The sequence below is a fragment of the Rattus rattus genome, chromosome 2 (assembly GCF_011064425.1).
Source record: "Rattus rattus isolate New Zealand chromosome 2, Rrattus_CSIRO_v1, whole genome shotgun sequence".
Classification (NCBI taxonomy): Eukaryota; Metazoa; Chordata; class Mammalia; order Rodentia; family Muridae; genus Rattus; species Rattus rattus.
In genome coordinates, this window is record NC_046155.1 from 230,078,700 (window position 1) to 230,150,788 (window position 72,089).

Consider the following 72,089-nt stretch of genomic DNA (forward strand, 5'->3'; position numbering starts at 1 on the left):
GAGGTCCTTGATCCATTTGGACTTGAACATTGTACAGGGTGATAAGAGTGGGTTGAATTACATTCCTCTACATGGTAACATGTTACATGGTACATGGTACATGGTACATGGTAACATCCAGTTGAACCAGGACCATTGTTTGAACATGCTGTCATTTTTTACATTGGAGAGTTTTGGCTCCTTTGCCCAGAAAAAGGACCATATTTGTGTGTGTTTCATTTCCTGGGTTTTTGTAGGTTGATGTCATTATGCATGTGAAGGCAGGTACAGGATAGAATGAGGCCTGTCATTGAACAAGAAGGAAGAATAGGCAGGTGAAAAGTTTTAAAAAAGAGAGAAGGACAGGAACCAAAAAAGAAGGAGGTGAGAGAACATAGCAGCAGATGATAAAATTTTTCTCTGCACATATATAAAGGTTGTTGTGACTATTTTTATGATATGTGTGTACACAGGATTTCATGCTGTCTAGATGGGAAATTATATTCTATTAGTAGGATCAGAGGTCATTGTGCAGTGTGTTCTTTTATATTGTGACTTTAGTCCACAATAAAAGAGACAAAGTAAGAGATAGGTGGTCTCTGTATGAAGCTGGAATGGTGTCAACCTGCCAAGGGACCTCTGAGTGAGGACAGGGTGGCTTGGAAGGGTGTCACGCTGGAACTGCTTGCAGATTTCCTGGGACAGAGAGAACTTGTGGGTACTGAGATAAATTAGTGCTAGTTCCATTGGCCCAATGTCCTGAAAGAGCCAGAAAGAGCTAGAGAGAACCACAGGGTAAGCACAGGAAGCATTCTACACTTTTTTATTTTTATCATGACAGGTTTTCAATTCTATTTCACTGATCTATATGCCTGTCTCTGGACATGTACCATGCAGGTTTTATTACAGTTGCACTGTAATACAACTTGAGGTTAGGGTTGGTGATTCCCCCATAAGTTCTTTTACTCGTGAGAATAGTTTTTGCTATCCTGGGTTTTTTGCTTCTCCAACTTAATCTGAAATCAGTCTTAATAATTCTATGAAGAAATGAGTTGGAATTTTGATGTGGATTTTACTAAATCTGTCTATTACTTTTGGCAATTGGCCATGTTTACTATATTATTCCAGCCAACCCAAGAGCATGGGTGATCTTTCCATCTTCTGAGGTTTTCTTTGATTTCTTTCTTCAGCGAATTGAAGTTTTGTCTTAAACATCTTTCACTTGCTTGTTTGGAGTCACACCAAGGTATCTTTTATTATTTGTGGGTATCATGAAAGGTGATGTTTTTCCTAATTTCTTTCTCAGCCTGTTTACCCTTTGAGTTGAAGAAGGCTACTGACTTGTTTGAGTTAAATTTATATATAGCCACTTTGTTGAAATTGTTTAACAACTTTAGGAGTTCTCTGGTGGAATTTTTGTGATCATTTAAGTATAGTATCATATCATCTACATTTAGTGATATTTTTACTTTTTCCAAATTGTATCGATTTGATCTCTTTTGGTTGTCTAATTTCTCTGGCTAAGATGTCAAGTACTATATTGAATAGGTACGGTGAGAGTGTGTAGCCTTGTCTATTCCCTGATTTTAGTGGGATTGCCTCAATTTTTCCTGTATTTAGTTTAATGTGGGCTACTGGTTTTCTGTATATTGCCTTTACTATGTGTACCTATGGACCTTGACTTTCTGATCTTTCCAAGACTTTTATCATGAAGAAGTGTTGAAGATTGTCAAGTGGTTTCTGAGCACCTTATGAGGTGATCATTTGGATTTTTCCTTGAATTTGTTTTTATAGCAGAGTAAATTGATAGATTTCTGTGTATTGAACCATCATTGCATCACTGGGATGATGCCTACGTGATCATGGAGAATGATTGTTTTTACATGTTCTTGGATTTGGTTTGTGAGAATTTTATTGAGTATTTTTGAATCAATATTCATGAGGGAAATTCACCTGAAGTTCTCTTTCTTTGTAGGGACTTTGTGTGGTGTATTTGTATGTATAATTGTGGCTTCCAAGAATGAATTTGTTGTTGTTCCTTCTGTTTCTATTCTGTAGAATAGTTTGAAGTGTATTGGGTATTAGGTCTTCTGTGAAGATCTCATAGAATTCAGCACCGAACCTGTCTTATCCTGAGGTTTGTTTGGTTGGGAGACTTTGAATGACTGCTTCTATTGCTTTAGTGGATATGGGGCTGTGTAGGTGGTTTATCTGATCCTGATATCTGTCTAGAAATTTGTGCGTTTTATCCAGATTTTCCTGTTTTGCTGGCTATAGGCTTTTGTAGAAGGATCTGATACTTTTTTTTTTTAATTTTCTCAGTTTGTATTGTTATATTTCTTTTTTTATTTCTGACTTTGTTAATTTGGATCCACTCTCTGTGCATTCTTGTTAGCTGGCTAAGAGTTTATATATCTCGTTGATGGCCTCAAAGATGCAGCTCCTGGTTTTGTTTATTCTTTGTATAGTTCATTTGTTTCTACTCAGAGGATTTCAATCCTGAATTGATTATTTCCTGCTGTCTATTCCTCTTGGTGAAATTTAATTCTTTTTGTTCTAGAGCTTTCAGGTGTGCTATGAAGCTGTTAGTATACGCTTTCTCCAATTTCTTTTGGGAGACACTCAGAGCTATGAATTTTCTTCTTAGCAGTGATTTCATTGTATCCCATAATTTTGGGTATGTTTTGCTTTCATTTTCATTATGTTCTAAAAAAAAAAGTCCTTAATTCCTTTCTTTATTTCTTCCTTGTACAATTTTTAATGGAGTAGAGCATTGTTCAGTTTTAATTTATAGGCTTTCTGTTTCTTTTGCTGCTATTGAAGACAAGCCTTAGTCCATGGTGATCTGATAAGATGCATGGAATTATTTCAATCTCTATTCACTGAGGCCTGTTTTTTGACCAATTATATGGTCAATTTTGGAGAAGGTACCATGAGGTGCTGAGAAGGATGTATATTCTCTGTTTTAGGATGAAATGTTCTACTGATATCTGTTAAATCCATTTGATTCATAAATTGTTAGTTTTACTTTGTCTCCATTTACTTTCTGTTTCCATGATCTGTGCATTGATGAGTGTGGTGTGTTGAAATCTCCCAGTTTCTCTTATGAATGTGGGTACCCTTCCATTTGGAACATATATGCTCAGAATTGAGAGTTCATCTTGGTACATTTGTCTTTTGATGTGTATAAAGTATCCTTCCTTATCTTTTTTGATAACTTTTTTGAAAATCGATTTTACTAGATATTAGTATGGTTACTCCAGCTTGTTTCTTGGGACTATTTGCTAGAAAAAAAATTTTCCTGGTGTTTTTCTCTTAGGTAGCATCTTTCTTCATCACTGAGGTGCATTTCCAGAATGCAGCAAAATGCAGTGTACTATTGAAGTATCTAATCTGTTAGTCTAAGGTTTTTTTTTTTGAGGGGTTCAGTCCATTGTTGTTAAGAGATATTAAGGAATAGTGATTGTTGTTTCTTGTTAATTTTTTTGTTAGAGGTAGTATGTCTGTGTGGCTTCTGTACTTTGCTTTTGTTGAAAGAACGTTATTTTCTTCCTTTTTTTTTTCTTTTTTTTTTTTTAATCTTTCTTAACTTCAGTATGTCTTATTTACATTTCAATTGTTATTCCCCTTCCCGGTTTCTGGGCCAACATTCCCCTATCCCTTCCTCTTCCCCTTCTATGTGGACTTCGCCTCCCCATCCTCCCCCCATTACCACTCTCCCCCAAACAATCACGTTCACTAGGTGGTCAGTCTTGGCAGGACCAAGGGCTTCCCCTTCCACTGGTGCTCTTACTAGGCTATACATTGCTACCTATGAGGTTGGAGCCCAGGGTCAGTCTTTGGTTAGTGGCTTAATCCCTGGAAGCTCTGGTTGGTTGGCATTGTTGTTCATATGGGGTCTTGAGCCCTTCAAGCTCTTCAGTCCTTTCTGATTCAAATCCTGGGGTCCATTCTCAGTTCAGTGGTTTACTGCTGCTATTCGCCTCTATATTTGCTGTATTCTGGCTGTGTCTCTCAGGAGAGATCTACATCCGGCTCTTGTCGGCCTGCACTTCTTTGCTTTATCCATCTTGTCTAATTGGATGGCTGTATATGTATGAGCCACATGTGGGGCAGGCTCTGAATGGGTGTTCCTTCTGCGTCTGTTTTAATCTTTGCTTCTCTATTCCCTGCCAAGGGTATTCTTGTTCCCCTTTTAAAGAAGGAGTGAAGCATTCACATTTTGATCATCCGTCTTGAGTTTCATTTGTTCTATGCATCTAGGGTAATTCAAGCATTTGGGCTAATAGCCCATGTGTGTTTTTCTGTGTTTGGGTTACCTCACGCTGGATGATATTTTCCAGTTCCAACCATTTGCCTTTGAATTTCATAAAGTCATTGTTTTTGATAGCTGAGTAATATTCCATTGTGTAGATGTACCACATTTTCTGTATCCATTCCTCTGAAGGGCATCTACCAGGTTCTTTCCAGCTTCTGGCTATTATAAATAAGGCTGCTATATGAACATAGTGGAGCATGTGTCTTTTGTTATATGTTGGGGCATCTTTTGGTATATGCCCAAGAGAGGTATAATGGGTCCTCAGGTAGTTCAATGTCAATTTTTGAGGAACCTCAGACTGATTTCCAGAATGGTTGTACAGGTTTGCAATCCCACCAACAATGGAGGAGTGTTCCTCTTTCTTCACAACCTCACCAGCATCTGCTGTCACCGGAGTTTTTGATCTTAGCCATTCTCACTGGTGTCAGGTGAAATCTCAGGGTTGTTTTGATTTACATTTCCCTTATGAATAAAGATGTTGAACATTTCTTTGGGTGCTTCTTAGCCATTCGGCATTCCTCAGCTGTGAATTCTTTGTTTAGCTCTGAACCCCATTTTTTAATAAAGTTATATGTCTCCCTGTAGTCTAACTTCTTGAGTTCTTTGTATATTTTGGATACAAGCCCTCTATCTGTTGTAGGATTGGTAAATATCTTTTCCCAATTTGATTTTTTTATTAGTAATTCTCTGATTTGAATAATGTATTTTTTGTGTTTTAGTGTTTGAGTAGGGGAGTGGGTCTAGTTTATATGAGAAGTCACAGATAGTTTGCAATGAACTGATGCTATTTTTAAATTCAGCTGATTAGTCACTCCTCATATAAAGGTAACATCTGGAGCTCCAGGTTGGTGGTGTTAGTAAATAAATCTTTACCCTGTGTGTATTGCATTGTCATTTTATCACCTTCTACAGCCTTGTGAAGAGAGAAACTGTTGACCCATGGTTTCATTTATTAGAATAAACAAGTATTTCAATGTTTGTGAGGCCAAATAACCATTGGAGGAAAGAAATCATGAAAAGTAAATAATAAGTTTTAAGGGTAAAATAAAAAAGTTATCACAAGAATAAATATAGCAGCAGGCAGGAAGAAATACACATAGAATGGCAAGTGATTTCCACAAGAGAATATAGTTGTCATAGAGGAATGCAAATTGGATTTTTTCAATTGACTGTTATTCATATATAGACTTATATTAATCAGTCAATGTTTACTAGGTACAATGGAAGGTAAGATACAAATAATTTTACTGCCCAAAGTTTGCCAAGGCATAAACTCACATAACTTGCATAAAGCAAATTTTGTTTTTCTTTTTCTCATTTTGTTTCACATTCCATTAATGTCATTAAGCCATACTTTTCCTTGCTTCTCTTTTAACATTTTAAGTTTTCTTTATACCTTTTCTCTTCTCCATAGCTATGTTCATATATATAAATATTTATATATTATATATAATATATTTGAATATATTAAAATATCTCTCTGGTGGTTTGAATAGGTATGGTCCCCGTAGGCTCATATTGTTAAATGCTTGGCCATTAATGAGCAGCATTAATGGGTCCAAATGGCTTTGTTATAATATTTGTGGCCTTGTTGGACATAATATGTCAGTGTGAGAAAGGGCTTTGAAGTATAATGTGCTCAAGCTGCAACAAATGTGGTATAAAGTCTCCTTCTGCCATCAGTGAATCAAGATGTAGATCTCTCAGCTCCTTCTCAAGCATCATGTCTGTCTGGGCACTGACACGCTATGTGTTTTGAGCATAATAGACTAAATATCTGCAAGTGTAAGCTGGCCCCAATTAAATGTTTTCCTTTATAAATGTTGACATGTTTATGGTGTTTTTGCCAGTAATAAAATCTTAACTATAATATTTTTATTGTTTGGCAAAAATTAATAGATAGCTAATCTAAAAAATAATAAAAGTCTGTCTTTGAAGTTATGTTTATTTTTTCTATTAATAAGTACAGATATTTTAACATTATTTTGGTTGCTAATGACAAAATTTAGAAGTCAGATATCCTTAAGTCACATTGACTGACCTGGAATGCCAATAACAATACTTCTTTCTGTCTCAATTTTCCAAGTTGTAAAGATAAAACTATGAAATTGTAGAAGTAAGTCGATTTTGTCAAATAATATTTGTGATGTATTTTTTTTTTTATTTTCAGGCTGAATTTTTACTGAAAATACTCCATTTTTAAACATCTTTTGATTTTACATTAAAATAGAACATTATCTTCCCTTTCAGTGTATTTTCAAGCATTTCCATCGGCCTGGAAGCACTTACATTGTGTAGATTCATTAATGGTGATTTAATTCTGGAGATAGAATGAGTGTTACCATGTGAATTTATCATGATAAATTGAAATTTCAGGGTTTCATGGGATTATTAAATCACATCAGTTAAAGCAAGCCTAAGAAGTTATCTTATGTAGTAGACCAAGGAAAGAATACAACACACTTGAATCCCATAAAGACATGGACTCATCCCAGTTTGATTGAAATTACGGCATTTGACCCTTGATTTGTGCCTTACTAATGGGCAAATGGTGAAATCGAAGTCTGTGGGGATTTAACTTCACTTTGTGTAAATTTGCAATATTTAAGTGCAATCTGCATGTCTATTTGATTGCCTGTCTAAACCTGGAATCTATCATTCATTTTTTTTTCTTTCATCTGAAATTAAATCTGCATCTGCATTTATCACTCTTCTTCCGTTCTGCTATTAAACCTGTGACCCACAGTAGACTGATGCACTGCAGTCGAGTCCCCTCTGTAACTAGTTTGTCACTACAAGGCTTAATTACATTTGTATGTGCCTTCTATGTCCAGTTTTCTGAGAAACCTCCAAACTGATTTCCAGAGTGGTTGTACCAGTTTGCAAAACCACCAACAATGGAGGATTGTTCCTCTTTATCCACATTCTTTCCAGAATCTGCTATCACCTAAGATTTTATCTTAGCCATTCTGATTGGTGTGAGGTAGAATCTCAGGTTTGTTTTGATTTGCAGTTCCCTGATGACTAAGGGTGTTGAACATTTCTTTAGCTGCCTTTTGGCCATTCAATAATCCTCAGCTGAGAATGTTTTGTTTAGCTCTGTACAAATAGGGTTATTTGGCTCTCTGGAGTCTAACATCTTGAGTTCTTTGTATATTTTGGATAATGAACTTCTATCAGATGTAGTTGTTAATGATATTTTCCCAATCTTGAGTTGCCATTTGTCTAATGACGGTTGCTTTAGCTTTGCAGTTTTATATGAGGTCCATTTATCAATTCTTATCTTAGACATGAACCATTGTTTTTTGAGCAGCTCTTGTAATATACTCTAGATTCTATATATGCACTGCTAGTGCATGTATATCAAAAATTTAAACCTATCTATACACATAAAATCAATATTTAAAACATACTTGTCAAATGAATTTCAAATATGTTTGTTATAATTATCTTCTATGTTTTGACCTTAATTTTGAAAATTGCACACATCATGAGCATATTTACATACCACATTCTCTTATCTCCCATCTTCTTAACTAGTTCTCTTGACTTCATACTTTTTGAGTATGCAGAATATATGATGATACTACAGTTGTAATGGTCATGCCACATATAAAGACAATGTTCACAATATTCCTTCTTATATTTCCAACTCTAATGATCTTTTCATCTTATTTTTTATGAGAATCATTTTGGTTCTTGGAGTGGGTAATATAGATATCATGTATGAGCACTGATCATCAACTATTATTTATTCTCAACATTTTAACCAGTAGAGTCAGAGTCTCTGAATTAGCCCTTATCCCGTGCTAAAAAAGGTGCTTCCTTTACTAAGGAAGAGAGAAACATTAGGCCAAAGGTATAAATGTCTTCTAAATTGGCAGTTTGACTACATATTCTTATAGCCTAATATCAGTAGTAAGTTCCACCCTACAAGTTATAACATCCCCAGTCACAGATTTTTTGTCAAGGATTATTTTTTAAAGAATTTGCCAAGATATCTTCCTCCACTGGGGCAGGATTAAATTCCAAACAGAATGAGTTTGATGACTTCTAGAGATGGTTAATGCTAATTTCAGTCAATTTAACTGACTCTAAAATCAACTGGAAAGGGAGTCTCAATTAGAGACTATCGTAAATTATCCTGTTCAAGTCTGACAGAAAATTTCATAGTTGACTTCATTAAAGTGGGAACATCCATCCTACATGTGAGTGGAAAATTTCCGTAGAGTAGATCCTCCATGAAAGAAAAGTTGAGATGAAGCTGAACACAAACATTCATTGCTGTCTACTTTTTGGCTACATATTCAGCATAACAATTTGTCTGGAATACCTGTGGTTGTCTCATCCCTGTAATGATAGAGTATAACCTGGAGTTACTTGCCAAATTAAGCTTTTTGTCATCTTTTCAGAGTATTTAATAACAGAAAACAGAAAATAAACTAAGACACCCATTAAAAAAAAGTCACTCCTGCACCAGTGAGAACATTTTATCTGGCAGTTGCATATTATAATATGTAAAACTCAAAGATGGATATATCATGAACATTGATGCATTTTCTGCCCCTACACAATGTAGACCACCTTACTACATGTGGTAATTTGAATGAAAATGCCCAAGAAACTCTCAGGGAAATAGCCCACACCTGCTATTTGGATATTAATTTAAGGACCTACGTTTCAGGGAACTTACACTGTCCATTTATGCAGGGAAACTTGGTTAAAAGTGTTCTAAAGTATACATATGATATTGTTGAAGCAGAATTCTCCCACATCCTAAACTTTAATGACCTTCCTGCCAATCCCTATCTTTCTTCACCTTCTCAATTGTTTCTTAAAACTGTACAACCCTGATATTTCCTAAAATCCACACTTGTATCATGCTTTTACTGCACCTGCCCCAGATCATCTCCTATGTATGTTCTGAATACCTTATAAATCATTCGATTCTATAGACACTAACTTCAACAAATAGCCAACCATTCAATAATTTGAAGCTATAATCTGCATATGAGATAGAAGACACTGCATTTATCTCTGAGGGGCTGGGTTACCTCAGTTATACACATAATATTTTCATGTTTGCTTATGTCCAACACATTTCAAAGCATCGTATTTCCTTTAGTGATGACTACAATTATATATATGAAGAGAGAGATATTCTTTTCCCTTTTTATGAGTTGATGGTTATCTAGAGTCTTTCTGTTTCCTACCTGTTATCAATAGAGTATCAATGAAGATAGGTGTATATGTATCTCTTATGTAGGATAAGTAGTATTTCAGATATGTATCTAGGTGTAGTATAATTGAGACAAAATATTTTGACATATTTATATAATATGGGAGATATTTCTACTTAGTTTACTTTTTAAAAGTTTCTTTTTACATATTTACTTCTATAAATATTTAAAAATCATAATTTTCCTTTTCAGAAGGAATTGTTTTGGCTTTTGAACTGTGATGTTGAATGTAACTAACTGGAGGAAAGTCAAAACTTTAAAATTTAAATTATCTTTACATTACTATATTAACTTTGTATACTATTTATATTATGATGTACAGATTTTGCACGATAAAACATTTGTTTGTTTTTGAAATTTCCTGAGAAGACATTTTGAATACTAGAGTAAAAAAGCTCATCTGGTAAAAGCTCTAGTCCCCAAAGCTGGATGACCTAGGTTTTATTTCTGAAACACATGTAAAAAGGCAGACGGAATCACTTGCTTCTGAAATCCTTGTAATTTTATTCTGATATTGAAGTTAAAGCCAGTGAAAGCAGTCTGAGCCCAGAAGCAAGCTATCCCAGTATACATGGCATAGTGCAGACCAAGAAGAGAGAAGCTAGACAAAATGCAAGAACCTGACCCCTAAAAGTTGACTTTTAATTGCAAAATATGCAGCATGGGATTTCCACTCCCAAACTCACAGCCATTTTGAATATATATTGAGGATTACTATAGTATGATTTTTATGATTTATTTCACTTGCTTTCTATCTTGAATGAATGATGCTTTAAAATAGCTTCCGAATTGCTTGTGGCTAGTGTGTAGAAAATAGTGTTTTCATATACTGAGGGTATATTCAACTACTTAGTTGAATTCTGTACCACTTCTAAATATAGTATGATATGCAGTTACATATCAAATAGAATATGTGCCTGCAAATGCTACTTTTGAAAAATTTACATGTAGGACATAAAAATATTGTAAGGCTTTCTTGCAAAAGGTCTATCACTTTGAGTGCAGTTTGGGAAATAGAATTATCTAGTTGTCTTACTCTTAAATGTGAAAAGCTACATTATTTTACCATTGAATATAATGCATGTTCTTAATATAGACTATTCCTCCACAGAAAGCTAACGATTATATGATAATTTGTATATGTGGATAATCCTAAAATATAATAAAAAATTGAAGTAAAATGTGAAAAATATTTTAAGAATGTCGTGTCTAAGTTATAATATTGCTGTGATATTTAGAAAAAAACTAAATACAAATTAGAAGGTGTTTTAAAATGTAATTTAAATATACATAGGACATGTAGAAAAATATTTATTTTCAAATTCTAATAATATCTGTTTAGACTGATTAAAAAGAGCAAAACTTGTCCTGCTTTTTGAAAATACATTTGTCTCAATTAACATAGATAGAGAAACCAAGATATTCCATGACAAATCCACATTGATAAAATATATTTTCACAAACACAGCTCTACAAAGGACAATACATGGAAAACTACAGCACAAGGAGGGAAACTACTCCCTTGAAAAAACAAGAAATAATCTTCTTGCAACAAACACAAAAGAAAAAAACCACACAAATATAATTACACCTCTAACAAGGAAAATAACAGGAAACAACATTCACTATTCTTTAATATCATTTAACATCAATGGATTCAATTCCATCCAAAAAAGACATAGAGGAACAGACTGGGTACAAAAAGAGGACCCACCATTTTGCTGCATACAAGAAACAAAGACAAACACTACCTCAGAGTAAAAGGCTGGAAAACAATTTTCCAAGCAAATGGTCCAAAGGGAAAAAAAAGTGGAATATTCATTCTAAAATTGAATAAAATCAAATTTCAACCAAAAGTTATGAAATCAGAAAATGAAGGACACTTCATATTCATCAATGGGCAAATCCACCAAGATGAGCTCTCAATTCTGAATAACTATGCTCCAGAAGCAAGGGCATCTATATACATAAAAGAAACCTGTCTAAAGCTAAAAGCAAACATTGCAACTCACAGAATAATAGTGAGAGACTTCAGCACCATACTCTCAGCAGTGGACAGGTCATGGAAACAGAAACTACACAGAGACACAGTGAAACTAACAGAAGTTATGAATGAAGTAGATTTAACAGACATCTATAGAACATTTCATCCTAAAACAAAAGATTCTATCTTCTTCTCAGCACATCATGGTACCTTCTCCAAAATGGAACAAATATTCAGTCATAAAACAGGCCTCATCAAATACAAGAAGATCGAAATAATCCAATTTATTCTATCAGATCATCACGGTCTAAGGCTTACCTTCAACAACAACAACAACAACAACAACAACAAAGACAAAAATCCCACATACACATGGGAGCTAAACAATGCTCTATTCAATCATACCTTGGTCGGGGAAGAACGAAAGAAAGAAATTAAAGACTTTTTAAAATTTAATGAAAATGATGGTAAAAAATACCCAAACTTATGATATACAATGGAAACCATATTAAAGGAAAACTGATAGCTCTGAGTGTATCCAAAAAGAAACTGGAGATAACATACACTAGCAGCCTGACAGAGCACATCAATGAAAAAAAAACAAAAAGAAGCAAATACACCCAAGAGGAGTAGACTGCAAGAAATAATTAAACTCAGGCCTGAAAGAAAGCAAGTAGAAACAAAAAGAACAGTACAAAGAATCAACAAAACCTGGAGCTGGTTCTTTGACAAAATCAACAGGATAAGCAAACCCTTAGCCAGACTAACCAGAGGGCAAGGAGTATCCAAATTAGCCAAATCAGAAATGAAAAGGGAGATATAAAAGAATCTGAGGAAATTAAAAAAAAAATCATCAGGTCCTACTAAAAAAATCCCAATATTCAACAAAACTGCAAAATCTGAATGAAATGGAAAATTTTCTAAGGAGATACCAGGTATCAAAATTATATCAAGATCACATAAACCATATAAACAGTCCCATAATTCCTAAAGAACTAGAAGCAGTTATGAAAAGTTTCCCAACCAAAAAGAGCATAGGATCAGATGGGTTTAGTGCAGAATTCTATCAGACCTTCATAGAAGACCTCATATTAATACTGTCCAAATTATTCCACATAATAAAACCAAACGGATCACTACCCAATTCCTTCTATGCAGCCACAATTACGTTTATACCCAAATTCACGAAGAACCAAAAAAGAAAGAGAACTTCAAACCTATTTCCCTTATGAATATCATTGCCAAAATACTAATTAAAATACTCACAAACTGAATCCAAAAATACATCAAAATAATCATTCACCATGGTCAGGTAGGTTTCATCTCAGGGCTGCCAGGATGGCTCAATATACAGAAATCCATCAACACAATCCACTATATAAAAAATTTCGAAGATGAAAACCACAAGATCGTTTCACTAGATGCTGAGAAAGTATTTAGGCCTTCATGTTAAAAGTCTTGGAAAGATCATTAATTCCTGGCCCAGCAATATACAACAAACCAGAAGACAACATCAAACTAAATGGAGAGAAATTTGAAACAATCCCACTAAAATCAAGAACTCGACAAAGCTGCCAACTCTCTCCCTAGCTATTCAATATAGTACTCAATGTGATGATCAGAGCAATCATACAACCAAGGGAGAAGAACAGGATACAAATTGGAAAGGAAAAAGTCAAAATATTGCTATTTGCAGATAATATGGTAGTTCAATTAAGTGACCCAAAAAGTTCCATCAGAGAACACCTAACCCTGATAAACAACTTCAGCAAAATGGCTGGATATAAAAATAACACAAATCAGTAGCCTTCCTCTACTCAAATGATAAACAGGCTGAGAAAGAAATTAAAGAAATGACACCTTTGACAATAGCTCCCAAATAATATAAAATATCTTGGTGTGACTTTAACCAAGCAAGGGAATGATCTGTTTGACAAGAACTTTAAGTCTCTGAAGAAAGAAATTGAAGATCTCAGAAGATGGAAAGAGCTCCCATGCTCATGGATTGGGAGGATTAATATAGTAAAATGGCCATTTCGCCAAAAGCAATCTACAGATTCAATGCAATCCCCATCAAAATTCCTACTCAATTCTTTATAGAGATAGAAAGAACAATTTGCAAATTCATTTAGAATAACAAAAAACTCAGGATAGTGAAAACTATGCTCAACAATAAAACAAGTTCTGGGGAAATCACCATCCCTGACCTCAAGCAGTATTACAGAGCAATAGTCATAAAAAGTGTATGTAACTGGTACAGAGACAGGCAGATAGATCAGTGAAACAGAATTGAAGACCAAGAAATGAACCCACACACCTATGGTCAATTGATCTTTGACAAAGGACCTAAAACCATGGAAGAAAGATAGCATTTTCAACACATGGTGCTGGTTCAGCTGGAGGTCAGCATGTATAAGAATGCATATTGATTCATTCTTAAAGCCCTGAAGAAAGCTCAACTCCAAGTGGATCAAGGAACTCCACAGACAACCAGATACACTCAAACAAAGAGGAAAAAAATGTGGGGAAGAGACTTGAACATGTGGGCACTGGGGAAAATTTCCTGAACAGAACACCAATGGCTAATGCTCTAACATCCACAAGAGACAAATGGGACTTTATAAAATTGCAAACCTTCTGTAAAGCAAAGGACACTGTCATTAGGACAAAATGGCAACCAACAGAATTAGGCAAGATCTTTATCAATGCTCTATATTATAGAAGGCTAATATCTGATATATAAAAAGGACACAAGAAGTTAGAGTCCGGAGAATCAAATAACCCTATTTTTAAAAATGTGAATGCAGATCGCTCATGAGAGACACAGCCAGAATACAGCAAATACAGAGGCGTGTGCCAGCAGGAAACCACTGAACTGAGAACAGGACCCTGTTGAACAATCAGAGAAAAGAACTGGAAGAGCTTGAAGGGCTGAGACCCCATATGTACAGCAATGCCAACCAACCAGAGTTTCCAGGGACTAGCCACTACCCAAAGACTATATATGGACTGACCCTGGACTCTGACCTGTAGGGGTTGCAATGAATATCCTAGTAAGAGCACCAGTGGAAGGGGGAAGCCCTGGGTCCTGCTAAGACTGAACCCTAGTGAACTAGACTGTTGGGGAGAGGGCAGCAATGGGGGGAGGGGGGGATGGGAACACCCATAAGGAAGGGGAGGGGGGAGGGGAATGTTTGCCCGGAAACCGGGAAAGGGAATAACATTCGAAATGTATATAAGAAATACTCAAGTTAATAAAAAAAAAAATGTGGTATAGAGCTCAAGAAAGATTTCTCAGTTGATGAGTATCTGGCTTAGAAGTATGTAAAGAAATGTTCAACATCCTTAGTCATCAGGAAAATGCAAACCAAATAAACCCTGAGATTCCACCTCATGTCAATCAGAATGGCTAAGATCAAAAATTCAGGTCACAACAGAGGTTGGCATGGATGTCGAGAAAGAGGAACACTCCTCCATTTTTGGTGGAATTGCAAGCTGTTACAACCACTGTGGAAATCAGTTTGGAGTTTACTTAGAAAGTTGAACATAGTACTAACAGAGGACCCAGCTATACCACCTCTGGGCATATTCCCAAAAGATACTCCAGCATATAACAAGGAAACACGCTTCACTATTTTTATAACAACTTTATTTATAATAGCAAGAAGCTAGAAAGAACCAAGATATCCTTCAACAGAGGAATGTTACATTTACACAATGGAGTACTACTCAGCTATTAATATCAATGACTTCATGAAATACATAGGCAGTTGGATGGAACTAGAAACTATCATCCTCAGTGAGACAACCCAGTCATAGAAGAATACACATGGTATGTACTCACTGATAAGTTGATATTAGTACAAAAACTTGGAATGCCCACTAAAAAATTCACAGATCATATGAAGCTCAAGAAGAAGGATGACTAAAATTTGGATCCTTCAATCCTTCTTAGAAAAGTAAATAAAAATAATCCTATGAGTGGTATGGAGACAAAATTTGGAGCAGAGACTGAAGGAATGGCCATTCAGAAACTGCTCCACCTGAGGATTCTGGCCATATACATACAGTCACCAAACCCAGACAATATTGTAGATGTCAAGATTGCTTGTTGATTGGAGCCTAATATAGCAGTCTCCTGAGAGGCTCTGCCAGAGCATGACAAATAGAGAGGCAAATGCACCCAACCAACCATTGAGCTGATAATGAGATCCCTATTGGAGGAGTTAGAGAAAGGATTGAAGGAGCTGAAGGGGTTTGCAACCGTATAAGAATAACAATACCCACCAACCAGAGTTCCCAGGAACTAAACCACCATCCAAAGAGTACACCTGGAAGGACCCATGGTTCCAGCTGCATATGTAGATGAGGATGGCCTTGTTGCGCAATGGGAAGAGAAGTCCTTGGTCCTGCCAAGGCTGGACTCCCCCACTCCCCAGTATAAGTGAATGTCAGGGAAGGGAGGCAGAAAGTGAGTGGGTGGATGAGTCCAGGAAACACCCTTATAGAAGAAGGGGGAGGGTTGATAGGGGGTTTATGGATCAGAAAGGGGATAACATTTAACATGTAAATAAAAATCCAATTACAAGTTTTAAAAAAGAAGAAGAATTTAGACTCCAGAGAAACAAAGAATCCTATTAAAAATTGGTGTGTAGAGCTAAACAAAGAATTATGAACTGAGGAATATCGAATGGCCAAGCTGCACCTAAAGATATGTTCAACATTCTTAGTTGTTAGGGAAATGCAAATCAAAACAACCCTGATATTCTATCTTATGAACAAGTCAGAATGGCTAAGATAAACTCATGTAAGAGCAGTTGCTGATGAGTATGCGGAGAAAGAGGAACTATCCTCCTTTGTTGATGGGAATGTAAGCAGGTAGAACCACTCTGAAGTCAGTCATGTCGTTCCTCATAAAATTGTTCATAGTCCAACCCTAAGGACCCAGCTATACCACTTGTGCACCTATGCCCAATAGACACTCCAATATTTAACAAGGACACACGCTTCACTATTTTCATAGCAGCCTTATTTATAACAGCAAGAACCTAGAAAGAATCCAGATATCCTTCAACAGAGGAATGGACATAGCAAATGTGGTACATTTATACAATGGAGAACTACTCAGCTATTAAAACAATGACTACATGAAATTCTTAGGCAAATGAATGGAACTAGGAAATATTATCCTGAGTGAGGTAACCCAATTACTGAAACACACACACGTAGTATGTACTCACTGATAATTGGGTATTATCCTAAAAGCTCTGTATACCCAAGAAACTATCAGCAGACCATATGAATCTCAAGCAGAAAGAAGAACAAAGTGTTAATGCTTCACTTTTTCTTAGAACCAGGAACAAAATACTCAATGGTGGAAATACAGGGACAAAGAGTAGAGCAAGGACTGAAGGAAAGGTCATCCAGAGACTACCCTACCTGGCGATCCATCCCATATGCAGCCACCAAACCTAGTCACTCTTGCTGATACCAAGGGGTGCTTGCTGAAAGGAGCCTGATATGGATGTCTCCTGAGAAGCTCTACCAGAACCTTACTGATACAGATGAGGGTGCTTGCAGCTATCCATCAGAATGAGCACAGGGACCCCACTGGCGGAGTTAGAGAAAGGACTGAAGGGTCTGAAGGGGTTTGCAACCCCACAGGGTGAACAACAATATCGGCTAACCATACCCCCTCTCAGAGTTCCCAGGGACTAAAACACCAACCAGTGAGTACACATGGAGGGACCCATGACTTTAGCTGCATAGGTTACAGAGGATGGCCTTGACTGGTATCAATAGGAGGAGATGCCTTTGGTCCTGTGAAGGCTCATCTAGTATAGGGGAGTGCCAGGGTTTTGAGGAGGGAGTGGGTGGGTAGAAGTGGGAACATCTTAGAAGCAGGGGATCAGAGGGGGTATCGGAGAGGGGAAAAACAGGATAATATTTGAAATGTTTATATATAAAATACCCAATAAAAATATCAAGAAAATGAAAATACACTTTGTACTTTATCACTATTACTTCATTCCATTCTTACTCCTTTGTTACTGGAATAATTTTGTTAAAATGTCTACTCTCAATCATATTTTTATAAAATATTGTTTTCTTTGTTAATGATGTGTCAGATTTTAATTTTTATAATATGCTTGGATATAATTATACTAAAACGAATGTAATTTTAGTAATATTTTATAAATTCTGTTCCTCTTAAAACTATTTTAATTTGATTGTTGAGAATGTCCTTAAAGACCTTAATATTATTGTATAAGACAAACATTTTACTCAAGTAGTAGTAAGAATTACATTAAAATAAGTTAAAATAGATCAATTTAACATTTCCGTCAATATGTGTGCTTTAAAAAAATTTTAGTTACAAAAAAAAATTACCTATAAAGACCTCACCAAATACGATTGTCTTATGATTCTTTCTCTTCTAGACTTGTAGAAATTTTTAATTATTTTAATTTATAAAAAAAAGTTTACTTGAATTTCCTTTGCTATGTAAGTTTTTTTTTTTTGCCATTATTCTCTTAACAGTGTTAATTATATTTATGCAGCCTTTTAATTTTGACGTAAACCCTGTTTGGTCATAATATTTTGTTAACTTTGGATGCTAGTGGTTTAGGTTTCCTATGACAGACAAATTTACATTTCGGGTTCTTCATGGATATTGGTATCCACAATATTATCCTTACTATCATAGATCTATTTTAAATATATTCCACATTAAGGTTAACATGCTATCTTAGTTATTTTCTGTTTCCATGGGTTTCTATTACATACATATGATTTTAATTATAAACTTGTGATCACAGTAAACTAGTTTTCAGACTAGATAATTGAGTTCTTTCTGTATACCCAAGTGCATGAAAAGCATCTGCTATATTTTTCAAATGCATTTTAAAATTAACAAATCAGAAAACAAATATATTTCTTCACTGTAGTTTTCTTTGCTAAAAACCTTGATAACGACAACTTTTTAAATAATTAATGCTGGGGTTGGGGTTTTAGCTCAGTGGTAGAGCACTTGCCTAGCAAGCACAAGGCCCTGGGCTCGGTCCCCAGCTCTGAAAAAAAGAAAAGAAAAAAAGATAAAACTTAAAAAATTAATGCTTTCTTCAGAACATTGTTTAATTAAATGTTTTCTTCATGCTACAATACAACTTTTCAGAGTCAATCAAATACATAATGTCAATAGATTTCCTCAAAGCCACAGTTCTAAACCTCTATAAGGCAGCTGCAGTATCCAAAAAAGCACAGCATAGTAATTGTGGCATTTGTTTGTAAATCAGCAGAAAAGTAAATAAAAGAACCAAAAATCAGGGAGTCCCAGGCCAGCGGATCCGTGCCCCCAGCAGCTCTCTGCTCCCAGACCCTGTGGGAGAGAGACCTCATCGCCTGGTCAGGTGGGCACTCCTGAGGCTGCAGAGTGGAAGAGACCACCAACACTGCCCACCCCTGCCCATATCCCTGGCCCAAGAGGAAACTGTATACTGCCTCTGGGTTCCCGTGGGGGGGGGGAGGGCTAGGAGCTACAGGACCTCTGCGCCTGAGACACCGCCGGAACCTGAAGGGACAGACCAGATAAACAGTTCTCTGCACCCAAATCCGGTGGGAGGGAGAGCTAAACCTTCAGAGAGGCAGACACGCCTGCGAAACCAGAAGAGACTGCTCTCTGCCCACATCTCTGACGCCAGAGGAAAACACCAAATGCCATTTGGAACCTTGGTGCACGGAGGCTTCCGGAAATGGCGGCACAGATCTTCCTGGTTGCTGCCACCTCTGAGAGCTCGTAGGCAGCACCCCACGAGCAAACTTGAGCCTCGGGACCACAGGTAAGACCAACTTTTCTCCTGCAAGTGACCTGCCTGGTGAACACCAGACACAGGCCCACAGGAACAGCTGAAGACCTGTAGAGAAGAAAAACTACATGCCCGAAAGCAGAACACTCTGTCCCCATAACTGGCTGGAAGAAAACAGGAAAACAGGTCTACAGCACTCCTGACACACAGGCTTAAGGACAGTCTAGCCACTGTCAGAAATAGCAGAACAAAGTAACACTAGAGATAATCTGATGGCGAGAGGCAAGCACAGGAACCCAAGCAACAGAAACCAAGACTACATGGCATCATCAGAGCCCAATTCTCCCACCAAAGCATACACGGAATATCCAAACACACCAGAAAAGCAAGATCTAGTTTCAAAATCATATTTGATCATGATGGTGGAGGACTTCAGGAAAGGCATAAAAGAATTTAATTAAGAGAAATGCCAAGAATTAACAAAAAAAGGTAGAAGCCCATAGAGAGGAAATACAAAAATCCCTGAGAGATTACAGGAAAACACAATCAAACAGGTGAAGGAATTGAAGAACAAACAGTAAAGAAAGCCCAGGGGTTGGGGATTTAGCTCAGTGGTAGAACGCTTGCCTAGGAAGCACAAGGCCCTGGGTTCGGTCCCCAGCTCTGAAAAAAAAAAAAAGAAAGCCCAAAGGGAGAGAACCATGGATATAGGAAACCAAAGGGAGAGACAGAGAGTCATAGATACAAGCATCCCCAACAGAATACAAGAGCTAAAAGAGAGACTCTCCGGAGCAGAAGATTCCATAGAAATCATCAACACGACTGTCAAAGATAATGTAGAAAGGAAAAAGCTACTGGCCCAAAACTTACAGGAAATCCAGGGAACAATGATAAGATCAAACTTAAGGATAATAGGTATAGAAGAGAGGGAAGACTCCCAACTCTAAAGGCCTGTAAATATCTTGAAAAAAATCATAGAAGAAAACTTCCCTAACCTAAAGAAAGAGATGCCCGTAAACATACAAGAAGCCTAGAGAACTCCAAATAGATTGGACCAGAAAAGAAAATCCTCCTGTCACATAATAGTCAAAACACCAAATGCACAAAACGAAGAAAGAATATTAAACGCAGTAAGGGAAAAAGGTCAAGTAACATATAAAGGCAGACCTATCAGAATTACACCAGACTTCTCACCAGAGACAATGAAAGCCAGAAGATCCTGGAAAGATGTCATACAAACCCTAAGAGGACAGAAATGCCAGCCAGGGTTACTGTATCCAGCAAAACTTTCAATTAACATAGATGGAGAAACCAAGATATTCCATGACAAAACTAAATTTACAAAATATATTTCTGCAAATCCAGCTCTACAAAGGATAATAAATGGTAAAGCCCAACATAAGGAGGCAAGCTACACCCTAGAAAAAGCAAGAAACTAATCATCTTGGCAACAAAACAAAGAGAAGAAAAGCACACAAACATAACCTCACATCCAAATATGAATATAACAGGAAGCAATAATCACAATTTCTTAAAATCTCTCAACATCAATGGTCTCAACTCCCCAATAAAAAGACATAGACTAACAAACTAGATACGCAATGAGGACCCTGCATTCTGCTGCCTACAGGAAACACACATCAGAGACAAAGACAGACACTACTTCAGAGTGAAAGGCTGGAAAACAACTTCCCAAGCAAATGGTATGAAGAAGCAAGGTGGAGTAGCCATTCTAATATCGAATAAAATCAACTTTAAACTAAAAGTCATTTAAAAAGAAAAGGAAGCTATTAAAAAATGGGGTTCAGAGCTAAACAAAGAATTCACAGCTGAGGAATGCCGAATGGCTGAGAAACACCTAAAGAAATGTTCAACATCTTTAGTCATAAGGAAATGCAAATCAAAAACAACCCTGAGATTTCACCTCACACCAGTGAGAATGGCTGAATCAAAAACTCAGGTGACAGCAAATGCTGGCGAGGATCTTAGAAAGAGGAACACTCCTCCATTGTTGGTGGGTTGCAGACTGGTACAACCATTCTGGAAATCAGTCTGGAGGTTCCTCAGAAAATTGGACATTGAACTGCCTGAGGATCCAGCTATACCTCTCTTGGGCATATACCCAAAAGATGCCCCAACATATAAAAAAAAAAGACACATGCTCCACTATGTTCATCGCAGCCTTATTTATAATAGCCAGAAGCTGGAAAGAACCCAGATGCCCTTCCACAGAGGAATGAATACAGAAAATGTGGTATATCTACATAATGGAATATTACTCAGCTATCAAAAACAACGACTTTATGAAATTCATAGGCAAATGGTTGGAACTGGAAAATATCATCCTGAGTGAGCTAACCCAATCACAGAAAGACGTACATGGCATGCACTCATTGATAAGTGGCTATTAGCCCAAATGCTTGAATTACCCTAGATGCCTAGAACAAATGAAACTCAAGACGGATGATCAAAATGTGAATGCTTCACTCCTTCTTTAAAAGGGGAACAAGAATACCCTTGGCATGGAAGAGAGAGGCAAAGATTAAAACAGACACAGAAGGAACACCCATTCAGAGCCTGCCCCACATGTGGCCCATACATATACAGCCATCCAATTAGACAAGATGGATGAAGCAAAGAAGTGCAGGCCGACAGTAGCCGGATGTAGATCGCTCCTGAGAGACACAGCCAGAATACAGCAAATACAGAGGCGAATGCCAGCAGCAAACCACTGAACTGACTACAGGACCCCCGTTGAAGGAATCAGAGAAAGAACTGGAAGAGCTTGAAGGGCCGAGACCCCATATGTACAACAATGCCAAGCAACCAGAGCTTCCAGGGACTAAGCCACTACCTAAAGACTATACATGGACTGACCCTGGACTCTGACCTCATAGGTAGCAATGAATATCCTAGTAAGAGCACCAGTGGAAGGGGGAAGCCCTGGGTCCTAAGACTGAACCCCAGTGAACTAGATTGTTGGGGGGGGGGCAATGGGGGAGGATGGGGGGAACACCCATAAAGAAGGGGAGGGGAGGGATTAGGGGGATGTTTGCCCGGAAACCGGGAAAGGGAATAACACTCAAAATGTATATAAGAAATACTCAAGTTAATAAAAAAAAAAAGATAAGGAAGGACACATATTATTTATTCATCAAAGGAAACATCCACCCAGATGAACTCTCAATCCTAAATATCATTGCTCCAAATACAAGGGCACATACATGCATAAAAGAAACCTTACCGAAGCTCAAACAACACATTACAACTCACACAATAATAGTAGGAGATTTCAAAACCCCACTCTCATCAATGGACGGATCATGGAAACAGAAATTAAACAGAGACATAGACAGACTAAGAGAAGTCATGAACCAAATGGACTTATCAGATATTTATAGAACATTCTATCCTAAAACAAAAGGATATACTTTCTTCTCAGCACCTCATGGTACTTTCTCCAAAATTGACCATATAATTGGTCATAAAACAGGCCTCAACAGATACAGAAAGATAGAAATAATTCCATGCATCCTATTAGACCATCATGGGCTAAAGTTGGTCTTCAATAACAATAAGGGAAAAATGCCCATGTATATATGGAAGTTGAACAATGCTCTACTCCATGATATCCTGGTCAAGGAAGAAATAAAGAAAGAAATTAAAGACTTCTTAGAATTTAATGAAAGTGAAGGCACAACATACCCAAACTTATTGGACACAGTGAAAGCTGTGCTAAGAGGAAAACTCATAGCTCTGAGTGCCTGCAGAAAGAAACACGAGAGAGCATATATCATCAGTTTGACAGCACACCTAAAAGCTCTAGAACAAAAAGAAGCAGGCAGGAAATAATCCAACTCAGACCTGAAATCAACCAAGTAGAAACAAAAAGGACCATAGAACGAATCAACAGAACCAAAATTTGGTTCTTTGAGAAAATCAACAAGATAGATAAACCCTTAACCAGACTGTCCAGAGGACACAGAGAGTGTGTACATATTAACAAACCGAGAAATGAAAAGGGAGACATAACTACAGAATCAGAGGAAATTCAAAAAATCATCAGATCCTTCTACAAAAGCCTATATTCAACAAAACTTGTCTGGACTGCAGGGCTCTGCAGGGCTCCTGCAGCTTGACTTCCCCTATCTTCCTGTGTGTAAAGGTCCTATACAGTTTCCTCTTAGGCCAGGGATGTGGGCAAAGGTGGGTAGAAATGGAAGTCTCTCCTGCCCTACAGTCTCAGGATTTCCCACATGTCTGGGTGATCAGCTCTCTCTCCCATGGGGTTTGGGAGCAGGGAGCTGTTTGACTGGGTCCTTTCAGACATGGGTGCAGTCTGGACCACAAGGGCGCCTGCAGCTTGACTCCTGCAATCTTCCCTTGCCCAGAGGCACTATATAGTTTCCTCTTGGGCAAAGTTTTTGGGCAAAGGTAGGCAGAAATGGTGGTTTCTCCTGCCCTGCAGTCCCAGGATTACCCACACTTCTGGGCGATTAGCTCTCTCTCTCTCTCTCACAGGGTTTGGGAGCAGGGAGCTGTCTATCATGAGGTTTTTATCTCTATTGCATTGTAGTACAGCTTGAGATCATAAATGGTGATTCCCCCAGAAGTTCTTTTATTATTGGTAATTGTTTGAGCTATCCTGTGTGTGTGTGTGTGTGTGTGTGTGTGTGTGTGTGTGTTTTAAAGATTTATTTATTTATTATATATACGTACACTGTAGCTGTCTTCAGATACACAGAAGAGGGCCAGATCTCTTTATAGATGGTTGTGAGCCACCATGTGGTTGCTGGGAATTGAACTCATAACCTCTGGAAGAGCAGTCGGGTGCTCTTAACCACTGAGCCATCTCTCCAGCCCTGTTTTTGTTTTTATATGAAGTTGAGAATTGGTCTGTCCGTATATGTGAAGAGTTGTGTTAGAATTTTAATGGGGATTTCATGAGTCTGTAGATTGCTTTTGGTAACATGGCCATTTTCACTATATTAACCCTACCGATTCATGAGCATGGGAGACCTTTCCATCTTCTGAGGTCTTTGATTTCTTTTTTCAGGAACTTGAGGTTCTTGCCATACACATCTTTCCCTTGTTTTGTTAGATTACACCACTATATTGTATATTATTTTTGGCTATTGGGAAGGATATTATTTCCCTAATTTCTTTCTGAGCCTATTTGATATTTGTATAAAGGAAGGCTACTGCTTTGTTTGTGTTGATTTTATATCTTGGCACTTTGCTGAAGTTATTTATCAACTGTAGGAGTTCTCTCATAGAATTTTTGAGGGCACTCATGTATACTATTTTATCATTCCCAAATAGTGATATATTGAATTCTTCCTTTCCAATTTGTGTCTCTTTGATGTCCATTTTCATTTAATTGCTCTAGATAGAAATTCTAGTACTCTGTTGAATAGATAAGGCGAGAATGAGGGGCCTTATTTTGTCACTGATATTAGTAGGATTATTTCAATTTTCTCACCATTTAATTTGATGTTGGCTTTTGTTTTTTTGTATATTGCTTTTATTATATTCTATGAATTCCTAATGTCTCCAAGACTTTTAATATGAAGGAGTGCTGTGTTTTGTCAAATGCTTTTACAGCACCTAATGGGATGATCATGTGATTTTTTTTCTTGAGTTTATTTATATTGTAGGTTCTGTTGATGGATTTTTGTGTATTGAACAATCCCTGAATCCCAAGATGAAGCTTGCATGATTGTAGTTGATTTTATATCTTGTTTTGATTGTTTTGATGTGTTCTTGGATTTGGTTTGTGAGTATTTTATTAAATATTTTTTATTGAATATTCATAAGTGAAATTAGCCTGAAGATATTTGTTTTCGTTGGGTCCTGTGTACTTTACATATCAGAGTAACTATGGCTTCATAAAATAAAATTGTAGAGTTCTTTCTTTTTCTATTTTATGAAATAGTTTGAGGAATATTGGTATTAGGTCTTATTGAAGGTCTGGTAGAATTCTGCACTAAAACCATCTGGCTCTGGGCTTTTGTTGGTTGGGAGGTTTTTATTGACAGTTTTGATTTCCTTAGAGATAATATGACTATTTAGATAGATTGATTACCTGATATCTGTCCAGGAAAACATCCATTTCATCCAGCTTTTTCAGGTTTTTTTTTTTAGTATAGGCTGTTGTAGTAAGATATGATGATGTTTTGAACTTCCTTAGTTTTTCTTTTCTCCCTTTTCATTTCTGATTTTGTTAATTTGGATACTGTCTCTGTGTCCTTTAGTTAATTTGGCTAAGGGTTTATCTATCTTGTTGATTTTCTAAAAGAACCAGTTCTTGGTTTTGTATTTTCTGCATATTATTCTCTTTGTTTCTAATTGGTTGATTTCAGTGTTGAGTTTGGCTATTTCCTCCCCTCTACTCCACTTAGTTGTGTTTACTTCCTTTTTTTCTAGAGATTTCAGGTGTGCTGCTGAGTTGCTACTCTCCAATATGTTTATGCTAGCACTTAGTGCTTTGAATTTTCCTCATAAGACTGCTTTCATTTTGTCTCAAAAGTTTGGGTATGCTTTTTCTTCATTTTCATTGAATTCTAGAAGTCTTAAATTTCTTTATTCCCGGTCCAAGTTATCATAGAGTAGGGATTTGTTCAATTTCCATGAGTCTGTGGGCTTTCTGCTGTTTTTGTTGTTACTGAAGTCCAGCCCTTGAAGGTGGAAATCTGATAGAATGCAAAGGATTATTTCAATCTTCTTGTATCTATTGATGTTTATTTTGTTTCTAATTAAGTGGACAGTTTTGGAGAAGGCTCCATGAGGTACTTAGAAGAGGGTATATTCTTTTGTTTGGGAACGAACCTCTTAAACCTATTTGGTTCATAACTTCTGATAGTTTCACTGTGTCTCTTTAATTACTGCTTCAATGATTTATCATTGGTGAGAGTAGAGTGTTGAAGTCTCTCACTATTATTGTGTGAGATTTTATGTGATTTTTGAGTTTTGCTAAAGTTTCTTTTATGAACATTGATGTCATTGCATTTGGGACATAGATGTTCACAATTTAGACTTAATCTTGGTGGATTTTTCCTTTAACGAGTATTTAGAGTCTTCCTTTTCTCTTTTTATTACTTTTGGTTGAAAGTATATTTTATTGGGTATTAGAATGGGGATGAAAAGTTGTTTCTTGGGATTGTTCCTTGAAAAACTTTTTTTCTAACCCTTAAGTAGTGTCTGTCTTTGTCACTGTGTTATATTTCTTTTATGCCTCAAAATAATTGCTCCTGTTTGACTACCCATTCTGTTACCTTGTATCTTTTCATGGGGCATTGAGTCCATTAATTATAAGGCATATTAAAGGCCAATGATTGTCAGTTTCTATTATTTTTGTTGTTGGAGGGTATTATGTATGTATAATTCTCTTCTTTTGGGTTTGTTGTGATATGATTAATTTCTCATATTTCCTTGAGCTTAGTTACCTTCCTTGTGTTGGATTTTTCCTTCCAGTATCCTCGGTAGGGTTGAATTAGTAGAATAATACTGTTTAAATTTGGTTTTGTCATGGAATATCCTGGTTTGTCCATCTATGTTGTTTGAGAGATTTTCTGGATATAGTAGCCTGGGCTGGCATCTGTGGTCTCTTAGGCTCTGTATGACATCTATCCAAGACTCCTTTTAGAGTCTCTGGGAGAAGTCTGGTGTAATTTTCTAACTCTGCCTTCATATGTTACACAGCCTCATTCACTTACATTTTTGGATATTCTTTCCTTTTCTGTACATTTAGTGTTTTTATTATTATATTGTGGGAAGATTATCTTTTCTGGTCAAATTTACTTGGAGTTCTGTAGGTTTCTTATTCGTTTATGGCCATCTTTTTCTTTAGGTTAGGGACTTTTTCTTCTGTGATTTTGTTGAAGGTGTTTTGTAACCTTTTACACTGAATCTTCACCCACCTCTCTTGCTAATATACTTAGGTTAGATTTTTTTCATTGTGTCCCAAATTTCCTGAATGTTTATGGTTAGGAACTTTTTACCCTTTCTTTTTCTTTGAATGATGTGTCCATATCTTCTATGGTATCTTCTATGCCTGAAATTCTCTCTTCCATCTCTTGTAATTTTTTTATGATGCTTGCATTTTGTAGCTCTATACTTCTTTCCTAGCTTTTCCATCTCAAGGATTGCCTCCTTTGCGATTTCTTTATTGGTTTTATTTTTATCTTTCTTCTTGGACTGTTTTGTACTTCTGTAAGGGATTTGTTTGTTTCTTCTTTATGAGCTACCTTTTTGCCTGTGTTTTCTTGTATTTTTATGTGTGTTTTTTATATCCTCCTTAAAGGCCTCTATCATTTTCATGAGATGGAATTTTAGATCAGAATTTTGCTGTGTCCTGAACTTCTCTGATTCTGGGCCCACAGCACTCTGCTCCCAAATCCTGTGGGAGAGAGAGCTGAACACCCAGAAGTGCAGGCAATCCTGAAACTGCGGGACAGGACAGACTACCACTTCTGCCCACCTTTACCCACATCGCTGGCCCAAGAGGAAACTGAATAGTGCCTCTGGACACAGGAATATAGGAGCAGTCAGCTGCAGAAGCCCGGCAGTCCAGATCTGCACCCAGATCTGAACTGAACCGGTCAAACAGCTCCCTGCACCCAATTCCCAAGTGGGGGAGAGCAAGACCCTCAGAGGTGACTACTCTCTGCTCACATTCCTGACTCAAGAGGAAAAGGCCTAACACCATCTGTGTCCCTTGTGTACAGGGACCTAGGAACAATAGGGGCAGGACACTTCTGGTTGCTGCCCTCATGGAGAGCTGAAAGCCAGCCCTCAGGAGTGACTGCATGCCTGAGAACAGAGGTAAGGACAACTTTTCTGCTCCAAGTGACCTGCCTGGTAGATTCAGGATACACAAAGGCAGAAGTTTTCTGGGACCAGACACTTCCAGTTTCTGGCAGTGGACCGAACTTCTCTGATCCCAGCTCACAGCTCCCTGCTCCCAAATCCCATGGGGGAGAGAGCTGAACACCCAGAAGTGCAGACAATCCTAAGACTGCGGGGCAGCACAGACTGCCACTTCTGCCCACTTTTGCCACATCCCTGGCCCAAGAGGAAACTACATAGTGCCTCTGGACACAGGAATATAGGAGCAGTCAGCTGCAGGATCCCCACAGCCCAGAGCTGCACCCAGATCTTCACTGAACCAGTCAAACAGCTACCTGCACCCAAATCCTGTGGGGGTGAGAGCTAGACCTTCAGAAGTGCGGACACTCCTCTGAAACCAGAGGAGACTACTCTCTGACCACATTCCCAACTCAAGTGGAAAATGCCTAGTGCCATCTAGGCCCCCTGCCCACAGGGACCTAGGAGCAGTAGGGGCAGGACCCTTCTGGTTGCTGCCCTCATAGAGAGCTGAAAGCTAGCAACCAGGAGAGACTAAATGCATGAGAGCATAACACTCTATTACCATAATTAGCTGAAAGAAAACAGGAAAACATGTCTACAGGAGTGCTGGCCCACAGGCCAACAGGAAGGTCAAGCCAACATCAGAAACAACAAGACAAGCTAACACCAGAGACAACCTGAGGGCAAGAGGCAAGCATAGGAACCCAAGCAACAGAAAGCAAGACTAGTTGGCAACATCAGAGCCCAGTTATCCTACCAAAGCAAAAACTGGATATCTAAACACACCGGAAAAGCAAGATCTAGATTTAAAATCACATTTTATCATGATGATAGAGGACTTTAAGAAGGTCATAAATAACTGCCTTAAAGACATACAGGACAACATAAATAAACAAATAGAAGCCCTTAAAGAGGAAACACAAAAATTCCTGAAAGAACTACTGGACAAAACAACCAAACAGGAGACTGAAATGAACAAAACCATCAAGTAGTTAAAAATTAAATAGAAACAATAAAGAAAGCAAAAAGGGAGACAAGCCTGGAGAAAGAAAACCTAGGGAAGAGATCAAGAGACATATATGTGAGCATCACCAATAGAATATAAGAAATAGAAGAGAGAATCTCAGGAGCAGAAGATACCATGGAAAACATCGACACATCAACGGTATATGCTCTAAGATCAAGAATCGACAAATGGGATCTCATAAAACTGCAAAGCTTCTGTAAGGCAAAGGGCACTGTCATTAGGACAAAACAGCAACCAAAAGACTGGGAAAAGATCTTTACCAATCCTTAATCCGATATTGGGTTATTATCCAAAATATACAAAGAACTCATGAAGTTAGCCTGCAGAGTAACAAATAACCCTATTAAAAAATGGGGTACAGAGCTAAACAAAGAACTCACAGCTGAGGAATATCAATTGGCTGGGAAGCACTGAAAGAAATGTTCACCGTCCTTAGTCATCAGGGAAATGCAAATCAAAACAACCCTGAGATTTCACCTCACACCAGTCAGAATGGCTAAGATCAAAAACTCCGGTGTCAGCAGATGCTGGTGAGGATGTGGAAAAAGAGGAAGACTCCTCCATTGTTGGTGGGATTACAAACTGGTACACACTCTCTGGAAATCAGTCTGGTGGTTCCTCAGAAAATTGGACATTCCACTATCTGAGGACCCAGCTATACCTCTCCTGGGCATATACCCAAGTGATGCCCCAATATACAACAAAGACACATGCTCCACTATGTTCATATCAGCCTTATTTATGATAGCCAGAAGCTGGAAAGACCTCAGATGCCCTTCAACAGAGGAATGGATACAGAAAATGTGGTACATCTACACAATGGAATACTACTCAGCTATCAAAAACAATGACTTTATCAAATTCATAGGCAAATAGATGGAACTAGAAAATATCATCCTGAGTGAGGTAACCCAATCACAGAAAAAGACATGTGGTATGCACTCACTGATAAGTGGATATTACCCAAATGCTTGAATTACCCAAGATGCAATGTACAGACCACATGAAACTCAAGAAGGATGACCAAAATGAAGATGATTCACTCCTTAAAAGGGGGAACAAAAATATCCATAGGAGGGAATATAGAGGCAAAGTTTAGAGCAGAGACTAAAGGAACGACCATTCAGAGCCTGCCCCACATGTGGCCCATACATGTACAGCCACCAAAACTAGATAAGATGGATGAAGCTAAGAAGTGCATGCAGGCAGCAACTGGATATAGATGTCTACTGAGAGACACAGCCAGAACATGTCAAATACAAAGGCGAATGCCAGCAGCAAACCTCTAAACTGAGAATGGGACCCCCGTTGGAGGAATTAGAGAAAGGACTGAAAGAGCTGAAGGGACTTGCGACCCCATGAGAACAGCAACACCAACCAACCAGAGCTTCCAGGAACTAAAACACTTCCCAAAGACTATACAGGGACTGACCCTGGGTTTCAGGTGCATAGGTAGCAGTGAATAGACTTGTTGGGAAACCAATCGAAGGGGAAGCCCTTGGTCCTGCCAAGGTTGCACCCCCAGTGTAGGGGATTGTTGGGGGTGGTAATGGAGAGTGGATGGGGAGGGGAACACCCATATAGAAGAGGAAGAGGAGGGGTGAGGGGGGTGATGGGCAGGAAACCAGAAAATGGAGTAACATTTGAAATGTAAATAAGAAATACCCAATTTAATAAAAATGGAATAAAAGAGATTAAGTGAGAGTCAGTAGGAATCTTCCATATTTTATTATTATATTATCATAAGTTATATCAATAAACTGACCTTTTATGAAATAAAAAAAGAATTTGCTCTACAGGTGTGTTAGAGTATCTGGAGCTTTCTGTGGTAGAAGAACTGGTGTTTAATGGTGCCAATTTACATTGCCTTTTATTGCTTATGTTCTAGAATTTGCCTTTCACCATTTATTTATCTCTGTGTTAACTGGCCTGTGTGTCTCAGACTTGAGCAGGCCTCCTTTGAGGCAGGTAGAGCTTTGTGACCTTGCTTCCATCATGCCTTCTGGGAGGCAGACAGTGCAGTTTTTGGTTAGGGTGATCCTCCTGTGTTCATGATTTTAAAAGCATCCCATGTCCCTGTGTCCCTGTGTCCCTATGCCCTTGTGTCCTTGTGTCCCTATGCCCCTGTGTTCCTATGTTCCTGGTTAGGGCAGAACTCCTGGGAGACAGGCTGGTTTGGGGTTTGTGGCAGGCATATGGATCTTCCATGGGTTCACGTGGAGGTATAGATCTGAAGGAATGGGTCTCATTCAGAGTGGTATAGATTCCATGTGTGCCCAGTTCTGGGGGATGTCCTAGCTGATGTGGGTATTGGGGTTGAGACCGCACCTATGTTTCTAATTATGGCAGGCCCACCTTTGTACAGGTAGGCTCTACAGAGTGGGAGGCACACCCTTCTTACATGTGTTCACACAATATAAGTCCTTCAAGTATAAAATTTATATAGAATATTGAGATTCATTTTTTGTTATTCTTATTAGTATGGTTCAGGAAATGGGACAATAAAGCATGTAAGGGAATATAGGACTCTTTAATACAAGCTGAGTTTAATGGTTTGAAGGCTTTGAAGTGACAACTTGGAAGAATTGACTCCAGCAAACCTGCGTGGCTATGCACTTTGGGTCTGACTGAAGAAACATGTCATTGGCTTATAATAGAATCATTCTATGGGATTTATTGCACTAACTTAGTTACTAAGAATAAGAATTTGTTTCATATTTTGGTTGAATTATATCTTTGTCAGTTTAAATATTCTTTCAGTACTTTCTCAGACTACTGATTGGGTAAGTTGAATATGTTGATGCTTATGATTTTCTTTCTTTTTATGATTGGTTTCAATGCAATCCAAAACATTATTGTATCACACATCTGTACCAACAAGATGTGAATGTAAAATATAAGATGTATACTAATAGCAGGAATAAAATTCTTTCATAAATGACAATGAAATTCTTTCATTCCTTTTAATAAAAAGTATGAAATTGTTCTCAATCATCTTAATGAGGTATGAACAAATATCACCCAAAGAAATATTTCATCAAAAGACACTGACTGCCTCAGTCTGAGGATCAGGCAAGAGATCAGCATTATAACTCCATGAATGTCTGCACAGGTACTTATATTGGGCAGGATGAGTGTTGAATCTCTGTAATTCCAAGCATTACTGGTCCTAACATGATCACAGGTTCTCTAGATCTCAGGAATCACAGGAAGTTTGAGGAAATTTTGTAAACATGACTAGCATACAATACTATATGTACAACAGAGGGAATGTTCAACCCCTGGCTCACTATTGCATGTGAGACTGCCCTTCCAAAGACTAGATAATGGAAGACATAATGTACCATGATTCACCTCAAAGGCTGAATGACATGGGATCTTCATGACCTTTTCAACTATTGTCTTACTACTGAAGTTCTGATGAAATCCCTTACCATGATTGCCAATTGTGTTCATACATATGGTTGTTGACACACAGTCTGGCCCAAGCTGCTCAGAAGATTGTCCCTGGAGTGTATGCCATTGATGTGAATGAAATCATGGCACCTGAGGATGGAAAAAATAATCTTCACCACATGTTTTCAGAAATGTGTTGTTCAAAAGTTTGCAGACCTCAGATGCAGAGCTCTTCCAGATACATTTTCCAGATGTATCCAAGGAGAATGGTATATAATGAGAGGAAAGGAACTGTATATAATTAAGTGGATTTCCAGACAGCAGTAGCTTTAAAACAGACACATAGGTATAAATGTGTATGTGATTTTTGTCTGAGTAAGAATCAGATTTCACAATTGCTCCATCATAGATTCTAGCAGACATGAAGAAGATGTGTGCTTTCACCATTTCCTTCTTGCTCCTGAAGTTTTCTCTCATCTTGTGCAGTTTTACTGAACCCAGTTGCTTTTGGAGGATACAGAATAATGAAGATAATGATGGAGATTTACGAACTGACTGTGGTTTTGTTCTTATCACATATGAGGAACCTATAGAAGAAAATTTTTATAATAATGTTATCAATTTTAGGTAAGTCATTAGCTTCATTTCTTGCATCAAGGTCATAAATTAGGAATATATAGCTATATACAGAAACTGTGGAATTCTGTTCTGTTCTTCCTATTGTAACATTAGGAACACCTAAAATTATATAGCACATCAGTCAGCATTTTAATATTTTCAAATGTGTCACCATTTTCAATACATTGGGCTCCAATTCACCTAGCTAATAATAACAGATATGCTGGGAGAGTATGAGACAGGTGAATACATTTCATCTCAGTGTTCAGACATCACTTAAAGGTTGGCAAAAAATTAGGAAAACCTAGGTGTTAAGAGAAATCTGATACCTTTTTTAGTAAATTGATATATTAACATTCACACTAAAAGGTAACATCAAGCTGATGTGTAATTTAGCTAAAAGCTAATAATCTTGTTATGTCTTGTCATATTGTATCATTTTTAATATTTTGATATAGATACATATGCTTAAATGAAATGTATCTTAAATAATTATCATATTTCATAACATTAAGTTTGAAAATATTAAAAACATTTTCTATAAATGTCATCCATCAAATATTACTACTGAAATTTTTCTTATTATGTATGAAATTAGCATTTTAAATTTAATTATTTTATTAAATTTCATTCCTAATATTACCCCTTCCTGGTCTCCTGTCCCAGAGTTCTTCATCCTATTTACCCTTTTTTATCCTCTGAGAGGGTGCTTCCCTAAACCCCCACAGCCTCATCCCCATACCATTCCCAACCTCTTCAGATACCCCCACACCATATATACCCTAGCCCCCCACCCAGCATCCTCCTCTGGTACATGAAGTCTCTACAGGATTAGACACATGCTCTCTGGCTGTGTCCAGAAAAAACAATCCTCTGCTACATATGTGGCAGAGGCCTCCAAACAGCCCAGGTATGCTTTTTGTACTAAGACTGCATGTCAATAATAATGAAATTAACATCTTTTGTAATGTTTGACTTCAAAGAGTTTTTCATAGTTTGATATTTTTAAAATTTTCTAACTCGTTACATAAATTCTTTCATAGAAACATAGATAATCTTTTTTAAGTAAACTGATGATTAGGAAACATACAGACATAACACATTTTGAATACAATCACTCTATATCAGGTGGTATTGTATAATGGCTTTTTAAAGTGTTTCTTAATGATTCTCTCTTTAATATTTTATGTTCTTTTATTATGTTTAATTTCCAAATATTATTTTGTATATTTTGAAACATAATGTAGTACTCATGTATTAGAAGTGGGATAATGAGGTATGGATATTATTTAATATGTGTCAATGAAAATTTTAGGGTACTAAAGGATATAAATAGAAAAGTTGAATGAAATATCTTTGTTGTATTTTTTGATACACAAAACACCCACTATTGTTAGGATAACTGATTACATAAAACAAATTTCAAATAATAAAGGTTTTTAAGAAGTTTTGGATTTGGAATATGGTTCAAGGCATTTTTTCATGGATTTTTGTTTTTTGGAATTAGAGCTTCACTCTAGGACTGTAATATATTTCATGTATGACTTTCAGAGGTTAAACAAGATCTTTATGGATTTTCACAATTATAAAAATTGCCATATCAGAGTGACTTACATTTATAATCTGATATTGTATTCAACTGTAAAGGTTGTTGATTTCCAAAGCTTAGGAAGTATTTTAGGAAAGCTAGCATTTATGCAGAATTTTAGTATATCTTGTAGTACAAAGTTTATTACAATTAAATAAAAATATTGATGTTTGGAGTACTGTTGGTTTGAATATACTTGACCCAGGGTGTGGCACTATTAGGAGGTATGGCTTTGTTGGAGCACTTTTGGCCTATTGGAGGTTTGGCCTGTATGTCACTGTGAGCCTAGGAGAATGAGACCCTCTTCCTAACAACATGAAAGCCAGTCTTCTCCTAGTGGCCTTCAGATGAAGAGGGAGAACTCTCAGCTTCTCCTGCACCATGCCTTCCTGGACGCTGTTATGTTATCACCTTGATGATAATGGACTAAACCTCTGAACCTGTAAGCCATCCCCAACTAAATGCTGTCCTTATAAGACTTGCCTTGCTCATGGTGTCTGATCAAAGCAGTAAAACCCTAAAGAAGATAGAAGTTGGCACCAGGAACTGGGGTGTTGCTGTGATAAGACTGACCATGCTTGTATTTGGAAGAATGTCTATTTGGAATGCAGCGGAATGCTTTAAGTGGGGCTTAATGGGCTATCCTAATAAGAATATGAAAGCCTTTGTTAGTTAGAGTTATTTGAACTGCACAGATCTGGCCTGGGAGGTTTCAGTGGAGAAGAATTTCAGTATGTGACCTAGACTGTTTTTGTGGTATACGGTGGAAGAATGTGGATGCTTTATGCCTTTGTCTGAAGATTCTGCCTGTGGCTAAGTTAAGGGAATTGATAATAATTACATTGACAAAGGAAGTCTCTAAAAATCCCAGTAGTCATTTTTTTCTGGTTTAGCGTCATGAAGAACATTCTGTTCAAGAACAGAAAGATTTAAAATAATAAAATACAAAATATATGGTTCAGATAATAATAAGGGACCCTAAGAAGTGAAATGGAGCTGAATCCTCTGTTCAAAGAAATAAAGAGATCAAGGGAGTGGTGGTCTCAGGGAAAGATCCCACTCAGATTAGCTTATTGTTTCTGTTTGCAGTTGAACAAGAAATAGTTTGGACTTTTAATCTGGAATGAACTACAATCCTGGAATAGAGGACCTACATGTGATCCAGATCTTGAGGCCGGAAAACACAGACTTTTGACGCCATTGTTGAGGAATAGCAGCCATGAAAAGCTTAGGCACCGATGTGGTGGTACACAGATTTAATCCCAGGAGACAAAGGCAGGTAGATCTCTAAATTCAAGGCCAGTCTTGAACAGAGGAAGTTTTAGGTGAAGAAAAGCTGAAGCCCAGTTGTGGTGCTACATGCCTTTAATCATAGCATTCAGGAGACAGAGCCATGCAGATCTTTGTGCTCAAGGTCAATCTACAGGGAAAGCTCCAGAGTGAGGAAGTTGAAAAACAAAACTGGTAGTAGAATAAGGAGTGGGGGATGTGGATATCCCAGCCACGGAAAGTAGCAGAAATAGGCTTCTGCCATATCTATCTGGCATTAGAATCAAGACTAGAAGGTACCAATGGGACAGTTGATGATGGTTAGCTGGAGCATTGATTAAAAAAAAAAGAGAGACTGGCAGCAGTGAGGTGTTTTCTCAGGTAACCAGGAAGCTGTTTTCCAGAGATAGCCAGGTGGTTCCATGTGCTGCAGTTGGGTTAGTGAAGTGTAAGAATCACCCAGGTGGTACTGGTTTTGAAAGTACAAGGCAGTTATGGAGAGCAGCTGAGACTTCGCACTGTAAGATGCCAAGAAAGGCCATTGGTGAAAGTGCAGTCTCAGTTGTAGTTGATGGCCCAGGACTAAAGGAGTAATGTAAGGAAGGTGAGTTTTGGCACCATGAAGAGAGCCTATAGAAGGCTATTGATAAAGTCTGGTTGCAGCAAAAGTATCCAGAGTATTGAAGATGTCAGAACCATGGAATGGCCACCAAGAACAATGCAGCAGTGATTTGGAGTCAACCAGAGCCTACAGTGCTACAGAGGGCAGGCTGGAGAAGTGAACAAGACCTTTGGAAGAACCAGAAGATCGTGTGTGAATCTCAGACATTGGAACAAGAAACTGTGAAGTTAAAGTTGACTTGGATACACCAAGATTTTAATGATGCCTGAATCTATGGAATGAGAACTTGAAGACTATTGCGTAGTATTATTATTTTTTCTCCATCTTTATTAAATTGGGTATTTGCTATTTACATTTCATGTGTTATTCCTTTTCCCCCAACCCCTCCCCCTCCCCTTCTCTATGGGTGTTCCCCTCCCTATCCTCCCCCCCATTACTGCCCTTCCCCCAACAATCGTGTTCGCTGGGGGTTCAGTCTTGGCAGGACCAAGGGTTTCCCCTTCCACTGGTGCTCTTACTAGGCTATTCATTGCTAATTATGCAGTTGGAGCCCAGGGTCAGTCCATGAGTAGTTTTAGTAATATTATTTTATAGTACTGTAATCTAGATCATGTATGGCATTCAGAGATAAGAGTGTTTTATCCATTATCACAAATATAAAAATTATCATATCAAAGTGACCTATTTGGGGGAATTCTTTAGGCATACTCATCTCTACATATTGCTTAATTCCCAAGCTTATTTCTGGAAAGGTAGCATAGTCTCCTACTACAAACTTTATGGCAATTATAGAGAAAATTTCAAATTTCAAACATCCTCCTTAATCATCCTTTGCCTTTTTGTAGAATACCAGCAAGAAGATATGAGGTCTTTTTGGTACTGTTATTTGCTACTGATGAGATCAACAGGAATCCTTATCTTTTACCAAACATGTCTTTTATGTTCTCCCGCATTGTTGGCATGTGTGAAGATACATTGGGATCTCTGGAAAGAAAATATACACCACAAAGTAATTCTTGGAAATTTATTAATTATAACTGTGGAATACAGGAAGTATGTGATGTACAACTTACAGGACCATCATGGACAACATCCTTGAAACTGGCAATTAATTCTAGGAATCCAAAGGTGAGAGTGAATTAACAACTCTTTAGTCCTATTCTTAGATGCCTAGGGAGAAAATGTGATCTGCATGGGACTGTGTGTGTGGTTTAACATATATTATACATACATTATCATACATTATAAAGGATTAAATAATGAGATCATAGATGTATTGGGGAAAAATAAAACTACTAGAGTATGAACACTTGACAGATATAGTCTAGAATCTAAGAGCAACAATACTTGATATTTATAGTGTAATCTTATTATACTCAATAGGAGTTCTGAAAGGTGAGTAATGTTACTTGTATGTAAGTCCAAACTTCCTAACAATCATATTCCCTATGAAATATGTTTCATCCTTATGTTTCATTCTCTTTCTCCATCCTTTAGGTTTTCTTTGGACCATTTAATCCTAACCTGAGTGACCATGACCAGTTTCCCTATGTCTATCAGGTAGCAACCAAGGACACATGTTTGTCCCATGCTATGGTCTCCTTGATGCTTCACTTTAGGTGGACTTGGATAGGACTGGTCATAACAGATGATGACCAGGGAATTCAGTTACTCACAGACTTGAGAGAAGAAATGCAAAGACATGGAATGTGTTTAGCTTTTGTGAATATGATCCCAGAAACCATGCAGATATACATGACAAAAGCTAAGATATATGACAATCAAATTATGACATCATCAGCCAAGGTTGTTATCATTTATGGTGAAATGAACTCTACTCTAGAAGTCAGCTTTAGAAGATGGGCATATTTAGCTGCACAGAGAATCTGGATCACAACCTCACAATGGGATGTCATCACAATTAGAAAAGATTTCAGCCTTGATTTCTTCCATGGGACTTTCACTTTTGCACACCACACTGTTGAACTTCCTAAATTTAGGAATTTTATGCAGACAATGAACACTTCCAAATACCCAGTAGACATTTCTCAGTCTATGCTGGGGTGGAATTATTTTAATTGTTCAATCTCTAAGAACAATAGTAAAATGGATTATTTTACTTTCAACAACGCATTGGAATGGTTAGCACAGCACAAATTTGACATGTTCCTGAGTGAAGAAGGTTACAATTTGTATAATGCTGTGTACGCTGTGGCCCATACCTACCATGAACTCATTTTACAAAAAGTAGAGTCTCATAAAATGGCAAAACCCAAGGGATTATTCACTGACTGTCAGCAGGTAAAGTTCCTTATGCTTAGATATATCAAGGTGATCTTTTCAACAGCCCCGGAGAAACTCATGTACATTTGTTAGAGATTATTCTCTCAGTGGAAAGAATTCTACACTGCAAAACTCCCTAATGAATTGATTACCTGCATATGTATCCTACACGAGGATAACAATTAATAGGAGACAATATTTTTATGTGAACATCAGTGAGTTTTGTGAAAATGTGTCTCAACATTTTACCAAATGAGTTCAAAATTTAAAATAGGAGCCATGAGTTTTATCATAAAAGCAATAAGTGATGACTGGAGTAGAACAATTTTCTCAAGAATTGATACATGTTCTGTGATCAATAGTCATTTAAAGTAACACTTTTAAAAACTAAAAATGATAAAGAATGCATATTTTCTTGTGCTTATGTTTATTTCATATATGTAAACTGTATGTACCTGAATGACCAACTACCACTAATCATTTCCACAACTTCCAGTTACTCAGATTTCCACTCATTCTCACATAAGTGGTTTTTTTAAAAAATATTTTTGCCAAAAGTGTACACAGAGGGGGGGGGAGGGAGGGAGCATGTTACTCTTTATTGGGTAAACATTTTAAATTAACCACGAGGTATATTGTATTTCATTACTTGGGATAATTTTAATACAGCTGCCTTTCCTGGAAGCCATTAAAAATTAAAGGACAGTGTTAATTTTGTATTCTCTATATTGATATGCATATGTAATCATCTAATGATGCATCTCATTTAGGTGGCTTCGTTATTGAAAACAAGGGCATTTACGACCCCTGTTGGAGAACTGGTGAACATGAATCATAGGGAAAATCAGTGTGTCAAGTATGACATTTCCGTCGCTTGGAATTTTCCTCAAGGCCTTGGACTAAAAGTGAAAATAGGAAGCTATTTCCCTTGTTTTCCACAGAGCCAACAACTTCATATATCTGAAGACTTGGAGTGGGCCACAGGAGGAACACTGGTGTGTATACAATAATTTTCCTTTTTTTCTACAGCATATTATTTGTTTTATTTTATTAATTTTATTCCTACAATATATTTTGATTCCACTTTCCCTTTCCCCAAGTGAAGTAGAAATTTCTGGTTTCTTTAACAATTCAGTTGTGTCACGTAATGGTTTTTGGAAGCTGTCTTGTGAGAGCACTTGTGATGTTTTGTTGAAAACAGACACTTGAAAGGGCATGCAATGTTTAGAAAGAGTATAAGTGACAACCCAGAAACAGTGAGAGGGTGCTACTTCATTGCTATGCCATGCAATGCTTTGTTGATCTTTGATTGTCTTTGATGGTTTTCACTGGTCTTCATTTCAGAGAAAGAAATGCAAGAAAGAACGTCTCATAGTATTCTGACTGGTTCTGGCAGCTTTCACTGACTTGTCCAGATTCAGCAGAGCCTTGCTGTTTCTGCTGGATTGTACAACTGCCAGTACTGACTTGTATTGAACTGGACTGCTGGTATCCTGACAATGAAGAGTAGCATAGGCCCAAGGAAATATTTCTTCTTTTTCCTCCATCTTTATTAAATTGGGTATTTCTTATTTACATTTCAAAATGTTATTACATTTCCTGGATTCCAGACCAACATCCCCCTAACCCCTCTCACTCCCCTTCTCTATGGGTGTTCCCCTCCCCATCCTTCCCCCATTACCACCCTTCCCCCCCCAATCTCATTCACTGGGGGTTCAGTCGTGGCAGGACCAAGGGCTTCTCCTTCCACTGGTGCTCTTACTAGGCTATTCATTGCTACCTATGCGGTTGGAACCCAGGGTCAGTCCATGTATAGTTTTTTGGGTAGTGGCTTAGTCCCTGAAAGCTCTGGTTGGTTGGCATTGTTGTTCATATGCGGTCTTGAGCCCCTTCAAGCTCTTCCAGTCCTTTCTCTGATTCCTTCAACCGGGATCCCATTCTCAGTTCAGTGGTTTGCTGATGGCATTCGCCTATGTATTTGCTGTATTCTGGCTGTGTCTCTCAGGAGAGATCTACATCCGATTTTTGTCAGCTTGCACTTCTTTGCTTCATCCATCTTACCTAGTTTGGTGGCCGTATATGTATGGGCCACGTGTGGGGCAGGCTCTGAATGGGTATTCCTTCTGCCTCTGTTCTACCCTTTGCCTCCCTATCCCTCCCAAGTGTATTCTTGTTCCCCTTTTAAAGAAGGAGTGAAGCACTCGCATTTCGGTCATCCTTCCTGAGTTTCATGTGTTCTGTACATCTAGGGTAATCGAGCAGTTAGGCTAATATCCACTTATCAGTGAGTGCATACCATGTGTGTTTTTCTGTGATTGGTTTACCTCACTCAGGATGATATTTTCCAGTTCGATTAATTTCCCTATGAATTTTGTAAAGTCATTGTTTTTGATAGTTGAGTCGTATTCCATTGTGTAGATGTACCACATTTTCTGTATCCATTCCTCTGTTGAAGGGCATCTGGGTTCATTCCAGCTTCTGGCTATTATAAATAAGGCTGCTATGAACATAGTGGAGCATGTGTCTTTGTTAAATGTTGGGGCATCTTTTTGGTATATGCCCAAGAGAGGTATAGCTGGGTCCACAAGTAGTTCAATGTCAAATTTTCTGAGAAACCTCCAGACTGATTTCCAGAATGGTTGTACCAGTCTGCAATCCCACCAACAATGGAGGAGTGTTCCTCTTTCTCCACATCCTCGCCAGCATCTGCTGTCACCTGAGTTTTTGAACTTAGGCATTCTCACTGGTGTGAGGTGAAATCTCAGGGTTGTTTGATTTGCATTTCCCTTATGGCTAAAGATGTTGAACATTTCTTTAGGTGTTTCTCATGCCATTCGTCATTCCTCAGCTGTGAATTCTTTGTTTAGCTCTGAACCCCATTTTTAATAGGGTTATTTGTCTCCCTGCAGTCTAACTTCTTGAGTTCTTTGTATATGGATATAATCCTCTATCAGTTGTAGGATTGGTAAAGATCTATTCCCAATCTGTTGGTTGCCGTTTTGTCCTAACCACAGTGTCCTTTGCCTTACAGAAGCTTTTCAGTTTTATGAGATCCCATTTGTAGATTCTTGATCTTAACAGCCTAAGCCACTGGTGTTTTGTTCAGGAAATTTTCTCCAGTGCCCATGTTTTCGAGATGCTTCCCCACTTGTTCTTCTATTAGTTTGAGTGTATCTGGTTTGATGTGGAGGTCCTTGATCCACTTGGACTTAAGCTTTGTACAGGGAGATAAGCATGGATCGATCTGCATTCTTCTACATGTTGACCTCCAGTTGAATCAGCACCATTTGCTGAAAATGCTATCTTTTTTCCAATGGACTGTTTTGGCTCCTTTGTCAAAAATCAAGTGCCCATAGGTGTGTGGGTTTATTTCTGGGTCTTCAATTCTATTCCACTGGTCTATCTGTCTGTCTCTGTACCTATATCATGCAGTTTTTTTTTTATCACTATTGCTCTGTAATACTGCTTGAGTTCAGGGATAGTGATTCCCCCTGAAGTCCTTTTATTGTTGAGGATAGTTTTAGCTATCCTGGGTTTTTTGTTATTCCAGATGAATTTGCAAATTGTTCTAACTGTATGAAGAATTGGGTTGGAATTTTGATGGTGATTGCTTTGAATCTATAGATCGCTTTTGTAAAATGGTCGTTTTTACTATATTAATCCTGCCAATCCTTGAGCATGGCAGATCTTTGCATCTTCTGAGATCTTCAATTTCTTTCAGAGGCTTGAAGTTCTTATCATACAGATCTTTCACTTGCTTGGTTAAAGTCACATCAAGGTATTTCATATCATTTGGGACTATTATGAAGGGTGTCATTTCCCTAATTTCTTTCTCAGCTTGTTTCTCTTTTGTGTAGAGGAAGGTGCCGGTTTATTTGAGTTAATTTTAGACCCAAGCTCTTTGCTGAAGATGTTGATCAGGTTTAGTTGTTCTCTGGTGAAACTTTTAGGGATCACTTAAGTATACAATCATATCATGTGCAAATAGTGGTATTTTGACTTCTTTCTTTCCAATCTGTATCCCGTTGATCTCATTTTGTTGTTTGATTGCTCTGGCTAGTTCTTTGGGAACTATATTGTATAAGTAGGGAGAGAGTGGGCAGCCTTGTCTAGTCCCTGATTTTAGTGGGATTGCTTCAAGTTTCTCTCTTGAAGCAGTTTAGCTACTGATTTAATTTAATATTTAGCTTAATATTAGCTACTGGTTTGCTGTATATGGCGTTTACTATGTTTTGGTATGGGTCTTGAATTCCTATTCTTTTGAGGACTTTTATCATGAAGGGGTGTTGAATTATGTCAAATGCTTTCTCAGCTTCTAATGAATTGATCATGTGGTTTTTATCTTTCCGTTTGTTTATATAGTGGATTACATTGACTGTTTTTGGTATATTAAACCATCCCTGCATCCCTGGAATGAAGCCTACCTGAACATGATGGATAAATGTTTTGATATGTTCTTGGATTTGGTTTGCAAGAATTTTATAGAGTATTTTCGCGTCAATATTCATAAGGGAAATTGGTCTGAAGTTTTCTTTCTTTGTTTGGTTTTTGTGTTGTTTAGGTATAAGAGTAATTGTGACTTCATAGAAGTAATTCAGTATCACTCCATCTGTTTCAATTTTGTGGAATGGTTTGGAAAGTATTGGTATGAAGTCTTCTATGAAAATCTGATAGAATTCTGCCATTAACCCATCTGGAACTTGGTTCTTGTTGGTCAGGAGATTTTAATGACTGCTTCTATTTCTTTTGGAGTTTTTGTGATGTTTAAATGGTTTATCTGTTCCTGATTTAACTTTGGTACCTGGTATCTATCTAGGAAATTGTCCATTTCCTGTAGATTTTCAAATTTTCTTGAATATAGGCTTTTGTAGTAGGATCTGATGATTTTTTGAATTTCCTCTGATTCTATAGTTATGTCTCCCTTTGTATTTCTGATTTTTTTTAATTTGGACACACTCTCTGTGTCCTCTCGTTAGTCTGGCTAAGGGTTTTTCTATCTTGTTGATTTCCTCAAAGAACCAGCTTTTGGTTCTGTTGATTCTTTGTATAGTCCTTTTTGTTTCTCCTTGGTTGATTTCAGCTCTGAGTTTTATTATATCCTGACTTCTACTCCTCCTGGGTGTATTTGCTTCATTTTGCTCTAGAGCTTTTAGGTGTGCTGTCAAGCTGCTGATATATGCTCTCTCCTGTTTCTTTCTGTAGGCACTCAGAGCTATGAGTTTTCCTCTTTGCACAGCTTTCATTGTAGCCCATAAATTTGGGTATGTTATACCTTCATTTTCATTAAATTCTAAGAAGTCTTTAATTACTTTCTTTTTTCCTTGTCCAGGTTATCATTGAGTAGAGCATTGCTCAACTTCTACGTACACGTGGACGTTCCTTCCTTATTGTTATTGAATGCCAGCTTTAGCCCGTGGTGGTCTGATAGGATGCATAGAATTATTTCTATCTTTCTGTATCTGTTGAGGCCCGTTTTGTGACCGATTTTATGGTCAGTTTTGGAGAAAGTACCATGAAGTGGTGAGAAAAAGGTATACCCTCTTTTTAGGATAGAATGTTCTATTAATATTTATTAAGTCCATTTGGTTCATAACTTCTGTTAGTTTTTCAAGTCTCTGTTTAATTTCTGTTTCCATGACCTGTCCATTGATGAGAGTGGGGTTTTGAAATCTCCTACTATTATTGTGTGAGGTACAATGTATGTTTTGAGATTTAGTAAGGCTACTCCAGCTTGATTCTTCAGACCATTTGCTTCAAAAGTTGTTTTCCAGGCTTTTACTCTGATGTGTTGTCTGTCTTTGTCTCTGAGGTGTGTTTCCTGTAGGCAGCAAAATGCTGGGTCCTCATTGTGTATCCAGTTTGTTAGTCTCTGTCTTTTTTTTAGTCCATTGATGTTGAGAGATGTTAAAGAATAATGATTATTGCTTCCTGTTATCTTTGTATTTGGAGGTGAGATTATGTTTGTGTGCTTGTCTTCTCTTTGTTTTGTTGTAAAATGATTAGTTTCTTGCTTTTTCTAGTGCGTAGCTTGCCTCCCTGTGTTGGGCTTTGCCATTTATTATCCTTTGTAGGGTTGGATTCATTGAAAGATATTGTGTAAATTTGGTTTTGTCATGGAATATCTTTGTTTCTCCATCTATGTTAATTGAGAGTTTTGCAGGACACAGTTACCTGGGATGGCATTTGTTTTCTCTTAGGGTCTGTATGACATCTGTTCAAGATCTTCTGGCTTTTGTAGTCTCTGTTGAGAAATCTGGTATAATTCCAATCGGTTTGCCTTTGTATGTTACTTGATCTTTTCCCCTTATTGCTTTTAATATTCTTTCTTTCTTTAGTGCATTTGGTGTTTGACAATTATGTGATGGAAGGAGTTTCTTTTCTGGTCCAGTCTATTTGGTGTTCTGTAGGCTTCTTGTATGTTTATGGGCATCTCTTTCTTTAGGTTAGGGAAGTTTTCTTCTCTGATTTTGTTCAAGATATTTATGGGCCTTTAGAGTTGGGAGTGTTCCCTCTCTTCTATACCTATTATCCTTAGGTTTGATCTTACCATTGTTCTCTGGATTTCCTGTAAGTTTTGGGCCAGTAGCTTTTTTCTTTTTACATTATCTTTGACAGTTGTGTCGATGATTTCTATGGAATCTTTTGCTCCTGAGATTCTCTCTTTTAGCTCTTGTATTCTGTTGTGGATGCTTGAATCTATGACTCTTTTTCTCTTCATTTGGTTTTCTATATCCAGAGTTCTTTCCCTTTGGGCTTTCTTTATTGTTTCTCCTTCCATTTTCAATTTCTTCACCTGTTTGATTGTCTTTTCCTGTAATCTCTCAGGGATTTTTGTATTTCCTCTCTATGGGCTTCTACCTTTTTACTTGTGTTTTCCTGCATTTCTCTAATTGAGTTCTTTATGTTTTTCCAAAAGTCCTCCATCATCATGATCAAATGTGATTTTCAATCTAGATCTGGCTTTTCTGGTGTGTTTGGATATTCAGTGTTTGCTTTGATGGGATAATTGGGCTCCGATGATGCCATGTAGTCTTGGTTTCTGTTGCTTGCATTCCTGAGCTTGCCTCTTGCCATCAGGTGGTCTCTGGTGTTATCTTATCTCCTATTCCTGACAGTGGCTAGACTGTCCTATATGCCTGAGTGTCAGGAGTGCTTTAGACCTGTTTTCCTGTTTTCTTTCAGCGAGTTATGTGAACAGAGTATTCTGCTATCAGGCATGTAGTCGTTCCCGTACCCTGGCTTTCAGCTGTTCCTATGGGCATGTGTCCTGAGTCTACCAGGCAGGTGACTTGGAGCAGAAAAGTTGGTCTTACTTCTGGTCTCAGGCCTGAAGCTGCTCCTTGGGGCTCGGTTTCAGCTCTTTGTGAGGGCAGCAACCAGAAGGGCCTGCCCATATTTCTCCCCTTTCGTGGTGTGCATGGGGACTAGATGGCCCTAGGCATTCTCCTCTACAGTCAGAAATGTGAGCAGAGATTAGTCTCCTCTGGTTTCCCAGGTGTGTCTGCCCCTCTGAAAGTTTAGCTCTCCGTCCCACGGACTTGGGTGCAGGGAGCTGTTTGATCAAGTCCCTTCAGATCTGGGCATATTCTGGAGTGCAGGGCTCCTGCAGCTTGACTGCCCCTACCTTCCTGTTCCCAGAGGCCCTATATACTTTCCTTTTGGGCCAGGGATGTGGGCAAACATGGGCTGTAGTTTCAGTCTCTCCTGCCCTGCAGTCTCAGGAGTGCCCACACATCTGGGCAATGAGCTTTCTCTCCCAGGGAGTTTTGGGAGCAGGGAGCTGTGGACTGGGATCAGTTAGGTTCCAGTGCCAGGTAGGAACCAGAAGTATCCAGTCCCAGAGGAATATTGCCTTTCTGTGTCTGAGTCCACCAGGCAGGTCACTTGGAGTAGAAAAATTGGTCTTACCTCTGGTCTTGGGCCTGAAGTCACTCTTCAGGGCTGGGTTTCAGCTCTCTGTGAGTGCAGCAGCCAGAAGGGCCTGCCCCAACTTCTGGGTCCCTGTGCACAGGGGCCCCTGATGTCGCTAGATGTTTTCCTCTAGCATAGCATGTGGCATAGAGTAGTCTTCTTTGATTTCCCAGGTGTGTCTGTCCCTCTGAAGTCTAGCTTTCCCTCCCTCAGGATTTGGGTGCAGGTTGCTGTTTCACTGGTTCTGTTCATATTCAAGCACAGTCTGCACGACAGGGCTCCTGCAGCTTGACTGCCCCTATCTTTCTGTGCCCAGAGGCCCTATACAGTTTCCTCTTGGGCCAGGGATATGGGCAAAAGTAGGCAGAAGTTTTGCTCTCTCTTGCCCTGCAGTCTCAGGATTGCCCACACATTTGGGTGATCAGCATTCTCCCCAACAGGGTTTGGGAGCAGGGAGCTGTGGGCCTTGATCCGCAAGGTTCTGATGTCCTCATTTTAATAGCTGAGTAGCATTTCCTTGCAAAAGTCCCATCCTTAGCAGCATGGAAATTTGATAATTCACAACTTCCTATGTGTCTGGGTTATAGGGTTCAAAGGTCTTAAGATTCCATGCTCTAATGTACCTACAAGTCTAATCTCCTAACAATACAGAAATGTACTTATGAAATTGAAAATAATATATGTGTATATGTATAATCAAAGTTTTGTAACTGCATATAAATCATAAAATTTTATCAATCTGTCCAAACATATTTATTACCTAATGAGGTATAGTATATGCTCATTAACAGAAATATTTCTCTGCATTCTAGGCTTTGTTTTAAACTTAGAAAAACTTTATTAATTCTATGAGAGCCTTATATAACTTGCTTTGTTCATATTATCAAAGAACCTTTGCTTGATCTACCCTACCTTCTCTCTCCCCTCTAATCAGTATTCTTATTATTTTATTTATAAATCATGTGAGACATTCTAGCCTAATTTGGCTTACTTGGTGAATGTAAGCTAGCCTAAGCTACAATGTAGGACCTTCTAAAAGCAAAAACAACTCAGAGAGAGAGAGAGAGAGAGAGAGAGAGAGAGAGAGAGAGAGAGAGAGAGGGGAAGAGAAGAAAAGGGAAAGAGAGAGGGAGAGGGAGAGGGAGAGGGAGAGGGAGAGGAGAGGGAGAGGAGAGGAGGAGCGAGAGGGTGAGGGAAAGGGAGGGAGAGAGGCATGATGACAAAGCACAATGCCTTTCACCACGCAAAATACATCCTTGGAGTTGCTATACCTGAAAAGACAATTTCACATTATGTTCTCTTCTTTTTCAAGAAGTTTCTTTTATCATGAATGGCATGTTGTTTTACAATAAAATGTGTGGTTACTATGAAAAAAAATACATGAGAGAAACTAACGCCACCTTAATGTTCCATTTCCATTTAATCACTTTAGGAGGGAAATTTTTTAAATCTATACAACACAAACATTACACACTTAATATCATATGATGCAATGAATTTGTGTGACATTCAGGGCATTGGAGGCTTACATATAATAATAAAGTGCCTGAAATTGATACATGATTTATCAGAGAAATATGTAAATGTATAGTAATATCTGATATGTAGATATATATAATATAACTACATAAAACCCATGAAATTTTGTTACATATGTATGAAAACATATATATGTCATTATACACATGATATATATATATATATATATATTATACATATGTATCCTCAGGTTCCCACATCCATGTGTAGTGTGGCATGCATTGCTGGATTCAGGAAAATTCATCAGAAACAAGTAACACACTGCTGCTTTGACTGTGCCCATTGCCCAGAAAATGAGGTTTCCAATGAGACAGGTACATGCTTCCTTGCAGAGAAAAATTGCTAAATTCAAGTATCATCTCTTTTCACAGTAGAAATGTAAAATTCCCTAGATGGAAATTAAAAACTTAAAATCTGTGTGTTTCAGAATTTAATCATTTGAATGATATCAACATTTTTGGATGCTGCTAATAACCTGCAATGTCTTCTATAAACAACTCATTTCTCTCACAGTATGATGGGTACTGGTTTTTATTTTGCAAAAAAAAAAAAAACCTTTTAGAGGGGGAAATATTTCTAATCATTTATTTATTTTTTTTATATTGTCCCTCTCATCCTGTCATCTCAAGTCTGGATGAGATTAGGTGCTTCCATTCCCACTGAGGCCAAACATGAAAGCCCAAATAGAAGTACATATCACACATACAGGCAACAGCTTTTTAGATAGTCCCCTATTCCAGGTGTTCAGGACCCACAGGGAACCCAGCTGCATATCTGCTACATATGTGCACAGAGGCCAAGGTACAGCCTGTGCATGTTCTTTGCTTGGTGGTTCACTCTCCAAGAGCCTCAAGTGTCCAGGTTAGTTCATTTCTTGATCTTCTTGTGGAGATCCTATCCATTTAGAGGCTGAAACACCTCCTCCTATTATTCGATAATAGTCACTACAGACCATCCAAAGATTGGCTATAGGTGTCTGCATCTATTTAAATCAGCTGCTGGGTAGAGCCTTTCAGCGGACAGCCATGCTAGTCTCCTATCTGCAAGCATAACAGAATATCATTACTAGTGTCAAGGAGTGGTGTTTGCCCACAGGTTGGGTCTCTAGGCAGACCTATTATTGCATGGCCTTTACATCAGTCTCTGCTCCATCCCAAATCCCTGTATTTCTTCTAGACAGGATATGTTTAGGGTTGAACATTTTGAGGGTGGGTTGGTGTACCTTTGGCTCCATCGGGGTTCCTGCCTGACCCTAGGAGGCAGCCTCCCCAGTCTTCATATCCCCAATGCTGTGAGTCACAGCTAAGGACAACTGATTTTTGGACAACTCTCCTATACCAGGACTCCGTTTTTTTTTTTTTTTCTGGGGATGCTCCCTAACACCCCTTCCCATTGGCTGCAGATTTTCATACATTCCCCTAATCATCCCATCTGCCCATCCCCTTTGCCACTCCCTATACCTGACCCAAATCCCCTTTCACACCCCGTTTCCTCCCTTCATTGCCATCCATGACCACTTAACAACACACCCCACTTCCACATGAGGTTCAAGCATCCTGGCTTGTGTCCTCCTTCCTGTCCAGCCTCCTTGGTTCTGTGAAATGTAGCATTGGGATCCTATATTTTATCCTAATGGACACTTAAAAGTGAGTAAATACTGTGCATGTCCTTTTGGGACTGGGTTACCTCATTCAAGATGATAATCTCATGGTCCATCCACTTGCAATATCCATTGCAAAATTCATGGATGTCTTTGCTCTTCACAGATGAGTACTATTCCATTGTGTAGATGTAACATATTTTCTTTATCCATTCTTCATTTGAGGGACATCTAGATTGCTTCCAGTTTCTGGTTATTATGAATAAAGCTGCTGTGAACATAGTTGAGCAAGTATCTTTGTGGGATTGTGGAACATCTTTTAGGTATACACACAGGAGTGACATACTATTCTCTTATTTTCTGAGAAACTGCCAATTCATTTCCAAAGTGGTTATACAAGTTTGCACTCCTACCAACATTGGAGTAGTGTTCCCCTTGATGCATATCCTTGTTAGCATGTGGTTTCTCTTGAGTTTTAAAATATATAATTTTCCCTTTTTTGGTTATTTTATTTATCTACACTTCAAATGTTATCTTCCTTCCCAGTTTCCCTTCCACATATGCCCTTTCCAACTCCCTCTCCCCCTGCTTCTATGAGAAAGCTCCCTCATCCACCCACCCACTACCACCTCACTGCCCTAGCATTCCCCTATACTTGGGCATTGCGCCTTCACAGGACCAAGGGCCTGCCCTCCCATTAATTCCAGATAAAGCCATCCTCTGGTAATATGCATCTGGAACCATGGGTCCCCTCCATGTGTACTCTTTTGGTTGGTGCTTTAGTCCCTGGGAGCTCTGGGGATTGTAGTTGGTTGACATTGTTATTCTTCCTATTGGGTTGTACTTTATATTTTGTTCACTGCCCCCTATCAGTCTGCTCATCCCACAATCCTTCCCCAACCCATCTTTTCCTCTGAGTGGGTGGGGCCTCTATGAATCCTTCCCACCCTGGCACTTCAAGACTTGCAAGACTAGGCATTTCCTTTCCCACTGAGCTCAGACAAGTCAGTTCAGGTAGCAAAGCATATCCCCACATAGGTAACAGCTTTTGAATAGACCCTGTTCCACTGGTTTGGGACAAAACATGAAGAGCACGCTGCACATCTGCTACATATATGCAGGGTTGCCTAGGTCCAGCCTGTGTGTTTTCTTCAGTTGGTGGTTCTGATTCTGAGAACTACTAGGATTTAGTTTAGTTGACTCTATTGGCCTTCCCATGATGTCCCTCTCCCCTTAGAGGCGTAAAATCCTTCATTCTATTGTTTCATAACAGTCTCCATACTCCATCCACTGGTTTTGGCTGTGGGTGTCTGTATCTGTCTAAGTCAGCTACTTGGTAGTGCTTCTCAGAGGACATATACAGGCTTTGACGCAAGACCTAATTATTCTTTTAATTTCTTCACTATGAGTTGTTATGTCTCCCTTTTCATTTCTCATTTTTTTTGATAGTGTCTGTCTTTTGTTTTGCCCGGGGTTTGTCTATCTTGTTGATTTTTCCAAAGAACCAGCTTTTGGTTTAGTTGATTCTTTGTATTGTTTTCCTTCTTTCAGCCCTGATTTTGATTATTTCCTGCCTTCAAGTCCTCTTTGGTGGTCTTGCTTCTGTTTTTCTAGAGTGTTCAGGTGTACCTTTAAACCTGGTGTGCTGGTATGAGAACTTTCCATTTCTTACCATAATATTAGAACTATCCTCTTACCACTGCTTTCATTGTGTCCTATAAATGTATTCATTTTGTGCCTTCATTTTTGTTGAATTCTAGAAAGTGTTTAATTTCTTTCCTTATTTCTTTCATGACCCAGAAATCATTGAGTAGAGAGTTGTTCAATTTGTGTGAGCAGGTAGATTTTCTGGTGTCTGTGTTATTGAAGTCCAGCTTTAATCCATAATCATCTAATAAGATACAAGGGGTTATGTCAAATCTCTTGTTTCTTTGATACTTGCTTTGTGACTGACTATATGGTCAATTTCGAAAGGATCCATGAGGTGTTGAGAAAAAAAACTGTATTCCTTTGTGTTTGGGGTGAAGTATTCTATAGATGTCTGTTAGGTCCATTTGATTCATAATGTTTGTTAATTATTTCTGTGTTTAATTTTCATCTGGATGACCTTTCGTTGGTGAAAGTGGGTTGTTGAAGCCTCCCACCAATAGTTTGTGGTGTTTCACCTGTGATATAAGCTTTTAACAGTGTTTCATTTACAAACGGGTTCCCACTGTGTTTCATGCCATAGATGTCCATAATTGAGATATTGTCTTGGTAGAGTTTTCCTTTGATGAGTACAGAAGTGTCCTTCCCTGTCTCTTTTGATTTATTGTGGTTAAAAGTCTATTTTACTAGATTTCAGAATGGCTACTCCAGCTTGCTTTTTGATTTTGTTGGCTTACAAATTTTTTTCCAGCCCTTTCCTCTGAGGTATTGGGTATCTTTATTACTGAGGCTTTTCTTGTACACAGCAGAATAGTGGATCCTGTTTTCTCATCCATTCTGTTACCCTGTGTCTTTTTACTGGGGAATGGAGTCTATTGATTTTGAGAGATATTAATGACCAGTGATTATTATTTCCTGTTATTTTGTTGCTGGTGTGTGTGTGTGTGTGTGTGTGTGTGTGTGTGTGTGTGTGTTTGCATGTGCTTCCCTGGGTTTTGCTGGTATGGATTTTTATTTTCTGTGTTTTCTTGGATACATTATCTTTGTGCAATTGAAGTCTCCTCGTAATTTCTGTAGGGATTGATTTGTGGATAGATATTGTTTCAATTTGTTTGTCTTAAAATATCTTGTTTTCTCTATCTATGGTGATTGAGAATTTTGTTGGGATAGTAATATAGGTTGGCATCTGTGGGTTAATTAAAAAGCTGAAAGTTACCTGTCCAGTCACTTCTAGCTTTTTAGAGTCTCTTTGGGAAGTATGGTGTAACTCTGATAGGTTTTACCACTGCATGTTCCCTGCCCCCTCCTCTGCTGCTTTTAATAATTTTGTTTTGTAGATTTTGTCTTTTGATTATTATGTGCTGGAAAGATTTTTTTTTCTTTCTGGTCCAGACTAGTTGTTGTTCTATAAGCTTCTTGTATGTTTATAGGAATCTTCCCCTTAGGTAGGGAAGTTTTCTTCTATGATTTTCCTGAAAATGTTTCTGGGACTTGGACCTGAACTCCTCTCCTTCTTCTATTCCTTTTATTCTTAGGTTAGGTCTTTTTTGATGGTAACCCAGACTGGTGTTCTGTGTCAGGGATTTTTACATTTAAAATTTTCTTTTGACTGATACATCAATTTATTCTATTGTATCTTCTACACCTGAGATTCTCTTTTTCCATCTCCTATATTCAGTAGGTGATACTTGTTTCTGTTGTTCCTATTCTCTTCCTAGGTTTTCCATCTCCAGGATTCCCTCAACTTATATTTTTGTTTTTTATTGTGGGTATTTTCACTTTCAGATCTAGTACAGTTTTAGTTATTTGTATCCCCTGTTTAATTGTATTTTCGTGTATATGTTTAAGGGATTCATTTGTTGCTCTTTAAAAACCTCTACTTTTTAGATTGCATTTTCCTAAAATTTGTATTAGATTTTAAGGGATTTATTCCTTTCCTCTTTAATGGTCACTGTGGTATTTTTTCTAGTTCCATTTATCTGAACACAAATTTCATAATGTCATTGGTGAATAATAGTCTGAATAATAGTAATTGTGTAAATGTACACATTTTCTTTCTTTTTTACTATTTTATTTACATTGAAGACATTACCTCACCTTCAGTCCTTCCTCCCACAGCTGATCACTCCATTTCCTTTCCCATCTGCCTCTGAGAGGATGCTCCTTCCCTGCCTCCTGGTCTCCTCCTTCCCTGGGCCCTCAAGTCTCTAAAGGATTAGGTGTATCCTCTCCAACTGAGGTCAAAGAAGGCACTGCCAGAGACTAAGCCTCTATCATCTTTATAAGATTGGATTTATGATCATTTTCTTGCATTTCAGTTGTGTCAGGATATCTTGGGCTTGCTGTAGAAGGAAGGGTAGCTGTGCTCTAAAAGAGCCATATTGCCCTGGATTTTGTTGATTCTGTTCTTTAAAGGACCTTTAACAATCAGGATGGGTTTGGTCACTGGATGTTTTTGTTGTATTAAGTATATTGGGGGTGTTAAACTCTCTGGCCCGGGTGTTGGATATCCTTAGGTTGTATGATTCTGGATGTGTGGGTTTCTATGGTTCAGGATCTACAGGTCTGTATGTTTCAGTAGCTACATATCCAACAAAAGTGTGCAGAGAGGTAACAGGAAATGGATTTCTGCCTGGGTATCAGGCTGCTCAGGCCGGCTTCGCTTGCTGCAGAGGACTCATCAACAGGGAAGATGGGTGAGAAAAGAGATGCTTACCTGTATTGTTCAGGATCCACACATCTGATGAAGGTAGGTACAGAGGTGGAGGCGGGTGAATGAAGGTCCCCCCAGAATAGCAGGATGCTCAGGGCAGCTTGGCTTGTTCCAGAAGACTCAGCCAGCAGGGAAGATGGATGGGGGATGGGAAGCTTACCTGTATGGTTCAGGTTCAGCAAGTATGATGAAAATGGGAGGAGAGATGGCAGTGGAATCCTATAAACAATCTTTAAACAGTAAATTTTAAGCATAGACTATGCATATGCTCAATCTTTCTAGATTCTTTGAACAAAGTAACTTATCTACATGATCAGTCCACAGTGTTTTCCTCCTATCATCCAGCTTGGTCCCTGACAAACGCCATTAAATTTGTGTTTAATGAAACATTTTAAGAGCTAACATGGCTTAAAGGATGAAACATTTGCTGTCAAAGAATGAGAAAAAGAACAAAGATTCCAGGAATGCACCCAAAGGTGGAGTAGTGCTCATCATCAATCACAGCCCAGCTAAGGAAAGAGGGATGAATGTGAATATTAATAAACTTCATGCTATCTAGCTTGTAATGTGTAGTTGGAAAAAGGAGACCTTACCTCACTAAAAGTGTGAAATGTATCAGTGTATGAAGCACACAGTATTAATAATGGAAATATTGTTTTATGCAAAGAGTATTTACATGAATAGCTTTATATTCTTCTACCTATGTGAAGATATTGACAAAGGGCAAAACCCTCAAAGCCAGCTAACTGTGTAATGCAGTTCATCAGCTGGCATTGAGAACTATATCAGCTCATTTCATATTTATGTGATAGTTAATTTAAGGTTCAGGGAATTAAACAACATGACTTCAGGCATATTACCATTTACAATGCACTGAAAAATGAAGTATCTTTTCATTCTTGTCTAATTAATAAGTGTTTATTCCCCTCTATTCCTAAGATGATATTTTATCCCATCAACAATCATAAGATAACACAATGCAGTCCTGAGGCAATGATCCCTACAGCAATAAGGAATATTAATATTAACACAGATGCTCAACACCACAATAATTTTAAGGTAGTCTCTGAGTAATGAAAATACGCAATTGTTAAGTACATAATTATTATATCTTATGAGGGCTTGTCGTTTTATGCCAGCAGATATGGAGCAGTGTGTGAGGTGTCCAGACGATAAGTATGCCAACTTAGAGCAAACCTACTGCCTCCAAAGAGTTGTGTCATTTCTGGCTTATGAAGAGCCACTGGGGATGGCTCTAGGCTGCATAGCCCTGTGCTTCTCTACTCTCACAGTTCTAGTACTCTTCACCTTTTTAAAGTACAAGGATACTCCTATTGTAAAGGCCAATAACTGCCTTCTCAGCTACATCCTGCTCATCTCTCTAATTTTCTGTTTTCTCTGCTCTTTGCTCTTCATTGGACACCCCAACCACATCACCTGCATCCTACAGCAAACCACATTTGGAGTGTTTTTCACAGTGGCTATTTCAACTGTGTTGGCTAAAACAATAACTGTGGTCATGGCTTTCAAGATCACTACTCCAGGAAATAGGATGAAAGGAATGCTGACCTCAGGGGCACCTAACTTGGTCATTCCCATTTGTACCCTAATCCAACTTGTTCTCTGTGGAATCTGGTTGGGAACATCTCCTCCCTTTATTGACCAAGATATGCAATCTGAACCTGGCAAGATCATCATTATTTGCAACAAAGGGTCTATCTTTGCCTTCCACTTTACCTTGGGATACTTGGGCTCTTTGGCTCTGATGAGCTTTGCTGTGGCATTCTTGGCTAGGAACCTTCCTGACAGATTCAATGAAGCCAAGTTTCTAACTTTCAGCATGCTGGTGTTCTGTAGTGTGTGGATCACCTTCCTCCCTGTCTACCACAGCACAAAGGGAAAAGTCATGGTAGTTGTGGAGGTCTTTTCCATCTTGGCTTCTAGTGCAGGATTGCTAGGGTGTATCTTTGTGCCAAAGTGTTATGTTATTTTAGTTAGAACAGATTCAAATTTTCTTCAAAAATACAAAGATAAATTTCATTATTGAAACTTCAGTAGTTTTTAAATGTTAGATGATATTCAACATATCTTTCTCTTTTATCTTAACAAAAGTACTACTAAATCATACAAATAATTTAAATAATATACTAAGATTTTGTATGCACACAAACATAGTAGGATATCACTGCCTAATGAAATACCAATAACTAAGGCTTGGGAGATAATGGTTTCATTCATGAGTGCACAAATCTAAACGTTGAGAATAGGGAATCTCAATTGAGAAATGGTTGCCATCATTTTGACATGTACATGTGTATAAGTCATGTTCTTAATTAGTATGAGACAACTCAACTGTTTGAGGACAGTGCCTCTAGGCAAGTCCTAGGAAGTATGAGAAAGAGGGATTGTATACAACATGGACATGAATCTAGTAATGAGCATTATTCCATGGACTCTACTTGGGCTTGCATCCGTGTTTTTGGTTTCATCAATTATCTGTGACCAAAGGTTCACCAGGAAATCCTTTATGTTTTTCATGTCTTCCCTTTTGACCATGGTGTTTTGTTACAGTAACAGAAACTAAGACATTAGCAAAATATTAAGTTGTCTCATTAGTGATTTGGAATATCATAGATTACAGATACAATAAAAAGAACCCATTTGAAATAAGAAACAAGAGTGAATGTTAGTAGAGTGTGGAGCATAGTGACAGCATTGCTTATTATTGATGGCCATCACAGAAGAGCGGGATTTTGAGTAGCTTTACAATGTATTATGAAGATGCTAAGAATATAAGATAAAATGTTTAAAATCAAACAGTATATGAAAAGAACAATGGGGTTCAGATTGTGCCTGAATTATAAGACTCTTGTACTTTATACAAAAACACACAATTTTAAAATGAAATGAATGTGTTTCATTCACTGATAAATAGTGAAAATAATACCATACACAAGACCTTTATCACAATAAAGTAGGTGAAGTCTGTAATCATAGAAATCGTCTATATGAAGGGTCTCACAATAAATTTTACATGAAAAAGAGTTACTAAATCTTATTTGAGTTTAATATTTCATATATAAACACACACATACAAAGACACACATTATTTGTGAACATCCGTTGTTGAATTCGGTGTCATTTTCTTTTAAAGTATTGTTTGTTGATTTATTTTTTAACTGCTGTTTTGTAGTTTGTTTTTTACATTGAAATTTAATTGTTCTTTCTGTACATTTTCTGTCTCTAGAATATATTTCATACCCCTTCCTGCAATCCTAAAATGCACACGGTCAATTTCATTAATTCATATTGAATGCCTGTATGTGTGTCTGTGTGTGTGTGTGTGTGTGTGTGTGTGTGTGTGTGTGTGTGTGTAGTAATACATCTGTAAAAACCATGTAAACTTGCATGAATTTATATTCTGATGGCTCATTATTTGGTAATATATGGCCATTTTTTCCCTTCCATGGTAATGACAACCTCTTACATGCCCTGACTTACACTTTTCTGTAAATGCTTGTGTGGACTAAAAGTTTGGAAACTTTCTTCCATCTACTTTGGTATGTTCATTGTTATGTTCCTTCTTCAGATCCTATTTTGGTGGTCATATTGGTAAGACCTCATGTTCTACCTATGCCATTCCTAGAAGACATATATATGTTCACAGCCAGCTTCCCCATCCTTTGAGTCTCAAGACCATTCCAAATATCTTCTTCATTTTTCTCTGAGTATTGGAAGAGGAAAAATTTTTGCAAGAGAGTACATTGCTTTTTTTAAGTGTACATGTAGAATTGAAGAAATCTTAATGGTGTGGGTCCCACTTAGTCTTTATTCCCTTTACCTTTTACTCTGGTAGCAGGTGTTGTAGTTTACAGCAACTTTAATTCTAGGCAGCATAGGTAAAGCTTTTTGTTGTGGGCCAGTTTAAATTTTTGCCATCTGATGAAATAAGTCAGGATTGTCTTCAGGAGTATATCCTTACTACCAGTTTTTATAGAGCAACAACTCAAGGATCAGGGATCTGTGTAGGAAAGCTTGTCAATAATAAGGGGCCGAGGTGTTGGGTGCCATCAAGGGAAGAATATCATCAAAATACAAAATGACTGATGATCACATAAACTCAAAGATAATTTCTCATCATTTATAAGAACTGTACAAGTTCAATTCATATAGTATTCCAGTACTAAGAAGTGAGCGTGGATAACTGAAAACACATAATTAATTAAGACTGGGTGGTGATGTCTGTCAAAGAACAATCTTCTGTTGTATTGAGCCTCATAATTACCATCCATGTTCTGTATATTGGTGTTATATCATCCGACAAAGAAATTTAAGAAACAAAACAAAAATATCCTTGTAAATGCCTTCTTATATCTTTGGTTATGAACCTAGCCTTTTAAGGCTGAGCCAACTCTCCAGCCCTCTATATGAATTCTTAGCATAATAAAAAAATTAGTCATGATAGAATCCTGTTTTGTACAACTGGCCATATGGCCCTATCTGATATTTATAACTTACTTCCCCTAGCACTCATTTCATAGTTCCTCCTCCCTCCTCTAGTAGCATCTCAGCAAGTTATGACCCTTTTCCTAGAACCCGTACCTATATTTCTGATGTATCTGTGACCAGTGTCATCCTATCTGGATTAGGCTGTTGCATTTTTCAGTTTAGTTTAATGAAAAGTTTGGTATCACCAAGAGATATTGTAAAGAATCTCCTGAACTCCAGACATAAAATGTGTAACAAACTTTGTGGGCACACTGTTACACTTCCCTGACTGAAAATAAATTTTTTGGCCAGATACAGTAGTGGATTGTATACCATGGTGATGAGTCAAGCATTCTCCAATTGCATGTAAGGCATTCTGTATTATTATGGTTTTGGGAGAAGCATTACATGCAGGAAAGATAACTCCACAACCAGAAAAGTATCTGTTCCAGTAAGAAAGGATTATCCTTTAAGAGAGGGAGTGATCCAATGTAGTCAACCTGCAACCAGGTTGATAGCAGGTAACCCTGGGGAATGATACCACGTCTGTGCTCAGTGTTGGTCTTTCCTGTTGATAGATCTGGCACTCAACAGCAACCATTGCCAAGGAACCCTTCTAACCTCCATGTTTTCCATTATGATAACTTATGTTTATGGTCAATTGATCAATGTTAGGGTAGTTTGGGAAAGAGGATGACAGTACACCTGAAGTGGTCATCCTATCTATTTGATTACTGACACATGCACAGCCAAGGTCACCTTTGAAGAGCATTTACATGAGGCTCAGAATTTTCTAATTCTTTGATATTGTGCTGAGATCTATCCACATGCTTCTTCCTCAGATATCTTTCTTACCAGTGTTCTTTTTTTCCACTTGATTTAATTTAATTTTTACCTTTTTACTTCTTTGTGAATTTTATATCATGTACCTCACAAGTTAATTTGATAAAGATATATAAACTAGTTTTTGTCACCTAGACACAAATTAGAGTCAATTGGGAGGAGGGAATGTGAACAGGTCTTTAGGGCATTTCCTTGATTAATAATCAATGTAGGAGGACCCCACCCAATGTTGGCAGTGGTATCCTTAAACATACAGGCCTCACCAGAATAGAAAAGCAGGCTGAGCAAACCAGAAATGTGTATTCCTCCATGGTCTGTTTCAGTTGCTTCCTAGGTTTTGCCCATGCTAGACTATAATTAGGAAGCACAATGAACCTTATCATTCCCCAAGTTGCTTTAGTCAGTGATTTAACAAAACCACAAAAATCAAACTGTAACATGTTGCCAAATTTGATGCAAGTCAAGGGCTGTGTCTTAAGCACAAAATAAATAGAATTGAATTGTTTTCTTCATTTTGGTCATTTTAATGAAAACATATTGATTAAGCCAGGCATGGTGGTACATGACAGTAACCAGCTCAAATAGGAGTCTAAGGGAAGAATGGATTATGAGACTTTGTCACAAAAATAAAAGACAGTCAGGCTCTGAGGTCCTAGGTCTTTTCTGGTATTTGTTAACATTTATTCTTTTGAAATGAATACAAATATATCCAAAGGTTCTCTGTTTGATGAGTAGGGTTCCCAGGCTCACAACTGCCTATGAATCCTTCTCTTTGGTATTTAGTGCCATCTTCTGTCCTCACTGCGGAAGTGCACTCATGACATATGGGTCTGTCCAGCATACATACATGTTTTAAAATAAATGGGGAAAACAAAACAAAACAATACAAACAACAAAAAAATACTTTAAGAAACTTCTAAGTTTTACTTTCTTCTAAGAGAAGGTCGTTTAGCCCATTTTAAGCTCAAATTCAAAAATTGAAGCTAGTCTTGAATTTTCTTGCTTAAACATCCCTAGTGATCAGGATTATGGCATGCAAGTGCACACATCGCAAATTGTCTTCCTAATATGAAGAAACAATCCTACATATAAAGATAAAAAACTCAGGCTATAGTAGATGCTGGCAATGATGTGGAGAAAGAGGAACATTCTGCCATTGCTGGTGGGATTGCAAGCGTGTACAACCACTGTGTACAACTGGTTCAACAGAAAAGTTAACATACTACTACCTGAAGACCCAAATATGCCACTCCTAGGCATATATCCAAAAGACGCTCCAACATACAACAAAGACACCTGCTCTGCTATGTTCATAGCAGCCTTATTTATAATAGCCAGAGACTGGAACCAACCCAGATGTCCCTCAAGAGAGGAATGAATACAGAAAATGTGATATATTTACACAATGGAGTACTACATGGCTATCAAAAACAATGACTTTTTCAAATTTGCAGGCAAATGGATGGATCTAGAAAATATAATCCTGAGTGATATAACTTAAAGGAACACACTTGGTATATACTCACTGATAAGTGGATATTATGCAAAGAGCTTAGAATACCCATGATATAACTTATGGACAGCATGAAGCTCAAGAGGAAGGAAGATAAAAGATTGGGTGCCTCAGTCGTACTTAGAAGGGGCAACAAGATAATCAAGGGAAGTAGAGGGTGGCAGGAACTTGAAGAAAGGAGGGGAAAGGGAAAAGAGGGGGCAAAATCAGGTATGGGAGGAGATGTACAGAGGGTCTAGTAACTGAACAAGGTGTGTAGAAATGGGGAATGGGGAACTGGAGGTAGCAGCAAAAATGTTCCATATACCAGGAAAGCAAGAGACTCCCAGGACACAATGGGGATGACATTAGATGAAATACCACACAAAGGTGAGGAAGAACCTATCAAGACCATATCCAGAGGTTAGGTATGCCACCACTATCACCCTGTTGAGGGATGGAGCCACCTGCCCATGTCCAAAATTTTAACCCAGAATTGCTTGTGTCTAAAGGAAATAAAGGGACAAAGAGTGGAGCAGAGACTGGATAAAAGGTCATCCACAGACTTCCCCACATGGAAATCCATCCCACATGCAGACACCAATCCAGGATAATACTGCTGATGTCAAGAAGTACTTACTGACAGGAGCCTGATACAGCTGCCTCCTGAGAGGCTCTGCCAGATCCTGACAAATGCAGATGCTGATACTCAAAGCCTTCCATAGGATTGATCACAGGGACCCCAATAGAAGAGACTGAAGGAGCTGAAGAGGCCTTATCTGCCATTAATGGGAGTGGAGGCCCTTGGTCCTATGAAAGATTGAGGGCCCAGTGTAAAGGAATGCTGGGGCGGCAAGGCAGGAGTGGGTGGATGTGAGAGCAAACTCATAGAAAATGGATAAGAGGAGATGGTATAGGGGAATGCAGAGGAAAACCCAGGAAAGGGGATAGTGTTTGAAATGTTAATAAATAAAATATCCAATTTTAAAAAAAGAAAAAGGTCATATTACAAGGAGAATGAAAACAACTATATTGTACTCAAATCCTAATGGGAGAAAGATGAAATCCCAGAAGTGCAGACAATCCTGAGACCTCAGGACAGAATGCCACTTCTGCCCACTTCTGCCCACTGCTGCCCACTGCTGCCCACTGCTGCCCACATTCCCCCTCTCAAAAGGAAACTTCATAGTGCCTCTGTATACAAGAAGATAGGAGCAGTCAGGGATAGGAACCGGTTGGTTTGTGGCTGCCAGAACTGAACTGAACCAGTCACACAACTCCTGCACCCAAATTCCATGGGGGAGAGAGATGGAACCTCAAAACTGCAGACACTCCTGAGAAACCAAAGGAGATGAATACTTTCTGCCCACATTCCTTACCCAAGAGGAAATCCTCTAGTGCCATCTGTGCCCCATGGGCACAGGGACCTAGGAACACTCAAGGGCAGGACTCTTTGCGATTCTGCCTACGCCAAGACTTGAAAACCAGTTGCCAGAAGCACCTACACACCTAACAGCAAAGCTCTCTGTTCCCTATGATGCTGGGAAAAAAACCCCAGGTCTACAGGAGGCCCAAGGCACTTTCAAAGTCAACAGATAAGACAATACCAGAGATGACCTGATAGCTATAGGCAAACAAAGGAACCTAAGCAACAGAAATCAAGACTACTTGGCATGATCAGAGCCCAGACCTCCCACCAAAGCCAACACTGGACAACCAAACACACTGGAAAAGAAGATTTGGACTTAAAATCACATTTTATGATAATGATGTAGGACTTTAAGAAGGACATAACTAACTCCCTTAAAGAAATATATGGCATTCACTCTTTCTTTAAAAGGGGAATGAGAGGCACTCAAGTTGCAGGAGACCTGTGGTACATACTGTGCACAGAACTGAAGGAAGCCAGTCAAACAGCTCCCTGTACACAAATCCCATGGGAGGGACAGCTAGACATTCAAAAGGCAAACACACCTGGGAAGCCAGAGGAGACTACTCTCTGCCCACATTGCTGACTCTTGAGGAAAACGCCAAGCACAATCTGGGCCCCCTGTACACAGGGACCCGGGATAAGGCAGGACAGGCCTTTGTGGTCGCTGCCCTCAAGGAGAGCTGAAACCTAGACCTGAGGAGCTACTTCAAGCCGGAGACCAGAGATAAGACCAACCTTTCTGCTCCAAGTGACCTGCCTGGTGGACGCAGGACACACAAAGGCAAAATTCCTCTGGGACCAGATACTTCTGGTTTCTAGTTGGCACCCAAACCTCACTGATCTGGCCAACAGCTCCCTTCTCCCAAACCCCGTGGGACAGAGAGCTGATCACAAAGACCTGTGGGCACTCCTGAGGCTGCAGGGCAGGAGAGACCACCAGTACTGATCATCTTTGCCCACATCCCTGGCCCAAGAGTAAACTGTATAGGGCTTCTGGGAACAGGAAGATAGGGGCATTCAAACTGCAGGAGCCCCGAGGTCCAAACTGACCCCGGATCTTAAGGGACCCGGTCAACCAACTCCCTGCACCCAAATCTATGGGAGGGAGATCTAGACTTCAGAGGGGCAGACACACCTGGGAAGCCAAAAGAGACTACTTTCTGTCCACATTTCTGAATCTAGAGGAAAATACCTAGCACCATCTGGTCCCCCTGTGCACAGGACCTCAGAGAAGGAGGGGCAGCCCCTTCTGGTTACTGCCCTCATGGAGAGCTGGAAGCCAGACTTGAGGAGCAACTTCAGGCCTGAGACCTGAAGAGATAAGACCAACTTTTCTGATCCAACTGACCTGCCTGGTCAACTCAGGACACACGCCCACAGGAACAGCTGAAGACCAGGAGACAGGAAAGACTACATGCCTGAAAGCTGAACACTCTGTTCCCATAATTGGCTGAAAGAAAACAGAAAAACAGGTCTACAGCTCTCCTGACACATAGTCATATAGGATGGTCTAGCCACTGTCAGAAATATCAGAACAAGGTAACACCAGAGACAACCTGATAGTGAGACGCAGGCACAGGAACCCAAGCAACAGAAACAAAGGCTACATGGCATCATCGGAGCCTAATTCTCCCACCAAAACAAACACTGAATATGCAAACACATCAGAAAAGCAAGATCTAGATTTAAAATCACATTCTATCATGATGATGGAGGACCACAAGAAAGACATAAAGAACTCACGTAGAGAAATGCAGGAAAACACAAATAATCAAGTAGAAACCCTTAGAGAGGAAACAAAGAAAAATTCCTGAAAGAATTAAAGGAAAACACAGTCAAACAGGCGAAGGAATTAAAAATGGAAATAGAAGCAATAAAGAAAGCACAAAGGGAGACAACCCTGGATATAGAAAACCAAAGGAAGAGACAAGGAGCCGTAGATACAAGCATCACCAACAGAATAAAAGTGATAGAAAAGAGAATCTGAGGAGTAGAAGACTCCATAGAAATCATTGACACAACTGTCAAAGATAATGTAAAATGGAAAAAGGTACTGGCCCAAAACATACAGGAAATGAAGGACACAATGAGAAGATCAAACCTAAGGATATTAGGTGTAGAAGAGAGTGAAGAATCCCAACTCAAAGGACCAGAAAATATCTTCAACCAAATCATAGAAGAAAACTTTCCTAACCTAAAGAAGGAGATGCTCATAAACATACAAGAAGCTTACAGAACTCCAAATAGATTGGACCAGAAAAGAAACTCATCCCATCATAAAATAGTCAAAACACCAAATGCACAAAACAAAGAAAAAATATTAAATGCAATAAGGGAGCCCCACGGTCCAGACGCAACCCAGACCTGAAGGGACCCAGTCAACAGTTCTTTGTACCAAAATCCCATGGGAGGGAGAGCTAAACCTTCAGAGGGGCAGACACTGCTGGGAAGCCAGAGGAGACGCCATTCTGCCCACATTTCTGACTCCGGAGGAAAACACCTAACACCATCTGGGACCCGGTGCCTGGGGGCTCTGGGGAAAGGCAGTGCAGGCCCTCCTGGTTGCCACCCTCTCGGAGAGCTCAAAAGCAGTCCCCCACGAGCAACTTGAGCCATGGGACCACAGGTAAGACCAACTTTTCTACTCCAAGCCACCTGCCTGGTGGACTCAGGACACACAGAGGCAAAATTCTTCTGGGACCGGACACTTTCAGTTTTTAGCTGGAGCCCCAACCTTGCTGATCCTTCCCCACAGCTCACAGCTCCCAAAAACCTTGGGAGAGAGATTCACTGCCTGAACAGGTGGGCACTCTCGGGACTGCAGAGAAAGAGAGACCCTCAATACTGTCCACCACATCCCTGGCCCAAGAGGAAAGTGTATATGTCCTCTGGGAACCGGAAGATAGGGCCACTCGAGCGGCAGGTCTCCCACGGTCCAGACACTGCCCAGACCTGAAGGGACCCAGTCAACAGTCTCTGCGCCGAAATCCAGTGGGAGGGAGAGCTAAACCTTCAGAGGGGCAGACACACTTGGGAAGCCAGAAGAGACTCCACTCTGCCCACATTTCTGACTCCAGAGGAAAACACCTAACACCATCTGGGACTCCCAGGGGCTCTGGGGAAAGGCAGCACAGGCCCTCCTGGTTGCTACCCTCACAGAGAGCTCAAAAGCAGCTTCCCACGGGCAACTTGAGCCATGGGACCACAGGTAAGACCAACTTTTCTACTCCAAGCGATCTGCCTGTTGGACTCAGGACACAGGCCCACAGAAACACCTCAAGACCAGTAGACAGGAAAGACTACACCTGAAAGTGAGCACTCTGTTCCCATAACAGGCTATAAGAAACAGGAAAACAGGTATACAGCACTCCTGGAATTACAGGCCTATAGGACGGTCCAACCACTGTCAGAAATAGCAGAACAAGGTAACACCAGAGACACCCTGATAGTGAGAGGCAAGTGCAGGAACCCAAACAACAGAAACCAAGACTACATGGCATCATCAGAACCCAATTCTCCCACCAAAGCAAACACTGAATATCCAAACACACCAGAAAAGCAAGATCCAGATTTAAAATCACATTTGATCATGATGCTGGAGGACTTCAAGAAAGACACGAAGAACTCCTTTAGAGGAACACAAGAAATCATAAATAAACAAGTAGAAGCCTATAGAGAGGAATCACAAAATCCCTGAAAAAATTCCAGGAAAACACAATTAAACAGGTGAAGGAATTGAAAATGGAACTAGAAGCAGTAAAGAAAGGACACAGGGAAACAACCTTCAACAAAATCATAGAAGAAAATCACCTAGAAAGAGATGTCCATAAGCATACAAGAAGCCTACAGAACTCCAAATAGATTGGACCAGAAAAGAAAATCATCGCATCAATAATAGTCAAAACACCAAATGCACAAAATAAAGAAAGAATATTAAAAGCAATAATGGAAAAAGATCAAGTAACATATAAAAGGCAGACCTATCAGAATCACCCCAGACTTCTACCAGAGACTATGAAAGCCTGAAGATCCTGGACAGATGTCATCCAGACCCTAAGAGAAAACAAATGCCAGCCCAGGTTATTGTATCCTGCAAACTCTCAATTAACATAGATGGAGAAACCAAGATATTCCATGACAAAACCAAATTTACACTATATCTTTGTACAAATCCAGCCCTACAAAGGATAATAAATGGTAAAGCCCAACATAAGGAGGCAAGCTACACCCTAGAAAAGGGAAGAAAGTAATCGCTTGGCAACAAAACAAAGAGAAGAAAAGCACACAAACATAACCTCACATCCAAATATGAATATAACAGGAAGCAATAATCACTATTCCTTAATATCTCTCAACATCAATGGTCTCAACTCCCCAATAAAAAGACATAGATTAACAAACTGAATACGCAATGAGGACCCTGCATTCTGCTGTGTACAGGAAACACACCTCAGAGACAAAGACAGACACTACCTCAGAGTGAAAGGCTGGAATACAACTTTCCAAGCAAATGGTCGGAAGAAGCAAGCTGGAGTAGCCATTCTAATATCAAATAAAATCAATTTTCAACTAAAAGTCATCAAAAAAGATAAGGAAGGACACATCATATTTATCAAAGGAAAAATCCACCAAGATGAACTCTCAATCCTAAATATCTATGCCGCAAATACAAGGGCACCTACATACATAAAAGAAACCTTACTAAAGCTCAAAGCACACATTGCACCTCACACAATAATAGTAGGAGATTTCAACACCCCACTCTGATCAATGGACAGATCATGGAAACAGAAATTAAACAGAGACATAGACAGACTAAGAGAAGTCATGAACCAAATGGATTTAACAGATATTTATAGAACATTCTATCCTAAAACAAAAGGATATACCTTCTTCTCACCACCTCATGGTACTTTCTCCAAAACTGAACCATATAACTGGTGAAAAAACAGGCCTCAACAGATACAGAAAGATAAAAATAATCCCATGCGTTCTATCAGACCACCACGGGCTAAAGCTGGTCTTCAATAACAATAAGGGAAGAACGACCACACATCCGTGGAAGTTGAATAATGCTCTACTCAACGATAACCTGGTCAAGGAAGAAATAAAGAAAGAAATTAAAGACTTTTTAGAATTGAATGAAAATGAAGGTACAACATACCCAAATTTATGGGACACGATGAAAGCAGTGCTAAGAGGAAAACTCATAGCGCTGAGTGCCTGCAGAAAGAAACAGGAAAGAGCATATGTCAGCAGCTTGACAGCACACCTAAAAGCTCTAGAACAAAAAGAAGCAAATACACACAGGAGGAGTAGAAGGCAGGAAATAATCAAACTCAGAGCTGAAATCAACCAAGTAGAAACAAAAAGAATCATAGAAAGAATAAACAGAATCAAAAGATGGTTCTTTGAGAAAATCAACAAGATAAATAAAATACTCAAGTTAATAAAGATAAAAAAAAAACAGGTGACCACAGATGAAGATGAGGTTATACAGCAAGAGGAACACTTTTCCATTGTTGGTAGGATTGCAAGCTGGTACAAATACTTTTTACATTAGTCTGGATGTTCCTCAGAAAGTTGGACATGTTACTACCTGAGGACAAGGCTATACAACTCCTGGGCATTTACATATGATGCTCCAACATATAACAAGGACACATGGTCGACTATGTTCCTAGAAGCCTTATTTATAATAGCCAGAAGCTGGAAAGAATCCAGATGGCCTTCAACAGAAGAATGGATACAGAAAATGGAAAATTACTTCAGCTATAAAAAACAATGACTTCATGAAATTCATAGGCAAATTGATGGAGCTAGATAATATCATCCTGAACTGAGGTAAATCCTAAAAAAAAATACATATGGCAGGCACTCGCTGATAATAGATATTAACCAAAAGCCCTGATTACCCAAAGTATCATCCACAGACCACATGAGGCTCAAGAAGAAGGACAACCAAAGTGCAGATGCTTCAGTCCTTCTTAAAAGGGGAACAAAATATTCATTGGAGGAGATATGGAGACAAAGTTTGGAGCAGAGAGATGAAATAATGGCCATTCAGAATCTGCCCCACCTGGGGATCCAGCCATATACAGACAGCCAACAAACCCAGACAATATTGTTGATGCTAAGAAGTGCATGTTGACAGGAGCCTGATATAGCTATCTCCTGAGAAGATCCATACCACAGCACGCCAAATACAGAGAGGCAGAATGCTAGCAGCAAACAGTTGTACTGAGAATCGGGTCCCCATTGAGAAGTTAGAGAAAGGATTGAAGGAGCTGAGGGGCTTTCCCACAAGAACACATACCAACCAACCACAGCTCTGGACTAAATCACTACCATAGGGCACATGGACAGACCCTTGGCTTCAGCTGCATATGTAACAAAAAAGGATGGCCTTGGTGGGCACCAATAGCAGGGGAGAAGCTGTTGGTCCCGCCAAGGCTGGACCACCCAGTGTAGGGGAATGTCAGGGTGGGGAAATAGGAAGGTGTGGATGGTTAGGGAGGGGGTACACACTTATGGAAGATGGGGGTAGTGGGATGAGATGGGGGGTTATAAATAGGAAACTGGGAATAGGAATAACATTGGTAATGCAAATTTTAAAAAATCCTATAAATAAGAAAAAGAAAAAAATATCCTGAGTGAGGTAACCCAATCACACAGACACACAAAAGTGGAATGCACTTACTGATAAGTAGATATTAGCTCAAAAGCTTGGAATACCTAAGAAAAAATTCATAGATCATGTGAAGCCTAAGAAGAAGAAAGATCAAAATGTGAATGTTTCATTCCTTCTTAGAAGGGAGGACAAAATACTCATAGGAGGAAAAACAAGGGCAAAGAGTGGAGTGGGGACTGAAGAGATGGTCATATAGAAACTGCCTTACTGATCCAACCCATATGCTACCCATATGCTATTACTGATGCGAAAGTTCTTGCTCCAGGAGCCAGATATGGGTGTCTCCTGGAGGGCTTTTGCCAGAGCTCTACTAATACAGATGAGGATGCTTACAGCAAAACCATGGGACTGACAAGAGGACCAATGGAGGAGTTAGAGGAAAGACTGAAGGAGCTGGAGGGTTTGCAAACACCACAGGAAAATAACAATATCAACCAACCAGACCCCACCAGCACTCCCAGAGACTAAACCACCAACCAATGAGTACACATGGAGGGGACCCATGACTGCAGGCACATATGTACAAGAGGATGGCATCATTGTCCCAAAGTGTGTTAATAGGAGGGAAAGCAAAAAAAAAAAAAAAAAAAAAAAAAAGGAAGGAAGGAATAGAAAAAAATAAAAATAAAAAATAAAATAAATTAATGAGATGTAAGCTGTTTGTGTGTGAGTAGAGAGGTGGGAAATGATTTGGGATACATTTGAGTAGAGAAAAAAGTTTTAAAAACTTAGAATATTAAATGTCAAGTCCTGAAGTAATCTGTCAAAAAACAATAAGATTTAAGGAGAGCACAATTAGTTAAACTCTTACAGCAAGAGTTGATCATAGTGTTTAGGAATTAGATTGCAGGCCTTGGATGAGTCATAACCACCTCCCCACAAATCAATCATGAACGTATAGCTGATTTACTGCATCAGTGGTATTCAGAGTATATAGCTTTGTCTAGAATTCTTTTATCATGTTAACTGACTTACAAGCTTCTTCCAGAAAACCATGACAAAAGGATGCAGAAAAATTTAGAAAATATGTTTTATAAATGATTTTTTTTTTCATGCTCATAATGCTATTGTAGCCTTCAGGTTATAGATATTATTCTCTATTGCAGTGTTGATCATATGGATCAGGTCTATTATTATATGTGTGTCTGTGGAATAAACTCCACATGTTTCCTTTGTGTCCCTCAGTACCAGCCCTCTGCAGAAACTTTTTATCCTCTTCCAATTGAAGATAATGCTCACCAAAGGTGCTGTATAACCACCTGGCTATCAGTATCTCAGTCATAGGCATGTTTAATTTAGTTAGTGGACAAAAAGTATTAGACTTGATTGATTAAAAAACAGACTTGAAATTCACTGTTTGGGAGTTGGAGGGATCCAGAAGCTATTGAGGAAAGCAGATGGATATGTTTCCAATGCACTATGTAAATATCTCAAAGAATTAATAAACTTGTTAATTAAATTGACAAGCTCATGAAAGCTAAACAACATACTACAGTATGATAATTATGTAAATGAGGCAATTAATTAGAAAATTATCAAAAAACCCAAGAATTCAAAATCCAAACAGAATATACCAAAATGTATGGGACACAATGAACATGATTGAGTGAGAAATGTTTACAAGAGTAAGTGCCTACTGTGTGTGTGTATGTGTGTGTGTGTGTGTGTGTGTGTGTGTGTGTGTTTGTGTGTGTGTTTGTGTGTGGGTGTAACAGACAGACAGACAGACAGACAGATTTTATGTGAATGTTTTTTATGGTTCTGTTTGAGTTCTTGGGAAAAACAACAAAAGAAAAACAAACAAACAACAACAACAAAACCCAAAAACATCAACTAGGTAGAAGTATGTAACCAAAATTAGGTCTGAAATTAATGAGATGGAAATATGATAAAAATATAATGGACCAATGAAACAATTATTTTTTGAAAAGATTGATGTATCTCCTCCAAAAAGAGATTGATAATTCAAATCAATAATACTTATATTTGAAAAAATAAAAACATTTCAACAGACACAAGAAATTCAAACTCCTCAGGATATCACTTGAATAATCTGAAGTCCACTAAATTGGAAAAATGTATAAGAAATAAGAAGGTGTGGAGTGTTTGTCTGTCTCTTGTGTGTGTGTGTGTGTGTGTGTGTGTGTGTGTGTGTGTGTGAGTGTGTGTGTGTGTGTGCCTACTCACATAAGGATTAAGAAAATAATTTAAAGTGACACATAACAACAAATGAGCTGGAAATAATTTAAAACCCTGACTCTAAAACAAAACAAAACAAAACAAATAAACAAATAAACAAAAAAGCCCTGGCCCAGAAATATTCAGCATAGGGCTCTAGCAAATATTCAAAGTAAAGCTAACACTAGTACTCTTAAAATTATTCTGTAAACCCCTCTTGTTCTCTCTTGCTCTGGCTCTTGGCTCTTGCCTTCCTGCTTCAGCTCTCTCACCATTCCCTACCCCCACCCCCTCTGTCCACGTGCTCATGGCCAACCTCTACTCATCTACTCCTCTATTTCTCTACTTTCTCTCTCTCTGCCTTTTTCTGCCTCTTCTACCCTTCGAAGTTTCCATCCCATGTCCCAAATAAACCCTGTTCTATACTAACAAAAATTTATTCTGTAAAAAGGAAAATAAAAGGATAACTCTTAATTTTTTAATTAAACTATCTCTCCTTGCTAGTTTTGTTTACTTGTTTGTTCTTTGTTTCATTTCAACACAGAATTATCTGAAAGA

At 38.5% G+C, this 72,089-nt stretch overlaps 1 protein-coding gene across 4 annotated transcripts; it reads left to right on the plus strand.

Moving 5' to 3' along the window:
• The first annotated feature begins 33,038 nt into the window (after nt 1–33,038).
• On the plus strand, nt 33,039–56,454 carry LOC116894711 (vomeronasal type-2 receptor 116-like). 4 transcript variants are annotated; one of them, XM_032896406.1, is made up of 6 exons: nt 33,039–33,244; nt 37,560–37,848; nt 38,212–39,015; nt 39,768–39,992; nt 48,638–48,761; nt 55,547–56,454. In XM_032896406.1, exons 1-6 carry the CDS (start codon nt 33,039–33,041, stop codon nt 56,452–56,454), a joined length of 2,556 nt encoding a protein of 851 aa, XP_032752297.1. The 4 variants fall into 4 exon arrangements, with proteins under 4 accessions (XP_032752297.1, XP_032752299.1, XP_032752300.1 ...); XM_032896408.1 differs by having other exon boundaries at nt 37,560–37,842; XM_032896409.1 differs by having other exon boundaries at nt 37,560–37,842; nt 55,550–56,454.
• Nucleotides 56,455–72,089: the final 15,635 nt, after the last annotated feature.

Excerpts from the sequence above, each read along its gene's own strand:
- LOC116894711 (XM_032896406.1), top strand. The coding sequence starts at position 33,039 with ATGAAGAAGATGTGTGCTTTCACCATTTCCTTCTTGCTCCTGAAGTTT. Across the intron at positions 33,245-37,559 it reads AATAATGTTATCAATTTTAG|AATACCAGCAAGAAGATATG; the intron begins GTAAGTCATTAG and ends GCCTTTTTGTAG. Across the intron at positions 48,762-55,546 it reads TGAGGTTTCCAATGAGACAG|CAGATATGGAGCAGTGTGTG; the intron begins GTACATGCTTCC and ends GTTTTATGCCAG.